The sequence below is a fragment of the Camellia sinensis genome, chromosome 3 (assembly GCF_055761805.1).
Source record: "Camellia sinensis isolate YWXY chromosome 3, ASM5576180v1, whole genome shotgun sequence".
Lineage (NCBI taxonomy): Eukaryota > Viridiplantae > Streptophyta > Magnoliopsida > Ericales > Theaceae > Camellia > Camellia sinensis.
This window is the reverse complement of record NC_138963.1, coordinates 84,900,316-84,965,088: the sequence shown is the minus strand read 5'-3', so window position 1 is coordinate 84,965,088 and position 64,773 is coordinate 84,900,316. Positions and strand designations below refer to the sequence as shown.

The following is a 64,773-nucleotide window of genomic DNA, read 5'->3' as shown; positions in this document are numbered from 1 at the left end:
AAATCAATTCTTTTATGAGATCCAATTCTACAAGTAGCCTAGAAAGAACAAAAAACAAAGATAAGGCTATCATTGACGAATCTAGTGTACAAGAATCTCGTGTACAAGGAAATTCAGATGAAGAGATAATAGGATACAAAACAATAAGTATCCCTATTACCAATTTATCTTCATCAAAAATATCGATCGAAGGCCACAAAAACCTAAAAATGGTTACTCTTGATAATCTCTCCATGACTTTAAATACAAAATTAATGGAACGAGAATTATCCAGAGAGGAACTCCAAAAAGGAGTAAAAGAAATAATACAAAAAATAAATGAAGATATGAGTAAAAAATCTCATGAAATTTTTGAAAAAACTATTGAAGTTAGCCTTACAAATTCATATGTTGAATTATTGTTTAACTTTTCAGGCTATCATTCTTACACTATTGAATTATTGTTTAACTTTTCAGGCTATCATTCTTACACTATTGATGTATTTGTTAACACTGATACTTCATATAGTTTGGCAAAACCTGGAGTATTACCTCCAGACAAATAGGTATTAACTGAAAATCAATTGTATTAAAATTGGCAAACAGTCAATCGATAATTATGGAATATGAAAGTTATCATATTCCTGTTATTCTTAATAAAAAAAGAAAAAGAATTTATAATGAATAATTTAATTTCCATTTTTAGATGGAGATTTTTTAGTTAAACAAAAAGAAAATAGACATTTTCTTCGAGATCAATCATAAATTGCTCTTAAAATGCATGAAATCCCATTTCTAAATACGTATCTAAAAAATGTAAATTTGGTTTTAACCCTATTAAAATTACAGAACCAAATTTATTAATACAAATTGAACCTCTCTACACAGCCTAGCTTGGTGGGTTTAAAACAATTGACGACAATCAAGAAAAAAAAAAACTTAGCAACAATTATTTGAAAAAGAAATTAGCAGTGAAAATAACATTATAACTGATAGTGGATATGAAAGTGATAGTGAAGAAGAAGATGAACAATGAATCACTGATACCACAAATCACTGCCAAGGCAAATAAGAAAAACAAGAAAAAGATATTTCGAGTTTAGATAATATTAAGAAAATGTTAGAAAATAATTTTAGTGACAACCCATTAAAATTATGGGAAAAAGACAAACCTTGGACAAAAATAGTACTTGAGGATCCAAACTACATAGTCAATGTAAAACCCATTAGACATAGTCTTGAAATGATTAAGGAATTTGAAAAATAAAATTCCTGACTTATTAAAATAAAGGTTATACGACCAAGTAAAAGTTCTCATTTTAGTCTTGCATTTATGGTAATGAATCATGCAGAAAAATTAAGAAGAAAAACTCGGATGATAATAGATTATAAAGTTTTAAACAAAAAGACCATAAAAAATGGTTACAAATTGCTTAACAAAAACATTTTAATCAACAAAATTCAATTAGCCAATTTCTTTTCTAAATTTGATTTAAAAAGTGGTTATTGGAAAATTCGAATGGAAGAAAATTCTATTCGTCTAACTGCATTTTATGCTCTGCAAGGACATCCTAAGTGGTTGATTTTTACCATTCGGCTTAAAACAAGCTCCACCTTCATTCCAAAGAAGAATGGATAATATTTTTCGAAAATACGGAGAACATTGTATGGTATATGTAGATGATATTTTAGTTTTCTCTAAAACTAAAGAGGAACATCGAAATTATCTCAAAATGATAGCTCAAGAATTCATAGATCATGGATTAGTGCTATCTGAAAAGAAAAAGAAAAAAATGAATGGGAAAAGAATTCCATAAAACTTTTGGGATTAGTAATTGATGACAACAAAGTTGTGCTTCAAAATCATATCTTTGAAAAAGTTACAGAGTTTCCTGAAGAGATAGGACATGTTAAACAACTTCAACGATTTTTGGGAATAATTAACTATGCCAGAAAGTTTATTCCAAATTTATTTGAATTAGTATATCCATTAAGCAAAAACCTGATAAAAGGAAATTGGAGTTTGAATCAAGAAAAAACTCAAAACATATCTAATATAAAGAAGATAGTAAAAAATCTTCCTAAGTTAAGTCTACCTAATCAAGGAGATAAATTAATTTTAGAAGCAGATGCCTTTGAGAATAATTGGGGAGTAGTATTAAAGCAAAACCTCCTAATAAATCTAAAGAACAGATATGTGGGTATTGGAGTGGTAGTTTCAAAGATACTGAAATAAGATACCACATAAATGAAAAAGAATTTCTTATAAAAAATGGTATAAAATCTTTTTATATTTTCTAGTTTCTGAACATTTCATTATCTGAACAGATAATAAGTGTTTTAAACCATTTTTGAAAAAAGATTTAAGAAATGTAAGTCAAAGCAGACTACGCAAATGGCAGCAATGGTTTCATTATTTTAGTTTAGATGTTGAATATATTTTTTTTGAGAAAAATTCCATTGCAAATTCTCTAACCAGGGAATTAAGTTTTGTGAGTTTTATGGTGCAGGAAATCACAACTTCAGCTGACAAAGGAAAAATACCCATGGTATTTTGCTGGAACTGTAACAAATCAGGCTATAAAGCTGAAAACTATTAGTGAAAGGATTCAAAAAATGCTTTAGCTAACAAAGTGCGTATGGTTGAAATTGCAACAGCAAGGAGGATATCTGAATTTTAAACCAAAAAATTCAAAGAGATTTTTATGAGGAGAATTATCGAAGGAGCGAAAGGGTATGGTAACCTCCAAACTCACCGAACTCAAAAACATAAATATAGCAGAACTCTTTGCTATAATTGAAAAACTATTTTATAATCCTGAACTAGCACCAAAAAGTAACAAACCTTATAGAGATTTTTGGTTTACTCTGCGCAACAATAAATGAAAAGATGTGCGTAAAATTATCAGTGCTCTCAATGATTATGTTGGGTTTCTGGAAAAGAAACTTAACATCATCTGCAATGATGAAAAAATGATAGAAGAAAGAAAAAAAATTATGTTTTAAAAGAAATAGAAATGTTTTTTTTCCCCCAAAAGAGGTGACTGAAAAAATTAAATAAATTACCAAAAAACAAGATGAACACGAAGAAATACCTATTAATTCTTACACTAGGATTATGGTTAGCCAAGTCTTAAGTTAGTTGCGGATAAAATTAATATGCACTGGATTGAACTTGGAATTTTTGATTTTGTGAAAACTAATAGAGAAGATTTTCAGCTCTTAAATGAATTTCCAGCAATAGTTAAATATGTTATTGTAATTATGGGAGCAAGCCCCATGCTTATCATGACACAAATTGTGTCCACTTTGACTAAAAGAACTAAAACTCAATTTTATCAACCATATTAGATCTGGTATTTGTAACTAGTAACCTGTTAAAATCCTTTCTACCATGGTAAAAGCAAAAGATCATGGAAGAGATATGATCCTACCATCGACAAAATTGATAAGGTCATGTTTTTCCATAATACATTGGAAACTTTTCTCCAACATTTAGAACCAGTAATCTTTTGTGATGGGAAGAGAGTTGTGGTAGTAAGAATTGAAAAAGCTTTCATTGAACCATCTAAGCTAAAAGAAGACAAGGCAAATGAAATACTCAAGACGCTTCAAGAAGAGATAATTGAAGCATCAGGCATCTCTACAGTTATTTGGGAACTTTACAAAATCAAGAGGAAAGCCCAATGCACTATGAATCAATGCAAGACATGGATCTTTGCATTTATGAAAAATAGGCAGAAGTTCACATGACAAATCAAGCCAAAAAAGATAAGAATCGTTCAGACAAGTCACATAGAAGACAAAGTCAAGCAAGGCTCACATGACAGAAGAAGCCAAGACAAAAGAAGCCAAACAGAAAACTCACATGACAGACACATCCAAGTATATCACATGGTGAATGAAGACGAAGGAGTCACATGCTGAATAAAACCAAAATGATGGAGATACCACTACTAAGTTGTTAGTTTCAATAAATCAAAATGTAAAAGATTTTTGTCTTGTAACAAGAACCTTATCTTTTAATTTTGTGTATTTCAATTCCGAAGTTGAAGTCCACTCTTTGCCTATAAAAGGTGTGGCTGCGTCTTGTAAAAGTAAAGTAAAAAAACAGAGTCTTATAACTGAGTAAGAGTGTTCTCTATATCTTTCTTGTAATCTCTGTAGTTTTTCAAATATTCAATAAAAGTTTCCATTTCCATATTCACTTTCTCTACTGTTTTTAAATTTTCTAGAGGTTTGAGAGATACAAGCAAAAGTAATATTCACCGAGAGTGAGAAATTTTGTTTTCTACTCATTGAATGGCTTGAAAAGTATTCGTAACAAACGAAGTAAGGTGGACATGGAAAAACAAAATCTTAAGGTAATCTTTTAAATAATAAATATTTAATTTCTTCACAAATATTATCTTTGTAATTGTGTAAAAAAAAAATCCCAAATCATATGTAAAAAATATTATTTTATTCCACGTTATCGCCACATCATTGTGCCTAGTCATTAGTGTACAATTAGAAATGATTAGATTGGTGGTCTGTAGCATCATCCTAAAAATACGTAACATACATTAAAAAACACAAAAACAAAAACATAAGAGTTCTTTAATTACGCACCCTCCTAACCATAAAATTTCGTTAACTTCTATGTAGTAGAACTAGGGTGTTCACGGTCGATTCGGCTTAGGTTTACCCTTGGCTCGTCAACTGAACTGATCTCTTCGGGTTAGACAATCAATCAACCATTGTCAATCCAACCATTGTTCGAAATTGACCGAATAAAATAACTCGATTTAGTGGTCGGTTCGGTAGATTTCAAAGATCAGACATTGAAGGAAAAAATTAGAAAATAGAAATTAGAAGTTCAAAATTACAAACTCATACTCATATATATTGTCACGATCCAAACCCGCCCCTATGGGTTTAGTACCGTAACCGGCCAGTAATCCGAGATTACCGAAGGCTTGCTTAACAGTAATACAGTAATACAGAGTACAGGGGCTGGCGGAAGCCAAATCAGTAATTAAACGACGTCTAATGAGTTGTGACAGTCTGTATGCAAAAAGACTTTTCATTCATATGCACATTCATAACAGAACAGTCTATACATACATGTACAATCATCCAAGACAGGGACCTAATCCCTATCATTACAGTGCAGTACCAGTCTATACAGTATTACAAAATCGGTATAGAGACAGATGGGGGAAAATTAAAACACCCCCAAAGCCGTAGCTTGACAGGCTCGGAACCTCACAGTGAGGCACAGTGGTTGGCTTTGACAAAAGGGAGTCTAACTCACGCTCCTAGCTCCATTCTGGTACCTGAACACCTACATATATATATATATATATAAACAATGAGCTAAAGCCCAGTGAATAACATAATGCGTAAAGAGGTTAAGAATGAATGTCCTTTCAGTATTGAAAACAGTCAATTGATTTAGTGTATCAGTCATTCAGTCATAACAGTCATATGTGGTACATCCATTAGCAGAACAGTACAGTAAACAGTAGGTCTTGAAAGACCAAACAGTCAATGATGGCCATCATAACAGTAAACAGAAGTTCCAAAATAGGAACTGACAGAGATCTCTGTAACAGTAGCAGTAACAGTAACAGTAGTTGCTAAGGATGCCACAATACAGTTCAGAATAGAGGACAAACATTCATTCAGTTAACAGTAAACAGTTCAGAAAACAGTTCAGTTGATCATTCAGAAAATATTCATTTTCGAACATATCTTTACAACATTGTTACTCACAGAGTTCTGGGCTATAAGCAGCTAGAGCGCGTCTCCGAAAGCCAACCCTAAACAGTGACAGAATGAACACACACTAAGTTACACAGTTGGGAAACAATAACTTAATCCCTAACTCGACTCGGTGTGGTCCTACATCAATATCCTCATTAAGATGCCTTAAACTAGGCCTAAGAATGCCTCGGATGAAATGAGGATGCAAAGATGCCATTTAAAAACATTTTTAGAAAACAGAGGTCTCGCTCGAGCGTGGGTTTACCCGCTCGAGCATACAGGCAAACAAAATACTCCGCTCGAGCGCGAGTTACCCCGCTCGAGCGAACTGTAAAACATGCCAAAAGTACTGGATGTGTGAAAATCACGCTCGATTGGGCGCTCGATACCTGTTCAAGTGTGTGACACAAGTTCTAGCTCGAGCATCCAATACCCCGCTCGAGCGGACTGTAAAACAATGTAAAGTGCTGGATGCACGAATTTCACGCTCGAGTGCCAGTCACTCCGCTTGAGCGTGAGTCCAAAATCTAGAATTTCTAAATTTGAACCTCAAGCTCAGAAACAAGTTTCAATGTACCAAATTCGATCCTTTTGGGCTAATTTTCTGGAAAACACTTCAAAACTCGTAATATAACATGTTTCAAAGATCAAATTGAGAAATCAAAGCCCAAAGGTAGTTCAATTAAATCCAATTTCAAACCAATTTTCATGAACATAACTCAAACATGACATGCATGAGTTTAAACCAATTCAAAGCCTCACTTACTTGCTCAAATGAGCCTCAACTTCCAAAAACAAGATGAAAACATGGACTATAACAATAATAGGAACATGCATGTACCAAATTCCATGTAATCAACCTCAAAATGCAACAATGTAGACATGCATGCATGATATATGCTACAATTCAACATTATGAACCAACTCTTAGCTAGAATCTCTAATTTCTCGTGGATCATGCAAGACAACACACAAATACATCAAAGAGAGGTTGAATTCTCTACCTTAGGTCTCCAATTCCAAGCCTAGAAGCTCAATTTTACAAATCTTCTACCAATTCTCCAAGTCTCTAAGCCAATTTGAGATGAAAACAAGCTCTCTCCTATGTCTCTCTCTCTAGTCGGCTATGATCACAAGAATGGGCTAAAGAAATGTTGTGTTTGCATGTAATGAGGCTCAACATGCATTGCCTAAATGGTCCACTAACATGGCAATATGGTAAATAAGGCAACTTGTGTAATTTAACTTATTTTAATCTAATTTAATCATACCAAATCCAAATTCAAGTAATCATACCATAAAATCCTATAAATTCTAATCATCACATAACACTAATCCATTTCTGGTTCGGCCGCCGATAAGGCCTTCAATTTACAGTTTAAACATAAAACGTGAACAGATAGTTTAACAGTCGAACAGATAGAAATGCACTTAAACAGATACAGACAATCAATCAGTTCAGGATTTCAGTCAATTCAGTCAATTATCATAATCAGTCTTAGTTTAACAGTAATCAGTGGTTTATCAGTAAACAGCAGTGAGGGTTGTCACATATATATATATATATATATACACACACTTATAATTGTTACATATCACATTAAAATTAAAAAAATGGGGGAAAACAAATCACATTCAAAAAAAATCTTAAAGATCACATTCAAATCTTACAAATGATATTTAACAACGCCATCAATCATCACAGTCACAACCATCACCAATATTCCATCGCTCATTGCAGTTACAACCATTGTTCATTATCGCCACCATCGTTGTTAAATGGTTCTTATCTGCCACCGTCACTATTATGAGAATAGAGAGAGAGAGAGAGAATGAATATGAGTGAATACAAGACTCCTTTATATATGAGAAGGAGAAGCTAATATGGTAATGTGCAATATGGTAATAACACAATATGGTAAGAAACTAATATGGTATTGCACAATATAGTAATAACACAATATGGTAATAACATAATATGGTAACATAGATATATACAACTAACACCGCCTCCTCAAGCTCAATGTGGTAATGTAGATATCAACTTGAGCTTGGAAAGTAAGTCAAAAAAGCATCCTGGAGGATGAGCCTTGGTGAAGATGTTGGCTGTCTGATCAGTAGAGGTAACAAAGATAAGACGAACAGTGCCACTAGTAAAATGTTGTTGTATGAAATGACAATCAATCTTAATATGCTTGGTGCAATCATGAAATACATTATTATGTACAATCTGAATAGCACTCTGATTGTTACAATAGAGGTTAGTGGCAGTAGGATGAGAAACTCTCATATCAGAAAGAAGCCAACAAAGCCACACAAGCTCTTGAGTAGTGTCAGCAAGAGCACGATACTCAACCTTAGTACTAGAATGAGCAATAAAAGTTTGCTTCTTGCTAAGCCAGGCAATGAAAGACATATAGCTGTAGAGAAGAGTGTGCTGAGTAGTGAAGACCATAAAACATAGTGCCTTTGAGGTAGCGTAAAATATGAACTAGAGCATCATAGTGTGGAGAGCGAGGAGTAGCCATGAACTGATTGACAATGTGAATAGCATAGGCAATATATGGACAAGTAACTGTGAGATAGACAAGACTGTCAACTAGCTAATGATATAAAGTAGCATCAGATAATAGGTGACCATCAAGAGGCGTGAGATGAGACAAAAACTCAACTGGGGTAGGTGCAGTCTTGCACTTAGTAAGACCAATACGAGCTAAGAGGTCAGATGTATACTTGGCCTGGATGAGAAAGTAACTAGAAGGATCTTGAGAAATTTCCAAGCTGAGGAAGTAGTTAAGTAGACCCAAATCTTTCTTCTCAAACTGGCGACTAAGGAACTGTTTGAGACTAGAGATACCCACTGTGTCATCCCCAATGATGATCATATCATCCACATAGAGAAGAAGAAGAAGAAGAATACCACGCTCTATCTTGCATATAAATAGAATAGAATCATAGGCACTGGAGGAGAATCTAAAGTCACGAATGGTAAAACTGAACTTGGCAAACCAAGCACGAAGAGCTTGTTTCAAACCATACAAAGCACGATGCAGTTTGCAAACTTTGGTGGACGGAACTGAGGAACCAGGAGGAGGTTGCATATAAACTTCCTTAGTGAGATCACCATTGAGAAAAGCGTTCTTGGCATCCATCTGACAAAGACTCCAATGGCGAGCAACAGCAATGGCAATGAGGCTGCGAACTGAAGTAAGACAAGCAACGAGGGTAAATGTTTCCTCATAATCAATCTCATATTCTTGAGTAAACCCTCGGGCAACAAGTCCAGCTTTGTAACGCTCAATGGAACCATCAGAATGAGTTTTGATCTTGTAAATCCATTTGCAACTAACAGCACTCTTTCCAGGTTGAAGGTTAACTGCTTCCCATGTATGAGTTTTATCAAAAGCTTGCAGTTCATCAGTCATAGCTTGTTGCCAAAGAGGGTTAGGGCAAGCTTATTGATAGGAAGTAGGTTTATGAGAAAAAAAAGTGGTAGAACCAATAATGAAATCACAAACAAGTACAGAAGGTTGTATTACCCGAGTAGAATGACGAAGAGGTACCTCTGGTATAGAAGATGATGTAGTAGAATGAAAGGATGCAGGAGGCTCACTGTGAAAGGGAATGAAAACAGGACTAAGAGATGGAGCAGGAGCATGAGCAGGCTCAGGATCAGAGAGTGGAGCAGTAAGACCAGGAGTCAAAGCAGAATCCTCAAGATGGGCCGGAGTCATCATGTCAGAAGTAGGGTTTGTATCAAGCTCATAAAACAGAAGAGAAGGATATGTAAAGAATGGTGTAGTAAGAGAAGTGGACAAATGAAACTTAGATAGATAAGAGAACGTCTTGTGTTCCCAAAATACCACATGGCAAGAGACACGAAGACGACTAGAAAGTGGATCCTATCAACGATAACCTTTATGTTCAATCCCATACCCCAAGAAACAACACAAATGGGCGCGAGGTTCTAATTTGGTATGCTCATGAGGTTGAAATGCTCATGAGATTGAAGAAGAACAAAACAAGCATATCAAAACACACGAAGACCAATATAGGCAGGAGGTGTGCCATATAGATGCTCATATTGGGTTTGATTGTTGATGGTAAGGGAAGGGACACAGTTGATAGTATAGACGGCTGTGAGAGCAACTTCCCCTCAAAAAATGTTCAGGACAAGATAAAGATATTAAAAGAGCACGAACAATGTCTAAGATATGGCAATGTTTACGCTCAGTGCGACCATTTTGTTGGAAGGTACCAGAACAAAAATAGTGAGAAAGTGTAACATTTTGACGAAGAAATCTCAAAAAATGAGTTTTTTTTTTTTTTTTTTTTTTTATATTCCTAGGCATTATTAGCATGAAAAATTTTGATGGTGGAAGAAAACTAAGTTTTGACCATTTGTGAAAAATCATAGTATAGTTGGTGTAACTCATAACAAGATTTCATAAGAAATAACCAAGTAAAACGAGTGAAATGATTGACAAATATAACAAAATATTTACATCCCCCTATAGTGGTATTAGGTGAAGGTCCCCAAACATCAGAATCTACGAGATCAAAAGGTGTATAAGACATAGCGGTACTAGTATGAAATGGTAAAGCATGTTGTTTGGCAAGTTAACAAGATAGACAGTCTACTTTATCATTTGGAATAGAACCTAATTGACCACTTGAAACTAGAGATCGTAAGCGACCAAAAGACACATGACCTAATTGAGAATGCCATAAAAAAAAAAAGAGAAAACTAGTAGTAGCAAAAGCAGCTGTCTGGATAGGAGAAGTACTGGATGATGGAATGCGTAGATGGATGTGCTCGTACAGACAACCATATCTACAACCTATTCCAAGAGTCTGTCCTATCTTCGGATCCTGTACAACACAACCAATTGGAGAAATAAAAATAGTGAGGCCAAGATCACATAGTTGACCAATAGAGATAAGATTAAGTGTAAGGTTAGGGATCAGATAAGTGTGAGGCAGAGAGATATTAGAAGTTGAGGTATGACTTATATGACTAACATGCATTTGAGAGCCATCAGCAGTGTGAATAACTAGTAAATTAGAAGAAGATGTAATGGAAGAAAAAAGTGTAGGGTTAGAAGTCATATGATTGCAACAAGCTAAAACAAAATACCAAGAAGAGGTACCTAGAATGACTGAGAGAGCACTAGGGGTGTACCAGAGGTAGAGATAGAGGTAGAAATAGAAATAACCTTTTTCACAATGGCTTCAATATCATGAAGAGTGTAGGTTGGTGAAAGTGCAGAAGAGCAACCTAGAGAATGCTAAGTATGTGGCTGGTAATGAGTAGCAGTTGAGGCAAAGTAAGCCGAAGAGTGATACTGACTATGAGTCATAGGTGGTTTAGAAGAACCACTGTGCTGAAAAGAGTTGTTTGAACGATCCATTGAGTGAGCAAAATATGACTCACAAAAAGGGTCCGATGCTATCGAAGTAGACCTAGGTAAAATTGAGTGCACCAGTGAATCTGGAATGTTGAAAACAGTCAGGAAACGGGCCAAAACAATCAAAATAGGGTCAAAAATAAATTTAAAAAAAATTCAAAATAAGAAATAGTACCAAACAGGGGATAGAGCACGATGCACGTTAGTAGAGGAGCGTGTGGCGCAAGATAATAGGTAGGAGGCGTGGCGCACTGGAGACCAGGGCTGACGTCAGTGATGAAGTCAGAAACACACAGCTTACGATAGCAAAGGAGGACGTGACGCAAGATAGCGCGAGGCAACTGAGGGCTTACGTCAGTCGCTAACGTAAACGGGAACAAAAGGCGCGTAGGGTATGTTTGGCAACGACACAATTTGTGGCCAAACTTTGGGCAGCGTGTGTGAGCTCCGATGAAGATGATTCTGGTGGCGTTGGGTTCGTCTTAAAGAGACAAAGAGTCTAGTATAGTCTAATCGTTGAAACAGAGAAGGACTAGATATGCAAAAACCAACGTGAGAATGAATCAGTCTACTTGAGAAACAAAAACAATGTGAAAAAGAAGAAGAAGAGGCTAGGAGGAAACCCTAAGCTCTGATACCATGTTATAAGAATACAGAGAGAGAGAGAGAGAGAGAGTAGAACTCTGTATATTTCAATGAATGAATATGAATATAGCACTCCTTTATATAGGAGAAGGAGAAGCTAATATGGTAATGAGCAATATAGTAATAACACAATATGGTAAGAAGCTAATATGATAATGCACAATATGATTATAACACAATATGGTAATCCACAATATGGTAATATAGATATATACAACTAACAATTACCATCATCGTCCAAAGTGTGGAGGGAAAATAAATACAGGTATATATGAGAGAGATAGAGAGAGATGAACTTGTCTCTCAAAGAAGAAAAGGAAAAAGAAGCAAAAAAAATAAATAAATAACAAAGAGATAAATTAGAGAGAGACAAAAGAGAGAGAAGGCTTTTGGACTTGATACTAGCGTTTACAATAGAGATTGATTTGAATGGTTATGAGAAAGTGGGAAAAGTTGAGCAGTGCAATAATGGGGCAGTGAAACAGTCTATCAAACTTTTGATAGATTTGTACTGTGAAAGATAAGACTACACGCATAATTCCAAGACAAATATAATAATGATATATAATTAATAATTGTTCGGTCGGGTCGAGTTGGCCGGTTGTATATTTCTCAGTTTTATTTCCAATTGTGAATTCGCCAAATTAATCAATATCAAACTGCAGTAGATTGTGATTTTGTTCGAAACCGTTTGAGGCATCCCAGGTCGGACGAGTTAAGCGGGTTCTGGGTGTATGTGAACCGGGGTCGGTTTTAGGCACAAGCTAGAGAAGTCGTCGCTTTGGACCCTGGAAAATTAACTGAAAAAAGGTCCCAAAATTTAATTGATTATTATATTAGCCTTAAAAAAAATCTCATTGGAATTTAAAGGTCTAAACAAAATTCAATTATCTATACTATTATATTAAGTGAGGCCCTTTATGATAAATTATTTAAAACAAATGAATAGTTATTTTTTATTAAAAGAAATGAAAAAACTTATTAATGTGATGAATTATTTAAAATTATCGAATGGTTATTTTCCAAATGTATGGATTATATGTAGAATACGATTGACTATACTGCTTGTAGTTACTATTTTGAAATTAAAGTTTATTATCTTACCTTTATTTAATTATGTCAAATGAAAGATTAAATAGATAGTAATTTTATCTATCGAAAATAATTTAGCTTATAAGTTGGTTTATGTGAACTAGATTAGTAATTTTATAGCTAAAAATGCCAAAAGAATGATGTTTAAGTGGTTTTTGTTGAAGGAAAAAAAAAGTGATTTTTGCTACAGTTTGTTTATTTTTTATTTGATACTTCAATTTAGATTATTTTAGTCATTTTTCTTAGTGTAAAAGTTTAATGTCACATCAAAATTATAATCATTTCATTTTCTTCTCTAAATGTTTCTCTCCAAAATTAACCATCAATTTTCTCTCCATCTATTTTCCTTATCATCTATTATTTTATAGAAAAACCAAACCCTCATACAACAAAGGAAATAACTGTAGACTTCTGAAGAAAAATGGATGCAGAGCATGTTAATGAAGAAATGAATGCAGAGCACAATTATGAAGAAGAAATGGATGCTGAGTATATTCATGAAGAAATGGATGTAGAGCATATTTATTTACTACCATTCCTTGATTATGAAGAAGAAATGACAGCATGGAAAGAAAAAAAAGATATATTACTTTATTTATATGCCTCCAACAGCATCATCATAGCTCAATATCTTGAAGAAAATGGTCAATTGATACGTAAAGGTTGAGTTCATGGACATATAGTGAGAGATCGTAAAAGGGAAGAAGGTCATGCTCAATTATGGAATGCCTACTTCTCAGAGAACCCCACTTATGAGGAAAATTTATTCCGCAAAAGATTTTGAATGCGTAGAAGTTTATATTTAGAGATTGTTGATGTCGTGAAAGCTCACGACGATTTCTTCGTGAAAAAGAAGGATGGCCTTGGTAGACTTGGATTGTCTACTTTGCAAAAAGTAACAAGTGCATTTCGAATGTCGGCATATGGAACAGCGGCTGATTCTACGGATGAATATATACGAATTAGTGAGTCTACTGCCATTCTATGTATTAAAAAGTTTTGTCGGGCAATTGTTGAGATATTTGGAAAAAGAAAATACCTTAGATCACCTAATTCCAATGACATTGCAAGTTTGTTGGGTACTTGATCATTTTGTTATAACATTTCTAATTTTTTCCTTTGAAAATACTCATGATCAATTGGGTTTGCAATGCATTTCAAGTCTATCTCCATGATTTCTTTCTCTTGATGTTCACGTTGAAGTTTTAATCTTTTACTTTCATTTTTAGCTTGTAACATCATGAGTTGGACACGCGCTGCAGAATGATTTTCCATTTTAGCAAATCGTCCTTCTCTTTGCTTTTGCCCTCTTTTCAAATTCACCATGATTTCTTGGTTTCCTTCAACAATGGATTCAAGGAGATGACTCTTATCAGCTATTTGCATCCTTCTCAACTTCTCTTTCTTCCTTCTTATAGGACGACCCGATGAATCGACATGATAGTTGACCTCTACTATAGTCTCTTTGTTTGCATCCAAATCAATGGTGATGGTGCTACTAGGGATGCAGATGCAGGGGATCCATTTTGAAATCCTTCAAAGTAATCATACCCTTGTTTGGGATTTTCTTTGGGAATATTGTCAAGCCATTTCTCAGCCCCCTTAAGAATGGACCATACACGATCATATTGGAATCTTTTCCACTCTTCAAGGTCTTGTGCAAATAGGATTTTTGCTTAATCCATCTGCAAAATGAGAATTAAAAAAATATTTATAGTAGTAACAACATTTTGTAAGATATGGATAGTATGAACATGCTCATATTTTGTAACAAATTAGGTTAGATAAAATTAACCTATACACATAATACATGACAAAATTGTGTAAGAAGTCTTACAAAATCTATCTCAGAAGCACCATTGGGATTAAGGTGTTCACAAAATCTATCTCAGAAGCACCATTGGGATTAAGGTGTTCAGCTGATCGAACACATCACCAGAACTTGTTAATGGCCTTCATTATTAAAGCCATACGACATTGGAGGGATTTTGTTGTTTGAGAGCCGGTGTTGTAGCTTGGCAAGAGCTCATGATACTTGGCACTAATACGCTCCCATAACTTCTCCTTTTTTTATTATTAGTACCCTTTATAGGATCTTGATAAATTTCAAGCCATGTATTACATAGATTTTTATCCTATTCCATTAAGAATGCTCGACCACGTTGACCTGGCTCTCCACCCAATTCCACACTTGAAGACATTTCTATAGAAAGTTTATATGGAAAGATAATTGTAGCTTTGATAGGAAAAGAATTGTGATTTTAGAAGAGAAAGATATTTGCATATATAGACTATTTCTTATGCCAATGACTTGAATTCAACATTTAAAATGGTGATATTTTTCATCTACCAGTTGGGAGGAGAAGTTAGGCCTTGTTTTTCATAACCTAAAAAAGTCAAAAAGTTAAAAAGTCACTATCCTATTCAAGTCACATCATCTTATTTAAGTCACATCACCTCTCTATTATATCACTTCAAACCGACAAAATGTGAAGTATAAATGGTAGTGATTAATTCGGATTGTACAGGAGCTAATAAATTTTACAACATTAATAGTATTTAATTTTTAATTTTTTGTTAAATATATTTGATATTAGACTCATTTTAAAGATATAATTTTAATATTTTTAATGATATCAAATTTATAAAATTTAGACGTACATATTAAAAGTTATTTGTATTTTATAACATATAACAAAAAATACAAAAAGATATAATTGGTATATAAATTTAAAAGCAAAAGGGCTTGAGGACAAAATTACTATTTAAAAAATATGAATAGTGTTACAGAGATCATCCTTCATTTTTCATACTCCCTTTATATTTGAAGGATGAAACATCCATCCTCCCAAATGGAGAAGGATATAAAGGATGGGTTGGAGCTAAGAATAGAGGAATGATGCTTCAAATTTGAAGATATAGACAGCGGTGTAAAAATGGCTCGAGGCCCATGGGTGGCCCGAGTCCCGCCAGAGGCTCGAGGTGGGCATGGCTCATTTCGACCCGGTTAGGCCCAAGCCTGAGCCCAACCCAGTACATTGGGCTTGGGCCTAGGCCATCCATTTGAAGCCCGGCTCGACCCAAAAAAAATTCGGGCCTTGTGGGCGGCCCAACCCGGCCTTTTCTTTGCCAATGGTCAAATTTCAAAAAAAAATAAAAATAAAATGCAACTTGCAACGGTTAAATAATTATAAATAAATAAAATATTGATCTAGCAAAAATAAAAAATAAAAAATAAAAAGAAAACAACACAACGATCATTTCCTTGCAATGAATGAATGAAAAAAAAAAGAAAAGAATATATATAAGTCTAGACCCATGCCCCTACCCTGTCCCCTTCATGCACCACATCACTCTCACTCACAATCAAGTTCAAGTTACTGTTGCAATGAATGAGGAAAAACAAAAAAAAAATATTGCAACTCAATTGCTACTATCTGTCCCTACCGCCTCCTACGGTCTACCCCTATGCTATGCTTGCATCACTCAACTCACTCATCACTTACGTTCATTGAATGAAAAAAAAAAAAAATATATATATATATATATATATATTGCACATGAGCACCTTTGCAAACTTAAAAATAAATAAATATCAAATGATCATATTACCTTTAATACAACGGTAATTTTTTATTTTTTATTTTTATAAATTTACTTCAATCTTTCAAACTACTATAACTATTCCTTCTTTTCCAAAATAAATCTCACAAATAATTCTCTCTTTGTCTTAAACTCTCTCAATCTCTCTTAAACTCTCAATCTCTCTTAACTGTCAATTAATTTTGAAGTGTCATCCCTAAGTGGCAATTGCAATTGTACAACAAGAAACTTTTATCAGAAGAAGCTAATTTATGTATCGCATTTGCCAGTCAGTAACATTAATTAGTTTAATTAAATTTATTAGCTACTCATTTTTTTCATTAATTATTTGTGAACATATATTAATTATTATTTTTTACTCATTTTATTTACACATTATTTAAATTAATTGTTAATTCTTATATATTGTTTTACTTACATTACTATGGATCCTAATATTTCTAATGTTTATGTCGATGTTGATACATATACTACACAACATGAATCTGTTGATTCTCCTTCGAATATCCCTCTTCCAACAGTTGGATCATCATCTAGGGGCATAACTAGTACTGTTTGAGAACATTTTGAAAAAATATCTATAAATAATCCTGATGGTACAATTACATTTAAAGCAAAATGTAAATATTGTGTACATTTACTTAGTGCTACATTTGCAGGGGGTACTAGTCATCTAAAAAAGTATGCTAACAAACATTTACAAAGTCAACAACCTGATATTAGAAGTCAAATGCAATAAGAGGCTTTATCAACTAGTAATTTACAAATATTTTCATATGATCCTATACGCGCACAAAATTCTATAGTTAATTATATTATTAAAAAAGAACAATATTTTACTACTAGTGAATGTCTCGATTTTACTGAAATGATTCAAAAAAGTTTTGCACCGCAATATTAAAGTTTTTCAAGAAATACTACTAGAAACATGATTTTAAGGAAATTTGAGGATGTTAAAAGTGAATTATTTGACATTTTTAAAAAATTGAATGGAAGAGTTTGTTTAACATATGATCTGTGGTCAAATAATGGTTTTGAATATCAATGTATCACTGCACATTTTATTGATAATGATTGGAAATTAAATAAAAGAATTATGTCATTTAAATTAGTTGAACTTCCGTACACTGGTCATTCGCTTGGTGTAAAAATAAAAAATGTATTATATGAGTGAACTTTACAAAATAAAATAGTTACGATTAATTTAGATAATGCAGCATATTATAATCAAACTGTAGTCCATTTAAAATCAACTTTATAATTACTTATTGATGGTGATTTATTTTATGTTCGTTGTTGTGCTGATATTTTTAACTTGATTGTTAAATGAGCTATGCATGTATACGAGATTTCTATACTTGTAATAAAAATACAGTTGTTATTATTATGTCTTCTGTTAATCGAATTTTGGAATATAGAAAAATTTACCAACGAGAAAATATGTCATTTAAAAAATTAATTTTAGATATAAATAGTAGGTGGAATTCAACGTATAATATGTTAAAAAAAACTTATAAACAAAGAAAAGTAATAAATTTATTTTTTGCAATAACATCAATAGGAGGAGTACTGACTCCCACAGAACTTAATTGGCGCCAAATAGTCTTGTATAAAGATTTTTCTAAAATTTTTTGATACTTTAACAAAATTATTTTCTTATATATGTATTCCTATTTCACCATTTGTTTTACATATGCTAGCAGAAATAATTAAAATTTTCGTAAAATATATGAGTAATGAATATTATGTAACCATTATTACTTCAATGAAAGCAAAATTTGATAAATATTTTGATCATTTGCCCCATCTTTTAGGTTTAGTCATAATAATTAGGTGTAAAGAAATTGGTTTACAAGAATTTTTAAAATGTATTTTCGTTGATCAAACACAGTTTGCCCCTATTATGCAAACATGCAACAAATTATTTGTATAAAGATTTTTTTAATTTTTTTTTGGAACTTAAACAAAATTATTTTCTTATAAATATATTCTCACTTCACCATTTGTTTTACATATGCTAACAAAAATAGTTAAAGTTTTCATAAAATATATGAGTAATGAATATTATGTAACCCTTATTACTTCAATGAAAGTAAAATTTGATAAATATTTTGATCATTTGCCTCATCTTTTAGGTTTAGCCATAATAATTGATCCTAGGTGTAAAGAAATTGGTTTACAAGAATTTTTAGAATGTATTTTCGTTGATCAAACATAGTTTGCCCCTATTATGCAATCATGCAAAAGATTATTTGAAGAATGCAGGACAACTGCATCTGTAAATACACCTACACACACTATACTAGCAGTTTTATCTCGAGGCGGGAAATTAAGTATTTTTTCAGCAATAAACAGTAGAAAAATATCTCAACATACAAGCGTAAGTAGTTTTGAACTACAATGTTATTTGGAAAGCCTGTTAGTGGATGATTCCGATAATTTTGACATTTTGGAATTGTGATAACCCTGTCCCGTGTTATGCTAATTAATCTTAATTATGATTGTGATTATTTGTTTAATATGATTTTGGGGGCCATTTATATGATTATATGTGGTTTTGGCTTTATATCTATTCACCGTAGGAAAATCTGTTCAACTTACTGTTGTAAACTGAAAATTAAAGGCCTTATTGGCCACAGAAATCGAAATTGACTACGTCATTGTGATTGGCGTAATTTTTAAAGCTTATGGTGAAATTTAATTGAAAATTGATTCGGAACGAAATAATTAGATTCAGAATGATTAAATTAAGCTCAATTACTTAGCCTAAATCAAATTTGATTAGGCCAACATGTATAAGTGGCCTATTTGTATTTATGAGGAATGTTTTGAGCTCATTTTCCTCTCCTTTGGCTAGGATCACTCTAGAGAGAGAGAGAGAGAGAGAGAGGGTCGGTTAGACAGAGAGAGTGAAGACAATTGAGACTTTGATCAAAAAACTTGGAAATCTTGAAGATTAACTCAAGAATTAACCATAATTTGGAAGATTTGAGCTTCTAGGTAAGTAATTAGTTATGAATTCATAAGTTTGAGGTTGTAATTTTGTGAATTCAAGTTAGATGGTAATCAAGAACATAATTTAAGTTAAAATTGATGAATTTGGAGCTTGTATGTACATGCATGTGCATAATTGCGTCGATTTTATACATTCAAACATGAATCATGTTGAACAAGAAGAATTGAGCACCAAATCTCACATGCATGCATAATTTTCGTGAGTTTCATGATTATAAATGTCATTTGTATCATTTGAAATAGAGATGAAGTCAAGAATTGACATGCATGCATGATAGATAAGGATATGGAATTTGTATGAAGATTGAGTACATGGGTTTTGAAAATTATGAAAAAGAATTCAAGATAAATTATGAGGTGGACCTTGATTTTGGTCAATTGGTTCCAAATTACCCATGTTCTTGTGCTATATGCTGTCCTTCCATGCTTTTGTATAAAAAACATGAGTTTTAAACCTTTAAACATCAAGTTTGAGCTTCAAGAATAGATTTGGAAATTTCAGAATTTGGCATGTTCGCTCGAGAGGGGAAAGCGCCGCTCAAGCGTGAAATGTTAGTTCCCAACACTTTTGCAGACATTAATGTCTGCTCGAGCGGAAATAGTCACGCTCGAGCTCCTAGCCACGTAATTTGATTTTCAACTTGAGCGTCTGAAGTCACGCTCAGGAGTAAATATGAGGTAATCAGTACTTTTGCAGACCAAGAGGGTCCGCTCGAGCGGCAGAAACCGCGCTCGAGAGGGGAGCCTTGTTTCAGAAATTTTGAAAAGTGGTTTCATGTTTCGTTTTCCATTCTTTTTCATTTCTAAGCACTCTTAGGCATACATTGAGCATTGTAAATGAATCAAGAAGATAAGAAAGAGGCCTAAGAGGAATGTATAAGTTAGGAACGAATTGAATAGCTTGTGACCCAATAATGTGTTATGTATTGTGTAGGGTCAAGCACAAGGGCGAATCCACTAGCAGAACACTGTGAGTAATATTTTAGTAAATATATTTTGAAATATGCTATTTGTCCAATTGCTTACTCCTATTCGAATTCCATAAGTCTGTTAATTTGAATTATGGACAAATATTCGTTATGCCGAATGATTGGGCCAAAGGCCGTCGAATATGAATGATTGGGTCAAAGACCGTCGGACATGAATGATTGGGCCAAAGGCCGTCAGATATGAATGATTAGGCCAAAGGCCGTCGGATATGAATGCTTGGGCCAAAGGCCGTCGGAAATGAACAGATTGGGCCCGAGGCCGTTTGATATGTCTGGATCTGTAGTCACTTGATACACTAAATAGAAACATAAATTGGGCCCAAGACCATCCGATGTATTTATTTCAAATTCCGTTCATGTATCTTCTTTATTTGATATTATTCACTGGGCTTTCGCTCACTCTTATTCATGTGTCTGTAGGTGAGCTAAGAGATGTCCAAACCCAGCCTCAGTGAAGTATGTGAGAGACAGTCAAAGTTTTGAGGAGTCAGTCCTTACGTCTCATGCACGAGACTTGTTTTCGCCCTTTTGTTCTTTTGTTATATTTTTGCTATGTTGGCGAAAACGTTGGATCACCTTTGTATATGAGTTTTGTTTGGCTGACTGCGTAATTGAAAGTTCCTGGATATAGATTAACTCTATGTGTATGTGTGAGTTATTATGAGATACTTTTGGAATGATATTGCTACACCATGTAAGCACAGCTTTATGGACAAAGTTTTAAATTTGCTTTCGTTTCGGCCCCTTAACTCTGTTGAAATATGTTTTATTTGGTTTGAGGCCGTAGGAAATCTCGTGATTACTGGCCGGTTATGTCATTAACCCATAGGGGCGGGTTCGGGTCATGACAGGAATGGTGTAAAAAAAATGAAGCTATGTGACTTGTGGTTTCACGGATGGCCCGTGATATACTAACCGTTCTTATTTCTACAGTTCCTTCGAAAACAACTTTTAGTGCAGGTGGACGGGTGTTGAGTGATTACTGCAGTAATCTTTCACTCCAAATGGTTGAGGCACTAATGATATCTAGAGATCATATTCATGCATTTATAAGAAGACAAAATTATAGTGAAAATGAGCGAATTCAAAATGATTTAGATGACATATCCTCGGACAATATGACTGAAATGTCTGCCTCTTCTAATAATTGATCAACAATTTGTTTTTTACTATTTTATTTATTTATTTTTTTTGTACTAGATTATTGAGATGGAGTATGCCAACTTAGTTGGGATGTACTTGACCTATAGTGATGCAATTGTTCTACCATCATCAATAATCTACACTTATTTTATTTAATAATATAATTTTTTGTAATATTTTATTTCATTTTGAAATAAAAATTATTCATTCAATAAATGTTATATAATTAATTTAATATTGTAATATTGAAAGTTTCATTTATATATATATATATATATATAATTATTCATTTCGAAAGAAAAAAATTAAATAATTGCATACTTTTTTAGTTATAAGTACATAAAAAAAAAAACTATAAGTTATACATAATGAAATTTAAATACCACTATAAAACATAATCAAACAAAACATCTCATTAATCTTAACTAAAATATTATAATATAATTTTTTTTTTATTTTTTATCCTTAATAAATAATCTACATAAATAATATATTTATCTTTCATTTTTTCAACAAAAAAAAGGCTCAACTAGACCCACCCGAGCCCAGGCCTAGGCCCACTAGCGTGACCCTATTATGAATAAGCCTGGCCTCCCACTTTTCAACTCGTAAACCGATCCGGTCCGACCTAGCTTTGGCGGGTCAGGCCATCATTACAGCGCTAGATGCAGAGCATGGGTGGAGATGCTCTACAATCCCACCTCTCTTGATTTATTTTTCGTTTTTTGTGTTTTTTCCCCCCACGTTGACTACGTTCTCACTTGCAAACTCCAGAATTTATATCAAACCAAACCATAAAAAAAAATAAACTCGTTTCCATCCAAGTTTGTAAATTGTAGTGTGTATGTACTAACTAACGGCCATAACTGAAGTTTTGTTTTAGCTTCCTATGTGTATAAATAGATGTGGTTCTTCCCATGGCCAAAGGGCCTAAAATCTCTCCTCTTAGCTTCTAAAGACAGGGACTCCATAGTTAAAATCCACGCTCTCATGGTCGTATCTGGGATCTTCAGCATTGGAACTTCCAATGGCCAACTATTAGCTTCGTATGCTAGAATTGGGGAGCTTGAATTGGCCCGTAAACTGTTCGATAAATTACCCCACAGACGTGTAGATGTTTGGAATGCTATGATCATCGCATATTCACGTAAAAATTTCCCAGTTGAAGTTGTGAATCTTTATCGCGAAATGAATTTGGAAGGAGTTAGACCCGATAGCTCTACTTTTACTCTGGCACTCAAGGCTTGTACCAGCTTGTTGGATTTGGAAATGGGTGGAGAAATTAGATGCCGAGCGGTTGAATGTGGATATGAATATGATATATTTGTTGGGTCTTCTCTTTTGAATTTGTATGCCAAGTGTGGGAAGATGGAAGAAGCAATGGGAGTCTTTGATAAGATGCCAAGAAGAGATCTTGTTTCTTGGACGACAATGATAACAGGTTTTGCTCAGATTGGTCATGCCAGTGAAGCAATTAATGTTTACCGGCTGATGCAAAGGGAAGGAATGGAAGGTGACTGGGTTGTAATGCTAGGATTGGTTCAGGCTTGTGCAAATCTCGGGGACTCAAAGATGGGTCTTTCTGTTCACGGGTATATGATTAGAAGAGATCTTCCTATGGATGTAGTTTTCCAAACCAGCCTAGTGGATGTGTATGCCAAGATTGGACGTTTGGACCTTGCTTCTCGTGTATTTGAGAAAATACGTTACAAAAATGTCATTCCTTGGAGTGCTTTGATTTCTGGATATGCTCAAAATGGTTTTGCTGGAAATGCACTTGAATTGTTCATAGAGATGCAGAGTTTTGGATTTAAACCAGATTTAGTATCACTCGTGAGTGCACTTCTAGCATGTTCTCAAGTTGGATTTTTGAAATTAGGGAGGTCAATACATGGATATATCGTGCGAAAGCTTGATTTTAACAAAGTTTCAGGCACTGCTGTGATTGACATGTATTCAAAATGTGGATCCCTTTCTTGCGCACGAGTCTTGTTTGATCAGATAAGTACTAGGGACTCAATTTCTTGGAATGCAATGATTGCTAGCTATGGAATCCATGGACATGGCAAGGAAGCCCTCTCACTCTTCCTCCAGATGACAAAGACAAACTTGAAACCAGACCATGCAACTTTTGCTTCTCTTCTTTCAGCCTTAAGTCATTCAGGTCTAGTAGAAGAAGGTCGATACTGGTTTGATCTCATGGTTAATGACTTTAAGATCCAACCAAGTGAGAAGCATTATGCTTGTATGGTCGATCTTTTGGCTCGAGCAGGACTGGTAGAAGAAGCTCATGATTTGATAGGTTCCATGACAAATGAACCAGGGATTGCTATTTGGGTTGCTCTCTTAGCAGGTTGCCAAATTCATCGGAAGCTGTTGATAGGTAAGATGGCCGCAAAGAAGGTTCTTGAGTTAAACCCGGATGACCCTGGAATTTATGCTCTGGTTTCGAACTTCTTTGCCACAACAAGGAACTGGGAAGAAGTAGCTGGGGTGAGGAAGGTCATGAAAGAAACAGGGATAAAGAAAGTACCTGGTTACAGTGTTGTGGAAGTGAGTGGGGAGCTCCATGCATTTGTTATGGAGGATAAGAGCCATCCACAATATGAACAAATTGTGAAAATTTTGGAGAAGCTAGAACAATATATGAGGGACATGGGTTATGACCCAATACTGACTTTGTGTTGCACGAGCTTGAAGAGGAAGTCAAAGTGAGGATGCTGTGTAATCACAATGAGAGACTTGCTTTTGGGCTCTAGAACATAGCACCAGGAACTAGTTTAGTGATCATGAAAGACCTTAAGAGTTTGTGGTGGTGCTGCCATGAAGCAACTAAGTTCACCTCAAAAATTGTGAAATGCGTATAGAGAGACGTTGTGTAGTATTTGAAGCAATTTCATCACTTCAAAGATGGAGTTTGCTCATCTGGTGACTATTGGTAACAAAGGCATGCAAAGGATAGTGTTCGCTTTGCTAGGTTTGCATCTCAACTCTCAAACCAAAGGTCTACCATGCAAAAAAACATTGTCACATGCGACAAGCTGATGGCTGAAAGATGGGGTGGATATTGCAACTTCAAAGGAATGTCTTGAAAAGCAGCATAACACCAAGAGAGAATGACTTATAATTTCCTAAGCCTATCTATTAGCATTGGCCCTTTTTCTTTCCATGTGGCCTAGACGCACAGGCTATGCTCTACAAGCAAGGGTTGAGGGACCCTAATACAATCACGTCAATTAAAGGAATGAGTCCAGCAAATGGAGAAGAATATACAACGATGCTCAAGTATGCTCTTTCAATGTGGATTAATTTGTCAATCTTCTCTCCTTTTACCTTTTACTTATGCACTTTACATGTGCATCCTTGAAAATATGAGATTCATGTCAAATAGTTCTTAGAAAACCAAATGGCTCATCCTTATAACAACAGTTGTTTGTTTATGAAGTCTTCGAGGAAGAATTTGTAAGTCTGGCCATAGGGGTTTGGGTTAGAAGTCTTCGAGGAAGAATTCCAAGCATGGATGTATTCTTGCATGAATCTAACTAATTAGATAGATGTTCCCCAGATCATGCTCTTAGTATTTTCTTGTTTTCACCCCAAGTTTCTAATATGCCTTCTGATGATATTTCCAGAATATGATGGATTTCATTCTGCTGTCATGATTGTCTTTAATGGGACCTTTTGCCTATATTGTATTATTTGATCTATGTACCAAAATTGATAACATTTGAGATTATGCAGGAATATACATAAAAGATGTGCTTTTGAGAAATGTGAGCTATTGTGTGTTTTTACTTGTGCTTGAAAGCAACATATATTGACACCATGAGGCAAATCGTAGGTATTTTTCAGTTACAATAAAGTATAGTGAGGATTTAACACACACACGCAAACCCTCCACAGTAAGATAGCACTTTTTTTCATGCAAGCAATTAGTAGCAGTGTTTGAATGAGGCTTGTATAACTTACTCGATATCTGACATCCAACTACGCATATAGATGATTGTCACTTGTTTCATGGAAGCTGATGATATCATTGTGATTGATCAATCACTTTCAAGTTTATCACAAATATACTCGTGACAAATCATGTTATCCATTATATATTGGAAATTGCTAAATTCACAACCTAAAATGGCTATTTCAGCAGTGCATATTATCTTTCATGGCCCCATCACATCATTATTTACTAATTCGAGGGGCATCTAACCAAGAAAAATAAAGCTAAAGAAACATATATAAGGAAAAAAAAAAAAAAAAACTTCGAATCTCATGAACTACCTCATATAATACATGTAAGATAGAAAAACCAAGACAACCTCAACTAATTTAAAAATATTGAAGATAAGTATTGAAAGTCATGTTCCAAAGAAAAAGAAAAAAAAAAAGGTAAGATTTTTTATTTTGAGTAAGTTCAAAATTTTCTACAATATTGGGCAATCCCTCCCCTCCCCAACTCAAATATCTTCCTCCAGTGACAAGGGCTGAACTGTGATGATTTAATTGCAATTATGGAGATGTTTGATCAATGTCACCCCCAACCCAAACTAATTCATTGGAACTTGACTTCTTGGAATTCTGCAAACATTTCTCCTGTATCCTAGAGCTTTGCTTTGAAGGTTTTGGTTGTCCTCTAAGAGTTGGTCATGTTCAAGAAGTAGATAAACAGATTGTTTCTGAAGGTGCAGCAACATGAGCTCCTGTAGAAAGAAATCTCTAATTTAAAGGAGAATTTGAACAAACTTAAGTTGGAGTTCGAAAAGAAGGCTAACCATGACAACCTCAACCAATTTAAGTAGGATTGAAAACCAAGATAAATATTGAAAGTCCTGTTTAAAAAAATACAATAAAATAAAATAATGAAAAGGTAAAATTTCTAAATTCAAGTAAGTTACAAATTTTCAGCAACATTGGGCAATCCCTCACCTCAACAACTCAAATATCTTCCTCCAGTGACAAGGGCTGAATCATGATGATTTCTTGGCAATTATGGAGATGTTTGACCAATGTCAACCCCAACAGAAACTAATTCATCAAAAGTTGAATTCTTCAAACTAATTCACCAAAACTTGACTTCATGGAATTCTGTAAACATTTCTTAAGTTTGATATCCTAAAACTTGGCTCTTAAGATTTTGGTTGTCCTCTATGAGTCAATCATATTCAAGAAGTAAATCAGCAGATTGTTTTCTGGAGTGCAGCAACATGAGCTTCCTCTGTTTCATCCCATCCCGTTTATCCTTATGGACGCCAACTTAAGTTTGTTCAAATTTTCTTTTAAATTAGAGATTTCTTTCTGCGGGAGCTTATTTTCTTGAGCTTTTTTTGTTGAGTCATCTTGAGAGCTTCAACAATAGTGCAGCCAGACGATACCACTTCTTATTTAATAAAGCCCTGTTGCACATTTTTAACATCTAGAGCATTGAATTATTATTATTATTATTTATTGTTTTGGGTGTGATAGGGTTGCAATCACTTTGTTTGGTTTCAAAAAATTAAGTTTTTGTTTTCTGTATTTTTTTATTTTTAGTTAAAAATTTTAATATTTTAATAAATATTTTTTTACTTTCTAAATGCACATAACTCAGATGCACCTAAAAAGTAAAATATTTGTGAATTTTTAAAAATTTTTTTATTAAATACAAAAAATACAAAATAATAATAATAATAATAATAATAATAATAATAATAATAATAATAATAATAATAATAATACAAAAATTTAGTACATTTGCGTATTCTTGCATATTTATTGAATTTAAAAAAAAAATCACAAATATTGTACTTTTTAGGTGCATCTAGAAAGTAAAAAGTTTACTTAAAATATTAATAAAATTCACTAAAAACAAAAAAATACGAAAAATAAAAAACTCAATTTTCAAAAAATCAATCAAAACCAAGCAAGGTGAATTGTGTTATGTGATTATCCAAGCAATGGATTTAGAATTTTCTAATCATCTTTAATGGAGTTCCTTTTGATGTGGTAGCACAAGTGGACTTCGGGGTTGAACTGTATAGATATTACTCTTCATCATAATGGTAATGTGGTCAACAATATTAGTACCAACTATAAGTTCAGTTTCCGGAAAAGATAGGAATGCAATAAGTTTTTATCGGTTTATTTTTGTTTTTAGAATTAAATGATTTTTATTACATAATAAACTGAAATATTTTAATTTCGCATTGAGTGAAAATTTTACTTTTGTATTTGTGGAGGGATTTTCAAAGAAGTACTAACGATGGTTTTGAACTAAGCCCTTTAAATAAATTACAAAACATTGTGTTATTCAGCTTTAGGTAAATTTGCAGTAACTGCATAGGCCAACATGATCACCTCTTTTTGGACATCAATATAGATTACCCTTTAATCATGGTCATCACTCTTTTTGGCCATGTTTATATTTTTATGTAATTTGGCCATGAAAGTTGATTTTAATTTAGACCCCTCTCTTATATAGGTTTTTATCATATATTTAATAGGTTGAGGCCTGTGCATGTGTTGGGTCCATTCACTAGTGTGAGTGTATTTTGATACATGATATTCTATTGGGTGGCAATGGCATTGTGTAAAAATGTTAGGAGTATGATGCAGTGGGCAGTTTTTGTGCTTTAATTTAGTTATTAATCATTTTGGAGACCCACTTGACAGCTTCAATGTTCACTTGTTTTCTTTTGAAATACTGGAATTTTGACTGCAGCAAGATATATATAAAAATAAATAAAAAAATAGGGTGCAATAGTTCTGCTCTTATACTTGTGTTAGATACAAGACAAGTTAATCTTTTTGGTATAAAAATGTTAGTAACCCCTTCCCCAATTTTCTTTTTGAATATTTAATAAAACCTTCTTCGAGTGAAAAGGATATTTGATTTGCCTTACTTCCAGAGAGATTGCTACAACTCATTTGCCAATAGAAAAGACTGCTCATTCCCATAAATTCCCCACTTCTATCCACCTTTCATCATGATTTTCTTTCAAAGAAAAATCACTTTGAACGTGCTCCTAGTTTCAATTATGAACATTATTTCTTCTTCTTCTTCTTCTTCTTTTTTTTTTTTTTGGTGGGCATTATGATAAATCAAGAACTAAGAAAATTAGGCAATTTGTTTAAAGCTTCATAGATACTTCTGAGTTTTGACCAGTGAGAAACTTTGCCGCCCACTATGTGACATGGGATTTTTTTTCCTTCTCTGTATTAGATTCTTCTTCTTTGATCAATTTGTTTCACTTTGTTTATGTGTTTCAGGTATTTATAGCAACAGCAATTGGTGGCTATTGGATGGTTCTCAAAGTCGTTTAGTTTGGCTAGTTTTTAGGAAACAATTTTGATTTGAAGTATTCCTCTATTTCCATGATCAGTTTAGGCTGTCAGACCTGTCCTTACAATTCTAGGTTCTACTTCTGCAACATTTGAAAAACAGTAAATGGTTGTTAGATGGTTGATTTTTAGTTTTATAGCTTCTTCCAAGAATAATGATGGTAGCCTCTTATCAATTATTTATTATTGGTTTTGTGTGCAGATATCAATTTATTGTGTCATGGATAAGCCTTATTTTCAGGTAGATTCTTGAAATTGTGAGTCCTTAACTAAGTTATTTATTTTTGTAATGTTGTATAACTATAATGAATGTGTGTATATAGAGATGATAGGTCTTCGACCTCCTAGTGGGTATCTATTCTTAGCACTAAAAGGAACAGGTTTTTATATAGATATTGATGTAATAGTTAGATTTGGCTTGGGTATATGCAATATGATGTCGGTTTGGGTTATGTTGTGGCTGCAATTTTTTGGATTGGTTTGAGCAAAGTGTTTGTTTTATTGTCAAATAATATGCAAGAGGGAAAGTACTAAAAGGATACTGGATAATATAGATTTAATTGGTAGTGTTATTGTTGGGAATTCACTGATAATAGATTTGTAACAACGATCTGGAGGGTAGCATGAATTATGCCTAGATAGTATGACTAACATAGATTGCTCCCCCCTTATTTATCTGCTTTTTTTTTTTTTCTTAAATAAATTTTGTGGAGTTTGTTCGGATGTGAAGTATATGTACTTTGGTCGGTTTAGCTTTCGTTTTGTCTTTCTTCTTTATTTCCTATGGGGTCAACCTCTAAATCTTGCAAGGGTAAGATACTCACATAAATCTGTTTTGTATTAATCACTTTTACATATAGACCAGTACACACAAGGATACCATAGCGTAGATCAAAATCGATTATCTGGGAACTAAAATGGGACCTAGGAGAATAAAAACTCAAAACTCAAATGCATGCTTACATCTTGTTTGGGGAGGTCCGTAGACATGGGTCATCCACTAGTATATACAAGTGTGTGTATGTGTGAGGGATGTGTATATATATTTCTCTTTAGTAATATAATTGACATGTGTACCAATATTTTTTTGCATATTTTTTCTTAGCAGAAGATAAGTTATATACATAATTCTTGCATATATCTAAATAAATCAACTCGTAAACAAGCATTTTTGTCACAAAATTGGTATATAGAGTTCACATGTCATTTTTTTGTACTGAGTTCATAACAGAAAGTTGAGATTGATACAAATCAGAGGATTATAGGGTAAAATGTAGCAAGTTCTAGTTGAGGGGTGAAGTACCAATCATCTATAATTGAGGGGGTAAAGTATTGTGCAATAATTTATTGTAAATCTGCACCATTTGTTTTTTAATTATTATTATTATATATTTTTTTTAGATTGTTTATTTTCTCTGCCTTTTATGTTTTAATGTATACTTGTTGGATAACATTTTTTTTCATGCTTTAATGGTTTGGTGTTGAATGCCATACTATGTATATAAAGTTTTCTTGGTAAATATAATTGTTTTTCTTAAATATATTATATATAGCGATAAATCCAAAATGGTACACTGGTATGTGCTGGTACTGATATGTACCATACCAATAGAAAAAATGATATGTTGGCCGGTATGGGATTAACAACTTTGCTCATAAGTTAAACAGTGAGATCGACCTCTTAAAATAGTAGGTGTTATTATTTTAATCAATAATAATAAAGTATTTTGTTAATGTAAGAGAGTGAACAAATTAAATTCAAAGAAGGTACACCTTATTACCAGCTCTCTAAATATATTTGTTTGTTTACATGTTTTTATTGCTTATTCTCTCCTTGGTTGGATTGTAGACATGGGAGCAACCAAACAGGTAGCTAGAGATCGGGCTGAATTTGTAGATTATCGTCGGATACCGGTTGGTAAGAATTTTGTAATAATGGGAAATGGAGCTCAAGAAGAAGACTTAGGAGTTGGTACCTTTCAGCTCAAGTTGCATACTGGGCGCAACTTGCTCTTTCATGATGTGTTTCATGCACCCACTATTTGATATAATCTGCTTTCAGTTTTAGCACTTTTGAAGTTAGGTTTTTCTTTCCATTTTGAGGATATTAGTTTTGTCAATTTATCTTGGTAGAACGTTTTATGGTCATGGTAGTTTGAGGGATGATTTCTTTATGTTAGATTTAGAATCAGAATTGAATAATAATTCCCTTATTTGTGTTGCATCTTCTTTTTCTTCTGATAATTATCTAATTCCATTAAATGACATGCAAGACTAGGCCATATAGGACAAGAAAGAATGGCTAGATTGGCTAGAGAAGAGCAACTGGGCTCTCTCGCCAAAGTTATCCTACCAATATATGAGTCTTGTTTAGCTAGAAAGGCATGTAGAAAGCCTTTTGGTAAGGCTTCTAGAGCTACTTATCCGTTAGAGTTAGTCCATTCCAACAATTGTGGACCAATGAATGTCAAGGCACGACATGACGCATCCTATTTTATAACATTTATAGATGATTTCTCGCGTTTTGGCTCAGTATTTCTATTAGCTTACCGCTCTGACCCATGACTAGCAATCCAAGTTAAGACACGACACAACCCAACCACACAAGCCAAAACAATTAACAACACATTCTTGTAAACAAAGATATTTTATGATATCCTTGAAAAAACCTTGCTTTTGTATATAAAATCCTCCAAAATATGTTCAAACTTGCACTGCCTACAATCAAAATACATTTTCGATTTTTTTCGCAAGGCTTAAAAGTTTTGTAAATATTTTTCGAAAACAAAAAGTATTACTCATAACACAAACATCCACATTCTCATGATTTGTTAGATTCATTTTTAAATTTTTTTTTTTATAGGTTGGATGAGCTACATATTGTAATCCCTCATTACAACTTAGATTAAATTTACAACATTCTCAGTTTGATAATGCCATCTAAGGCCACAACACAAGGAAAAATTCATTTTCCAAATTATTTGCCACATACCAACTGAAGAATCTCAACTGACACCCAACAACACCCATCACTCTTATAATGAGGCCACAACACATACACAACATTTTTATAATGACAATTAATAGAAATAACAACTGTGCTAATAATACAATAAAGCACAAAGAAAATTCACAATCTCTTAGCAGTCTCATCCCATCACAATCACCAATCACTAACTGGAGCAAAAGCGCCTAAGAAAACTAAGGCTCCAACATGTGATCCCAACACGGTTACTAGGGCTGAGCAAGGAATCCGTGAAATCCGTAATCCGATTCAATCTAGTCCAATCCAGTAGGTTTGGATTGGTTTTTTGAATTCGTGGTTTGGTTCCAGATTGAAAAATTAAAAATCCGTAGTTCACGGATTGGTTTCGAATTGAACCCCACGGTTTCGGATTGGAACCGATCCGGATCGTATACAAATAGTCTATATTTTTATTATACACCCTCTTCCATAGTATCTTCTCTTATTTCATATAAAACTTCAATCCAAACATAAACTCGCATAGTATCTTCTTTTATTACTTTTGTTTGCTAGTTTTTAGCGTTAATTTGTAATGGTCTAAATATTTATGGTGAAACTAGTTTTCTTATGATTGTTTAAATTCTAGAACAACATGTCGCTATTATGAAAAGACATGTTGCTATTATGAAACTAATATGGTGTTATATTTATATTTTTATGAAATTAAAGTGTTATATATATTTTTTTGTTATTTAATTATGTAAATCCGTGGTCCTAAGCCGATCCAATCCGTGTTTAAATGGATTGATTCGGATTGGTACCACGCTTTAAATGGATTAGATTGGTTCCAATTTTTTAGGAACCGTAGATAACGGATTAGTCCTGGTTTTACCCCAATCCGGTCCAATCAGGACCATGCTCACCCCTACCGGTTACCACAAGCTCACATTCGCAAACATGAGACTCAATGCTCACTAGTCCTCTAAGGCACTTACAACCTTACAACTCTCATACTCAATTCCAAGCTATCCCCAAGGTGACTATTTGTCAACCAAACTCCGATATCACTCAACAAAAACATCGCTCTATGAGTAAACCACACTCCACTACATAAGTTGACTAACTCTTTCAAATTAGCACAAGGCCCTTTCCTAAGAGAAGAACAAAGCCGTAAGGGTATGCCCAAAGCAGACAATATTGTGTTAGCATATTATATTAGCCGAAAGTGTTAGCATATTATATTAGCCGAAATTCAGTAGGGTCTGTAATCATTTTATGCCCTCAGGGATCATCTTGTAATTGTTTTCTTTGTAAACCCTAATCTTCATTTATAAATAAGGGGTGATCTTCTATCATACCCTAAGCTGGTTACCCATGCTTCATGGTATCAGAGCTACACCTCTAGGGTTAGGGTTCAAAACGTACCTATTTGGATCATCTGCTGGGTCGATCGTCAGTCACTGTTGTCACGCCGCTTCATCTTCATCAGCCGATTGGATCATCTGCTTCGTCTTCGTTCTTCTCCTCTGCTCGTCGATCTCCTCAGCTCCTCAGCTCGTCGTCGTCTTCTCCTCAGCTCGTCGATCTCCTCCAGACGTTCGTCACTCGTCTTCCTCGCCCTCATCGTCCTCAGCACTCGTCGTCCTCAACTTCGTCACTCGTCGGCACTCGTCGTCCTCACTGTGGTATGATCTCAGACCTAGTGTATATATAAATATATATATATATATATATATACTAATATATATATAAAACTAGCCTGATATATATATATATATATATAAATCCATGTAGATATCTTGATATATACATAAATAAAAATAAAAATAAAAAATGGTTTCTTAAATTTAGTTATATCTTTATAGTGGTCATTCTGCCTATTATATCACTACCACCTTCCAGGTTTGTGATTGCTACTAGTTTTGTTGCGGGTTCGGTAGTATCGTATCCATGACAGATTCCACCAGTGTGTCCCCTTCTTCTCAAACACCAAAGAGTGAAAGTCCCATTCTACCTACTACCATGACTGAGAACCACAACCCTAGTTTGAAAATCACCACCTCTCTATTTAATGGTCAAAACTACCTAGCATGGTCTCAAAGTTTGACTATGTTTTTGAAGAGCCGAGGGAAGATGGGATATGTTGATGGCAGGATACAGGCACCTAGTACCACTGACTCAGGTTATGACCAATGGGAGATTACCAACTCTTTAATTATGAGTTGGCTTATCCATTCGATGGTTCCAGAACTTGGTGAGGGCTACTTGTCTATGGAGACTGCCCAGGACGTTTGGGAGGCTGTGGCTGTTACCTATTCCCGCAAAGGGAATTTTTCACAGGCATTTGAGTTGCGGCGCTCTATTGAGAGCTCACTTCAGGAGGAGCAGACTGTTCTTCAATACTTCACTTTCCTCACCAACGGCTGGAAACGCCTTGACCACCTGGAAGACTATAAGCCCGTTTGCCCTACTGATTCTGTCGGGTACAAGAAGTTCATCTCACGGGAACGGGTCTTTAAATTTTTGGCCGGCCTAAATATGGAGTATGATCCAGTTAGGGGTCGAGTTCTGAGTATGGATATTCTTCCTTCACTTCAGGAGGCATTTTCTTATGTACAAAATGAGGAGAGTCGCCGGTCTGCTATGATGTCCCCTGTCTCTACTGACCGTTCCGCATTACTGTCTACTCCTCGAGATGGCCTCAGCCTGCCTCATCCGTCTGCTGCTAAGGAGTCTGTATTCTGTGATTATTGCAAGAAGCCGCGGCATACTCGTGAGACATGTTGGAAGCTTCATGGGACTCCATCCGGGGGTCACGGTGATCGGTCTGGTTCTCGAGGAGGTCGGTCAGGTCAATCTAGGGGCCGTAGTTCCTATTCCCGGGCTCATCAGTCTAGTGCCGTTGATACCCTTGATTCTAATTCTGCTTCTGTTACCCAAGCTTCTGATACTGAGCTGGAGGATGCTTTGCGCCAATTGTTGGACCGCCGATCTTCTACTGCTCTCAGTACCGCTTCCTCGTCCTTTGCCCGCTCAGGTAACTTAGCATCTTCTCCTTGTGCTTTCCTGTGTCAACCATCTTTGCCTTGGATTATTGATTCTGGTGCCTCAGATCATATGTCTGGCTCCTCTGATCTTTTCTCTGTCTATAAGCCCTCTTCAGGTCAGGACAAAGTTAGGATTGCCGATGGAACTGTTTCTTCCATTTCTGGAAAAGGTTTAGTCCAAGTCACTCCTACCATACATCTATCTTCTGTTCTCCATGTTCCCAAGTTTTCTGTTAATCTGTTATCCTTAAGTCGTCTTACCCAGGATTTGAATTGTCGTGTGACATTTTTTCCTGATCATTGTCTTTTTCAGGACCTTGTCACGGGGAGGACGATTGGCAGTGGTAGTGCAGAAAATGGTCTCTACTTCCTAGATCAACCGGACAAACTTGCTTATTCTACCACCACGTCTTCTACTACCCCCGCTGATGTATGGATGTGGCATCGGCGTCTTGGGCATCCCTCATTTCATTTACTTAAGCATTTATTTCCTTCTAATTTCGCAAATCATCATGTGTCTGACTTTCTTTGTGAATCTTGTCAACTTGGAAAACAACATAGAGCGTCTTTTGCTCCCAGTTTGAATAAAAGCTTAGTTCCTTTTTCATTAATACATTCTGATGTTTGGGGCCCCTCTCGTGTTCTGTCTGTGAAAGGTCATCGCTGGTTTGTTACATTTATTGATGATTTTTCTCGTGCTACTTGGGTGTATCTCATGAAAGAGAAGAGTGAGGTTTTCTCTGTGTTTCGCACTTTTCATAAGATGATTTGTACTCAGTTTAGGGCCACTATCAAAATATTTCGTTCTGATAATGGTGGGGAATACATAGATTCTGGGTTAGGACAATATTTCTCTACTCATGGCATTATCCATCAGACCTCTTGCACCAATACCCCTCAACAAAATGGGGTGGCCGAACGCAAGAATCGGCATCTTCTTGACATGGCTCGGTGCATGTGTTTTTTTATGAATGTGCCTCGACTCTATTGGGGCGATGCTGTTCTCACCGCTGCCCATCTTATTAATCGTCTCCCTACCCAGGTCTTGGACAAACAGGCTCCGCTTCACGTCCTCCTCGGTTCTCAATCCTTATTTTCTATTCCTCCCAAAATCTTTGGTTGTGTCTGTTTTGTCCATAATCACTCTCCCTCTCGTGGTAAGTTGGACCCTCGCTCTCTCAAGTGTGTTTTCCTTGGTTACTCTCCTACTCAAAAGGGGTATAAATGTTACCACCCTTCTTCTCGTAAGTGGTTTGTGTCCATGGATGTCACTTCTTTGAGTCCCAATCCTATTTCTTGTCCTCATCGGTGTCACCGTCCTCATTTCCGGGGGAGCCTTGGTGTGAAGTGAGTCCTGTGCCTCCTATGGTAGAACCAGTTGCTTTTGCACCACCCTCTCCTACTGTGCTTCCTATGGTAGAACCAGTTGCTCTTGCACCACCCTCTACTACTGTACTTCCTATGGTGGAACCAGTTGTTCTTGCACCCCCCTCTTTTACTGGAACTATAGAACCCACTGTCACCAAGAATAAGGACGGGAATGTTTATGTCCGGGACATAGACAGAAAACAAGTTTACTGGATACACAGGACCGTTTCTGCTACTCCACTGCCATCTCCTGCTTCTGATGAGAGTCTAGGTAACTTTGAATCTCGTGAGTCCATTGATCTTGATGTTCCTATTGCCAAGAGGAAGGGTGTGAGATCTTGTACTCAACATCCTATCTCACAGTTTGTATCATACTCTCATTTGTCATCCTCATATAGAGCGTTTGTGTCCAATATTTCCTCTGTTAGCATTCCTAACCATTTTCAGGATGCTCTTGCTACCTCTGAGTGGAAACTAGCCATGATTGAGGAAATGAAAGCACTTAGGAAGAATGGCACTTGGGAATTGACTGAGTTACCTACGGGCAAACGACCTGTGGGATGTAAATGGGTATATACTGTGAAACACAAAGCAGATGGATCTATTGAGCGTTACAAAGCAAGACTTGTGGCAAAAGGGTTTACTCAGACATATGGCATTGATTATCAGGAGACCTTCGCACCCGCGGCTAAAATGAATTCAGTCAGAGTACTTCTCTCTCTAGCAGCTAATCTAGATTGGCCGCTTTATCAGTTTGATGTCAAGAATGCTTTTCTCCATGGTGACCTCGAAGAAGAAGTATATATGGACATTCCTCCGGGTTTTGAGGATCATCAAACAGAAGGCAAAGTATGCAAACTTCGGAAGTCATTATATGGTCTTAAACAGTCTCCAAGGGCTTGGTTTGAGAGATTCACTCAGGCTATGTTTAAATATGGCTTCAAACAAAGTCAGGCAGATCACACATTGTTTGTGAAACATTCCTCACGCGGTAAGACTACAGCACTTATTGTTTATGTAGATGACATAGTTCTTACAGGCAATGATAGTGGGGAAATACCTCTATTGAAGAAATATTTAGCCAAAGAGTTTGAAATCAAAGACTTGGGAAGCTTGAAGTATTTTCTGGAAATTGAAGTTGCTCGCTCTAAGGATGGGATATTTATCTCATAGAGAAAATATGTGCTTGACCTGTTGAAGGAAACTGGGATGCTTGGCTGCAAGGCATGTGCCACTCCACTGGAACCAAATCAGAAATTGGGGGATGATGAAGGAGGAGAAGTTGTGGATAGGGGGAGCTATCAACGATTAGTGGGTAAGCTCATTTACCTATCTCACTCCCGTCCTGATATTGCTGTTGCTGTCAGTGTAGTTAGTCAGTTTATGCATGCTCCTCGTCAGATTCACTTTGAGGCTGTCATGAGAATCTTGAGGTATTTGAAGTCTGCTCCTGGTAAGGGTCTGTATTTTTCAAAGTATGATCATCTTCGTGTAGAAGCCTATACAGACGCTGACTGAGCTGGGTCAGTAACTGATAGGAGATCAACTTCAGGGTATTGCACATTTGTTGGCGGCAACCTAGTTACTTGGAGGAGTAAGAAACAGAATGTGGTTGCCAGGTCAAGTGCAGAAGCTGAGTTTAGAGCTATGGCACAAGGTGTGTGTGAACTTTTATGGATCAAATTATTGTTAAGTGATCTAGGTATTGATCAGACGGACTCCATGCGGTTATACTGTGATAATAAGGCAGCCATCAACATCGCTCACAATCCCGTTCAACATGACAGGACAAAACATGTTGAGATTGATCGCCACTTCATTAAAGAAAAACTCACTAGTGGTACCATTTGTACTCCTTTTGTCCAGTCTGGTGAACAACTTGCTGACATTCTCACCAAGGGAATTGGGAATAAACCATTTCATGACATATTAGGCAAGCTGGGCATGAGAGATATCTTCGCACCAACTTGAGGGGGAGTGTTAGCATATTATATTAGCCGAAAGTGTTAGCATATTATATTAGCCGAAAGTCAGTAGGGTCTGTAATCATTTTATGCCCTCAGGGATCATCTTGTAATTTTTTTCTTTGTAAACCCTAATCTTCATTTATAAATAAGGGGTGATCTTTTATCATACCCTAAGCTGGTTACCCAAGCTTCATATTGTTCTAATGGGGGGGCTGGCTACTTCATTTGACGTCATCTGTGGGAACTCCCTTCTTAGGAAGCCAATCAATTGGGGACCTATGTGGGAACCCAATGGTTGTCCATCCCATATAGACCCGTGAGGAAACCACACTCCGCTATATAAGTTGACTAACTTCTTCAAATTAGCACAAGGCCTTTTCCTAAGGGAAGAACAAATATGTAGGAGCCCAATTGGTGTTCTTCCCACATCGCTCCGTGAGTAAACAACACTCCACTGTCTATCCCACATAGACCCATGAGTAAACCACACTCCACTACATAAGTTGACTAACTCCTTCAAATTAGCACAAGGCCTTTTTCTAAGGGATGAACAAATATATGGAAGCCCAATGGGTGTCCATCCCACATCGCTTTAGGGAAGAACAAATATGTGGAAGCCCACTGGGTGTCCATCCCACATCACTCCGTGAGTAAACCACACTCCACTACAGTAGTTGACTAACTCTTTCAAATTAGTACAAGGCCTTTTCCTAAGAGAAGAACAAAACCGTGAAGGTATGTCCAAAGCGGACAATATTGTGCTAATGAGGGGTTGATTGCTTCATTTGGTGTCGTCTGTGGGAACTCCCTTCTCAGGAAACCAGTCAACCAGGGACCTATGTAGGAGCCCAATGGGTGTCCATCTCACATCGCTTCGTGAGTAAACCACACTCCACTACATAAGTTGACTAACTCCTTCAAATTAGCACAAAGCCTTTCCTAAGGGAAGAACAAAGCCGCGAGAGTACGCCCAAAGCGGAGAATATTGTGCTAATGGGGGGTTAGCTGCTTCAATACTCACTTTGAAAATTCAAGTTTATGAAGTTTTTAGGAAATCAAAGTTTTTTGAATTTTTAAAAAATTATTTTAGTTGAAAAATTAAAATGACATAGAAATGATGTATTTCTGAATTCTTCTATTAATCCTTAAATTTGCTACATTTCCATCAACATCATCACCATGATGTCCTTTAGGAGTGTAAATTTGTCCACACACTTGATGAGTGTATGAATATTACATTTGATGAATATTGGTTATTTTTGGTGGAAAAAGTGGGACCATCTCATTGATGAACCAATAGGAGAGTCTGTAATGCTCACATGAACAAATGTATACTTGGCCTTCAGGATGGTTGACACCTAATTACCCTTGCCACGCTCTCATGGTCATCCCACTTCTACTTAGTTTTTTGGTACATAGTTAGTCGTAATATGTGGAGGAGAAATATTGTTTGCAACAAAAACTAAACCTTAAATTGTATGTGGATTATAAATTTAAATAGAACTTTAAAAAAGAAAAAGGTGAGAGAAATGCTCCTCAGCTAGCTCTAGCCTATATTTATAACCACATATAAAAAGAACGAAAACATTTGACGAATCTAACGCATATAAATTCCAATATAACCTCGGGCTGCAGATAGAATAACATCTGAACTGAGGTATATCATTTGTAGCTATCGGCACTGCTTGAAGAACAGCTGAGAGGTATACGTGTGCTATGTTTGGGTGGGATAGTAAACAACAAGTAATTGGGAGAGAATTGTTCTCGATTTTATGTTTTTAGAATGATAAACAAGTACACTATTTATACAACGCACTAAATCAGGAACTAAATAATCATACAACTAGCTATCATAGAATTAATTCTCCTTATTTACAGAGTTGACATACAGCTAGGTAATTCCTAGAGATCAACAATAAATCTCAGCTGAATATTCTCCTTTCCAACACTCCTCCTCAAGCTGGTTTGAAGATATCTTCCACAGCCCACTTACTTGTCAATTTCTCAAATTGTTTTTTGGACAGTCCCTTTGTAAGAACATCTGCAATATGTTCTTCAATTGGTACATAGGTCATGCAAATCTGCCCATTCTCTATATTCTCCTTGATGAAGTTCTTGTCTACCATAACGTGCTTGGTTCTGTCACGAAGAACAGGGTTATGTGCTATTGAGATTGCTGCTTTGTTATCACAGTATGCCTTTATTAGAGAGGGACTTGAGACCTTAAGTTCATCTAAGACTCTCTTAGTTCATAACACCTCACAAATTTCGTGGGCAACTGATCTAAATTCGGCTGCAACATTGCTTCTTGCCACTACATTTTGCTTTTTACTACACCAAGTAACAAGGTTTTCTCCAACAAAAGTACAGTAGCCAGAGGTTGACCTTCTGTCGCCCAGCCCAGTTAGCATTTGTGTATACTTCAATTTGTAGGTGACCATGTTTTCCAAACAGCAGGCCCTTCCTTGGTGATCCCTTTAAGTACTTTAAGATTTTGTACACTGCCTTGAAGTGTGTTGGACCTGGTGAGTGCATAAATTGGCTTACCATGCTCACTGCAAAAGCTATATTTGGGCGAGTACGCAATAGATAAATCAGTCTACTAACTAGCCTCTAAAATTGTTCCCTGTTCTTTACATCTTCGGGTTTAGCAGATTAGAGCGTCAAATTAGGTTCAATTGGTGTCTCTGTTGCCTTACAACCGAGTAGACCTGTCTCTTCAAGAAGATCCAACACATATTTTTGTTGAGACATAATGATGCCCTTTTTAGACCTGGCAAACTTTATTCGAAGAAAATGTTTTAAGACTCCCAAGTCCTTGATCTCAAAGTCATCAGCAAGGACTATCTTAATACTTTTGAGCTCAACATGATCGTCACCCATTAATACTATATCATCAACATAAACAATTGAAATAGCTATCTTTCCTTATGTTAAGTGCTTATAGAACATAGTGTGATCTGCCTGACTTTGTGTATATCCCTAGGCCTTTACGGGTTTCCCAAATCGCTTAAACCATACTACAGGAGATTATTTGAGGCCATACAGGGATTTTCTTAGTCTACACACTTTCCCTTTACCAAGGTGTTCTTCAAATCCCGGTGGTAGGCTCATAAAGACTTCCTCTTCCAAATCCCCGTTTAAGAATTTGTTTTTTTACATATAGCTGGTGTAAGGGGCCAGTTAAGACTAACGACTAAGGATAGTAAAACACAAATTGAATTAATCTTTGTGACTGGAGCAAAAGTTTCTTGGTAATCAATTCCGTATGTTTGTGTAAAACCTTTTGCCACTAAACGCACCTTGTACCTTTCTATACTTCCATCAGCTTTACACTTAACCGTAAACACCCATTTGCATCCTACTATTTTCTTGTCCCTCGGCAAGTTAACAATTTCCCAAGTCTCATTCTTTTTCAAACCATTCATTTATTCCAAAATTGCTAATTTCCAATCCGGATTATCCAGGGCTTCCTGAATGGTTCTCGGGATAAATAGGTGGGAGATTTTTGAGGTAAAAGCTTTATGAGACTTAAAAAGCTAATGGTAAGACACACATTTAGCAATAAGATGTTCTATACAGGTTCGAACTCCCTTTATAAGTGCTATAGATACATCAAGATCGGAAGCAGTAAGAGTGGAATTTGACAAAGAAGGATTAGAGTTACCTTTGAGTAATAGATGGATCATCGCTTGGAGACAGTGATCTGTTTTGTGCTAGAGTTGTGGGCAAGTGTTTACTTGTTTGATGGGTACCCCTTCAAGTGTAAACACGAAGCTTTGAGGTAGGATTGATGAGATCCTGCCTTAGTATTTCTCTTCATGTTTGTTCGTCATCTAAGTTCGGCAATGGCAGGCTAGTATTTCCCTTGTTTTCATTATTGTGACTACCAATTCCCTGACTACTAGATGTGGAAGGATCAAGAATAGGAACTGGAAAGCTTGAGCTTGTTTATTACGGAGGAAGTTGTCATCAAAATAATAGAGACCGTCCATCATTCTAGCACTGCTAATCATCATCCCCGTGCTCAGATGCTAAAAATCACAGTGGGAATCACAAAAGATAACGCGACAATTAGAATCTTTAGAGAGTTGACTCATAGATAAGAGATTACAAGCAAGATTAGGGACATGAGGGACAAATTTTAGGGTGATTTTGTTAGAAAGTTTGATAGAACCTTTCCCTGCAATTGATGAAAGATTTCCATCTACAATTCTAACTTTTTTATGACTAGAACAAGGGGAATAAGAATGAAATACATGAGAGAGATTTGCCATATGATCAGATGCACCTGAATCAATGATCCAAGGTGTAAGACTAGAATGACAAGAGAAAGCACTAGAGTTGCTACCTATTTGAGCTAGAGAAACACTAGGAATACTAGAGTCTGGATTGGATTTCAACAGCTTCAGAAGATAAACCATCTACTCTTTACTGAAGGCACCAACATAAGCCTCATTTGCACTAGCAGGTCAGTCTCCAGGCTTGTTGCTTTACCAATTGGAAGGTTTGCCTTAAATCTTCTAGCATGTCTCTCATGTATGGTGGGGTTTGTTGCAGACATCACACCAAATTCGAGGCTTGTCCTCGGCTCTACGCTGGCTATTAGAAGTTCAGCTCACATTTGCATCAACAGCAACTAGGGTAGAATTTTTAATTGGTACCCAGCCTCCCTTAGTCCTAGCATAACACTTTGACGACTCTCCTTCCTCCAAACTTCAGCAAATACCTTTCCAAGTGAAAGAAGAGGACTGCAACCAATGACCCATTCCCTTACTTAATCAAATTCTAAGTTCAAGCCAATGAGAAATTTGTAGATACGATCGTTTTCCACTGTCTTCTTGTAGTCATTGCAATCAGCTGGAGATTTCCATTCATAATCATTGAAAATATCCAAATCTTGCCATAGCCCAGTCAAAGTATTAAAGTATTTGATGACATTGTCTCTTCTTTGTTGAATTTCTCCAAGTTGTAATTGCAGTTTGTACATTCGGGATTGATTGCCAAGGTCAGAATACATCTCGTGAATACTAGGCCCGAGTTTGTTGGCAGTTGTATAGCACATATAGTTAGAGACAATGTCTTCATCCATGGAATTAACAAGCCAGGCCATAACCATAGAGTTTTCTACATCCCAAGTGGCATAAGTCGTATCCTTCAAATTAGGCGCTTTTGTATCACCAGTCAGGTACCCAATCTTTCCTCGCCCTCGAATATACATACGCACTAATTGAGACTAGCGCAAAAAATTGTCATTAAGGCGTATAATGGTTATATGAACAGAGTGCGAGTCAGAATTAAGACCAAGATTTTCAGTAGACTTGGATCCAGACATCATGAGTGGCGAAGGTTTCAATTACAAGGAATAAATCACAATAATTATTTGTTTGTGAATACAGAAAAGAGTCGGAAATAAAGTTCTTGCTCTAATACCAAGTAAACAACAAGGAATTGGGAGAGAATTGTTCTCAATTTTATATTTTTAGAATGATAAACAAGTACACTATTTATACAAGGCACTAAATCAGGAACTAAATAATCATACAGCTATCACATAGCTAGCTGTCATATAACTAATTTTTCTTATTTATAGAGTTGACATGCAACTAGGCAATCCCTAGAGATCAGCAATAAATCTCAGCTGAATATTCTCCTTTCCAACATTTTTTCATGTGCCAGGTGCAGCAAACTCGAGATTACACCTGTGCTTCAGGTGTCATTCTCCATTTGCACCATTTGGTGGACTGGCATTCGCATTATCTTCTTCTCTACCCTACCGTATTCTCTCTCTAGCCATTTACTACCATTTGAGGCTTCATAACCAACTTTCCAGCCGATAGGAAGTCACCATTTGTTATGTTCCTAATCTCCTTGATCGATGCTCATACGAAATTACAACTGGAGTCTTCTTCTTCACAATTGTTAATATTGTAAACTGGAACAGTGAACAAAGACTTGCAGTAAAAGACTTGCTCTCATTTTTATTTTTTTTTATCTTTATTGTTCTGTCTAATTTTATATTTTTTGGTTAGTACAATTTTTGTTTATTCCTGAAACTGATGTACAGCTGTGATGCTAAATTGACAAAGTGATTGTTCATCTGTGCATCAAAGCCCTATACTCTATTGTTCAATCACAATTTGTTGATCTCCCTATTCCTCAATTCATGGTTTAGGTGGCATGCATGTATATGTGTGTATGCATGCATATATACATTACACAAGTCACTATATATTTGTGTGTATATGGTTGAGGGAGATAGTTATACCTTGTAGTTTCCAATTTTTTGGCTTTGCCGATGTTGATGTCATGGTGTTTGTTAGTATAGAAAAACTTCGTACACCATGTGTTTGATGAAATGCCCATAAGAGACAACTTATTATGGTCAAGTGTTGTTGTCTTTTTATCTTTTTCCTCTTGACCTCATATTCTGTTTGTTGGTTTAATTTAACCGGGTTGGATGGATTTTTTAGTAGCTGAGGCCAAAAGGTATGTAATCAAACTTGTAATGAGTTTAGCGAGTAACTATGACAACTTTGGAGCAAAGAAACAATATGTGAACTGAGCTAAAAATCAAGGGCTATACTTGTCATCTCATGATGATTTCTTTAGAAAACCTATTATTGAAGGATATTAAAAGAACCATGTTAAGGTAAGTAATAAAGACACATCCTCTGTTTTTATTTATTTTTTTTGTTTGATCTTTTCAAACTCAAGTTGTGTTTTACTCTATCCATTTTCCTTTTATGAGAAATGAGCTTTACTGAATATACTTTTATTTATGTATAAATTTGCATATCATTCTTAATAGATGTAACACCATGACTGAAGTTCTTTACGTGAATGATCCAACAATCTTGGCTTGGGAGCTTATGAATGAGCACAGAGGCACATCAGATCCATAAGGGAGGACCATTAAGGTTTGCATGACCTTTCAGCACTGGTTTTAATTTTTTCTTACTACTTCAGATCTAATTTCTAATTATCCTAAAATAAATGAAAAAAATTAATGAAAGAAGAAAAGTCTTTCCATATTAAAGGTCATTTAATTCAATAGCTATTTGCTAATAAATCTTAAAAGGCTCCAAATCAATTGATATTTTGCAGTCTTTAAATAGAAATTATAATTTGAAAATATTCAAAACATTAAGAAAAGTAATAACAATTACCCATAAAAAAAAAAATCATACATAAAATGTTATATATGTAAGAACATTTCCAATCATCATGGCATGCTAAAACTTAGCATGAGATAAACATACTGATAAAATGAATTAAAAAATAATAATCATAATGAAAAAAAAATAAGGGAAATAACAATTAGAAAGAAAATTGTCTTTCATACTTTCAACTCCTGTTTTATTTTGTTTTGTTTTTTTGTGTTTTTTTTCATTGCTTGGTTTGCATGGTGAGCATACAATTATGTTTTGTTGTCTATATTTTGTACCCCCAAACAATCTGCATTAGATTGTCTTCATTTATATATAAACTTTACAAGATGTTGGATCTTTTTAAATCGTTAACAAAACATTAGGAACTTTTAGCAAGTTCTATCAAGAATGAGATGACAGGAGGTTTTAATTGTCTTCAACAATCCTTGTCTTAAAGCTGCTCACAAACAGTTTTGGTTATCTTAAAGTTTCTCAAAGCAAGAAAGCATGCACACAACTTAATACTATTCCAAAGGAAAAACTGTCGGAGTGTTTAACTAGGTTTTGATTGGATCCAATCCGGAACCAACCAATGCTCCTGCAAATCCCACACCGCCATGTTATACTCCAATCAAGTTCTCCCCCTTCAATGCAAGTTGGCTGAGAAGAATAATTGGGATATACTGTTATAGGAATCATAACACTAAGCTCCCTTAATTTCCAGAAATCTACTTGTCACCACGCTTGTTTGTTGTCAACAACCAATGACCCTACCATATCCAACTGGAAAAGAGAAGTAATCATGGGTTCAACGACAACGCCTACTACGTTTGGGACATAGGTTAGTAGCATTTTGATCCTGTGTGTGTTGTGCTCTTTACATAGGTAAGAATAATATTATTTAAATATTGTCTATTATTATGTGTGGGGTTAGAACGACTCCTGATTTTGCGTTGACCAAGTGGAAGACCAACCATTGCAAATTTACAATGATAAGGACTCTGTTTCGACTACTAATTGTTTGATATTATGCCTAAGATATGTTAAGACAATGATGGTAACATAGGCCATTGTATCAACTTTTTCTAGTGCTAATTGTGTATGCCTTATATATGTTCTTGTTGCATGAGGGGCCTCATTTCTCAATCCTTGATACAATGCATACCCAACCCTATAATACAAAATGTTTTCTTATATATATCTGCTTCTTTGTGTATTTCAGTGACAATGTTTTTGATATCCATCTCTAAATATAAAGACAACGAAACTAAGATTAAGTAGATATAAAGTCAATATGAAATTGGCTCAATTTATTACTCTAAACTTCATATGACTAGTTGAAATGTAAGATGACAAGTTTGGGAATGTGTATTTATTTTGAGATAGTCAGTGGTTGAGATTAAAATTGTTGGATAAGCAAGGGGAACTTGTATTACAATATTTGTAGAAGTGTTAGGTTTTTGTAATTGGAAATCTTGGACAAAACTCTATTCAGTTGTTTTTTTATTCACTTTATTGTATCTATGAGGTATGAGAGTGTAAATGCAAATCCAACTCGAGTTGTGCCTGAGTAGGGGAGTTTATGCTAACATTCTATATCTAGTTTTGAGCTCTCTTTATTTGCCACTTCGCTGACTAAGTAAGCCAAGTCAAAGTTGTTTGACCGATTGAGCAGTCTTTTGTGCGCTCGAGTGGTGAAATGGTTCATCCAATATCTATGCCTATGTTCTAAACTATTGGAATGCAAATTTTACCGCTCGAGCAGTAGATGTTGCACTCAAACACTTGGCCTATATGTGAGCATCATCATTAGTCACACCGCTCAAGTGGTAAAGTGAGCGCTCGAATGGGTCTGTTTAGTATAAAGTGCGTTGTTTGTTATTTTTAAGGTTTAACCCACCCAAATTCTTAGAGAGGAAGAGAAAACAAAGTGTTTTATATTGGAGAGTGTTTATATATGAGTTTCCTTGATGTATAGAGAGTGATCAATTGATAACGAGCTTCATATTAACTATCATCAAAGGTTGTTTTGTTCTTTTATTAACAAAAAGATGGAGGTGTTCATTGGTGGATTCCGGAGAACTTGAGCATAAAGCTTTGATGGATTCTGGAGTGGTTCATTGTCATGGATTTGACATCGACGTTGATTCGACATCGGCATTGTGGAGTCAACGTTGGGCAAAAGAATTCCGATGTGAAGATTGTGGTGGAAGAGACACATCGGGTTTGGGTCAATTCGGGCATGAATTTGCTCAGTAATTGAGAGTTCTCGTGTGTAATTCTCTTTTTATCTTCTTAGTGGATTGTCTTGTGACTTTGACCCATAGTTTTTTTTATCACAATTAGAGGAGTCCAATTGTGATTTTTTTTTTTTTTTTAACGTTAAATCGTTGTGTCAATTTGTTATTAATTGTTTGATTGTAACTTCAATTCATTGTTTTAAATTGAATCATAATCACAAATCACTATCTTAAGGGTTTTTAATTTTTTTCAGGAAGCAAATTGATTTTAAATTGTGAGAATGAACTATTGATTGTTTTTGAAGACCAACACCCTTATAAGCTATTAATCTGCCAATTTTAATCATCTCATCTACTTAGGGATGTAAGAAAAGCTGAAAAAACCGGCAAAACCGATTGAACCGGACCAAACCGGCTATATTTGGTTTATTTTTTAACAAGAATCGGTCTGTGCGGTTTTTAAATTTGAATTTTTTCGGCTTTCGATTCGGTATCGGTTTAAGCACTTTGTGTACCAATCTAAACCGAAACCGACCGTTTCAACATATAATCTAATAATATAACAATATTAATAAGTATAATAAATTATTAACCTTAATTAATTAATCTTATCATCTTTATAACCTAAATTTGTAAACTCTTATCATATATAATCGTAACTCACACTCATTATTCTTGAAACTTTAGTATTTTTGAAATTTTTTTTGTTTTTATTTTTGTTAATTTAGGAATTGAAAAGTATGTATTAAATAGATGGATTAGATATATTTGAAATGGTAGACAAATAACTAATTTAATATTTTTATATAGATTAATGATTATATTTAAAAGTGATTCAAGTTTAAAAAATCCTAAACTGATTAAACCGTACCAAATCGAACCGTTTCAATTGGTTTGGTTCGGTATGGTTTGATGGGAGAAGCGGTTTGTATCGATATTCAAAATAATAAAATCGACATTATCAATTCGGTGTAATTTTTTACCTAAATACCGACCGTACCGAACCGATTACATCCCTACATCTGCTATTTAGTCATTAGACAAACACTTACATTCACAAAATCCATTTCAGGAGAGAGTCTATTCTCCATTATGTGTCTTCTCCACTTGCGATAATTTACAAAAAAGAAAAAAAGAAAAAAAAAGAGCTTGTTGATATGGATTTTTTCATCCCGTCTATTTTGGGAGAAAATGGTTATAAAGAGAAACAACATAAATAAGTACATACTAAACTAAGGTCTGGTTTGGCAACTCAAAAAAAAGTTAAAAAGTTATCAAAAAAGTTAAAAAGTTATTACTATTTATCAAAAAAATATATATATAAAAAAATTAATAAACATAATACTAAATACCAATCAACTTCACGGCAGCCTATGTACAGACCTGAAAGCATGGGAGTGAAAGGAAAAAATAAAAAATATTACATGCGTATATCCATTAAATTGGATGATAAAATTGGGCCCGTGGGGGCCACCACGGGTCCCTTTTTTTTAATCAGAACCGTCAATGTGTAGAACTCGTCGAGTACTATTTGTTTACAGAAAATCATGTCTATCAGATATCACTAACTATACGATCAAATCGGTTTTGTATAAAAAATAGATGGTGTTATAGTTGACACGTGACAACAAAAACTAACAAGATCAGATAGCTATCGATATCCAATGAACGTAATTTTTTGTATAAGATATAGTACTCGACGAGTTCTACACATTGAACGGTTCCGATTAGAAAAACGGGGACTTGTGGTGGCCCCTGCGGGCCGAACAACACCGTCCAATCACCTAACATAAAAGTAGGCAATCTTTTCCCATATCCTTTTCAGCCGACGCACTGCCCAATTGTACGGATTAATTAATTATCTTCTCCTACACACTTATTTATATAATATTTTAATACACATTTTTTCATAAAAAGTCAAAAAATTAACCCAAACATTCATATTTTCTTCCTCAACTTTTTAGTTTAAAAAGACAAAAAGTACACTTATTTAAGGGTTGTTTGGGATGATCTAAATAAGTGTACTTTTTGACTTTTTATGAAATATGGGTTGAGTTTGGGTTAGGTTTGAAGTGATGTGTTAGAGAGGTGATGTGACTTAAATAAGATGATATGACTTAAATAGGATAGTGACTTTTTGACTTTTTATCTTTTTTTAAACATGTCAAACTTGACCTAAATATTTTCATAATGCACTTCTGTATTACTCCCGGCCAACAAAAGCAAAGTTCGATTCAAAAGGTCATGGTTTTTGTGCTCTGCCTTTGCCCACTATTTATTTATTTATTTTGAAGAAAAAATTGAGTTTGTTTTTATTTTTATTTTTAAGAATAATGTACTATATATCGTGTTATTGTTAAATTTGATATGATAGATACATAAATAATATTTCAGTAATGTATTATTTATCATATCAAATTTAACATGATAGTACCATGGTACTAAATTTACATGATGAATACATATTTTTTTGAATGAAACATGATGAATATATATTATCATTGATTTTTAAAAAAAAATCTGTATTACCCACCAAAAAATATCATGCCATGTATTTTTACTTTGGGCAAATTACATATACCCCCCTCGAGGTTTGACTAAATTACAGATACCCCCTGAGGTTTCGGAAATTACATCTCGCCCCCTGAGGTTTGTATTTTCATAACAATTTGCCCCCTGAGGTTTATATTTCATAACAAATTACCCCCTAATTTCTTATGCAAATATAGCATTCAGGGGGGAATTCGTAATTTCTCAAACCTCAGGGGGGTATCTGTAATTTAGCCAAACCTCGAGGGGGCATATGTAATTTGCCCTTTTACTTTTATATAAATTTAATAAAATTAATAAAATTAATAAATTAATATGAAATTTTTTAAAAATAATTAATCATATTATTAAAAAAAAATTAATTCAAAATACAACAAGTTGAAAACTTTCTAAATATATGATACACAATTGTTTAATAATTTTACTTTTCTCAATACATACATGCTCAACAAGATCATTATAAAATGCATGATGAACTTTCGAAATTTCAATCATATGATGATGTGTAATAAACTTAGTCAATTGGGGTGTCGACTCTCGTGATAAACTAAATATAAAGTATTCGAGTACTTTTTAATTAAAAATTTTAATTTAAAAACGTTGCAAATATATATAATTAAATACACACAACCATATTGTATAGTAAAAATTAAATTGTATAGTGATCGTGTTAAAAATAAAAGGGTTTTTTTTAGGGTTCCTGGTATTAAGACTTTATAGTATAAAGGATATCTAATATTTTCATAATGTCTAAGGTCCCTCAATCTGATTCAGAGAAATTCTGTCCAGAGAAATTTCAACCCAGAGAAATTTCCATGTTTTGTTCAATTCTGTCCCTCAATTTAAAAATGTTTTGTTCAATTTTTTTGATTTTCTATGTTTTGAAATTTCTCTAGGGTTGAATTTTCTCTAATTTTCTCACAAATAACTCTGTGATTTGCGGCTTTGCTTGCCTTCACTCTTGGTGTCAAGCAAATTATGGGAATTTCTCTGGCCTTTTCCAGAGAAATTCTCTCCAGAGAAATTCTCGAATTTCTCTAGATGAGAATTTCTCTGGAGAGAATGAGAGATGAAATCGAACAACATCAATATTGCTCTCCTTCTCAACAAGATGGTTTCAAAATTTGATTTCACAAACATTGGGTTTTATACAAATTAAGCATTCCAGGTTCCAGTTCGAAACCAAAGAATTTCTCTGGACCAACCCAGAGAAAATTCAGTTAAAAAACCAGAGAATTTCTCTGGTTTCAACCCAGAGAAAATTCAGTTCAGGTGATCGTGATTTACCATTTCTTTCTGATAATGGATCATCTGAATCAGCTTTGCGGTAGGAAATTATAAGATCCTGATCACTTGTGATATATATGTTGTTTGTGTTGCAATCAGGATGCCACAAGAGGTGATCATCAAATAAAGTTACGAGCTCCTCACGGAAGTTCCAAACAGCCACCATCCTGTTTCTGAATGTCAAGAACAACTGGTTCTCATATAGAAATATAAATGCAGATGAAGTCATAAATTCAGTTCTGCTAACTTTTGTTAGTTCATAATTGCAAACCTGCAAATAACAAATATCAGATATTAAACGTAGATTAAAACAAATTATTTCAAAACCACAAGAAAGATCCTTACATCAAGAATCTGAAGATTCTCACTTTCTTGCTTGACGAGAAGCTTCTCGTTGAACTGTTCAATGAAATCCACCTTCTTATTCTGATGAAAGAGATGTTTGAAAGTTTTGAGAATTGTCACGACCCAAACCCGGTACCCAAAGGCTCGGTGTCGTAACAAGATAAAAATAAAATAATTCAAGTAATTTTATAGTCGTAGCGTAAGCAGAAAAATTAAATAAATTAAAATAATTGGGTACCGACTGTTTATTTAAAAGGAAACAAAACATAGTCATTTGAACTTCATTGTATTACAAGAGTCTGATAATAAAAGATAGAAATCTTAAAAAAAACAAAACAACACAGCGATTCATTTTCCATCTTGATCCCGCTAAACCTCGTCACTTGAAAGGGGTAACAGCTATAAGCACATAGCAGAGTGAGAAATATTATACTGTGAGTGTAGGGGCACAAAATAGCCATGGATATTTATTTAAGCTAAAACATTAACAATGAGAGGGTAATTTGTAAGCAAATTGGGCCGAGCTAGGAAAGTCTTCTTTGGAAGTTGGGCCGCGCAATGGGCTGAGATAAGGGTTGGTGTTGCTCGGTTTTAGGCCAAGAAGACATCTCATATTACAGATTTGGGCCAAACTATGGGCCGAGGTGTTTGGGCTTCGCAAGTTGGACCTCGTCCTTGTTAGTTCGGTCGGAGACTGCTGCAGTTAGCTCGATCTAAACAGACAAAACCGAGGTATCAATGGGGGGAGAACCGAGCTAAAGGATAGCTCTGTAGGGTGTCATCTCAGAGTCAAGACTGATAGTGGTGCTTAAAGTATCACCGAGCCGAAATAAACTGGTTGATCGCAATATCAGCCGAGGTAAAGATGTCAGTCGAGGGAAATGAGGTAACATCAATGGCGAGGGCCGAGCTGTGTATAGCTCGGCAGGGTGGCATTCGATAGATTAGCTTCGATCACACGGTCCGAATGGCAGGGGACCGAGATAAGGCAGTTCGGTCAGACATGTATAACTGAGGTAAAGGGTTCAGCCATCTCACTTGGCTTGCAGTGATGAGACTCCTAGTATGACTCTGCTAAGGAGAGTTAGAGTCCTACTGGGATTGTGTAAACCATCTCACTTGGTTGGTAGTGAGTAGAAGTATGACTCCTAGGAGGACTCTACTAAGGAGAGTTAGAGTCCTACTGGGATTGTGCAAAACCATCTCACTAGGTTGGTAGTGAGTAGGATGTGTGATTCCTAAAAGGACTCTCATAGGGAGAATTGGAATCCTACTAAGAATGTGCCAAGCAAAGTCTATAAAAGCTCATGACCAGACCTATGGACAGGTATCCCAATTCTTACTCTAGAATACACAGAGCTAATTGTCTATTGTCTAGTTGCTGACTTAGGCATCGGAGGGGTTTCCAGCACACGCCCGCCGGTTAGCTCACGTTTGTGTTTTCAGGTGGCAAAGCAACATTGTTTGGAGGAGTACAAACTTGATCAACAGGATCATACGAGAAGGTTTATTTCTTTCCCGTACAAACATAATTTGAATTGAATACACAAATTAATGAAGTACCAGAAACTAAAATAATTAACTATAACCACAGTACATAACAAAACAGAACAGGAGTCACTAAGTGACAATCACTACAGGGGTCAATGGATCCATGACAAACAAGGGACCACAAAGTGGTCAAACAAGGGCCAATGGTTATTTAAGTCCCCCAAGGCGTGGGACTCTCGTGGTGGTACTTACAAAACATAATTGTTTATAAGGTTATAGTCAAATATTCTTTAAAATATACACAAACTATCCATAAGTTTCATTTTTACAAATAGGGTTCAGAAAATAATCCACGTAATTGAAACCTTTATAAAACATAACTTTTATTAATAAAACATAACTTTTATAAAATATATCACGGTGAGTCAAAATATACGTAAACTATATTATGGTAACTCAAGACATATTTAAAACGTATTATACTAGCTCAAGGTATAATATAGCTCACCTCTAGTACAAATTAATCCCTATTTTCCTCGCACTTCAGAGCCTCACTTGCTACGTTACGCTTCCTATGCTCACCTTGTTTCTGTGCTTCACCAACGAACTTCCCTTCCCTATTTATACCTAAACAAGGTGTGAGGCCCAAGCAATAATCGCATACGTGGCAGCATTTCTCAGTCCCTCTCTGATTTACCACTTTTACTTTGACCCTTATACTTTGACCCTTATCCTTATTCAAGAGTCTTATCCCTTTTTTTTTTTTTTTAACCCTTATCCTGTACTAACCAAGGTCTTGAGAATTGAATTATAAGTTTAAAGGGTTACTATCCTCTTTAGTAATCCACAATGATTCCTAAAAATTACGTATAATGATAAGTTAGGTTCACGTCTAAAAATCTCACTACTCAACTATAAATCACCACTTACCACTTACTAAAATATTTAATGTGTAGTGTTTCACAACGTATTTCTTTAATAATAAAATTCCCAATTTATTATGCATTTGTTTATTATTATTTATTTAGTTATTATTATTGTCATTACATGTATATATATATATATATATATTTGTTTATTATTATTTATATATATTTTTATTTTTATTTTTATTTTTGAGTTCTATTTATTGTAATATTAAATTTAAAACATTCGGGTGTCACATTTCTCCTCTCTTTAAAAGAAGTTTGTCCCCAAACTTAACGTACCTTGGTTTTCAAAGAGTTGTGGGTATTTGGCTTGCATTTGGCTTTCAGTTGGTTCATCCCTCGATCACATCACGTTATCCCCCAAGTTCACTGATCAAGTGCCGATAGACTTCGCAGGACCTGGTGCGGGGATGACCCCGTTGTCGATCAGATCTTGTATTTCGTGGCGGAGACGAAAGCACATGTCAGTGTCATGGCCAGCTCGCTGATGGAAGGCACAGTAGTCGGCTGGGTTGTGCGTGAGAGGGAGGTTCTTTGGTAATGGCTGCGGCTCCAGGGGCTTCAGATGCCCTTTCTTGATCAAAGCCCCTAGAGCCTTTGACAAAGGCGTATAAAGTGGGGTGAAAACTTTCTCGGCTTGGGGTCGATATTTGGCTGCTTGCGAGCTACTCCCGAATGCACCGATGAAAGGGGTAGCCTTTTTTGATGTGGTGGTGGTGACCGTGCCCACTTCAAAAGATCTTGCAGCTGCATCACCACTGGTGGGCGCATTCGAACTGCGGGTAAACGCCCTCCTGGGCTGCTCCTTCTCCTGGTCAATGAGGCCCTGCTTCATAGCATCCTCGATCTGTACTCCCATCTCATGTAAGTCTAAAAAGGTGGGGAAGGGGAGAACGATCATTTTCTGCATGAGCTTGGGCTGGAGATTGCACACAATCATCCGAATTTGATCTTTGTCAGTGGGCCTAAGGGTCATCATTGAAGCCTTGGCCCTCCAGCGGGCTACGAATTCTGAGAAGCTCACCTTCGGCTCCTGCCTCATTGTCTCAAGATCACGGGTCGTAATCTCGATTTGGGTATTGTATGAATATTGCGCAACGAAGGCCTCGGCCATCTCTTCCCAGCTTCGTTTCACTGAATCCTCTAATTTGGCATACCAGGTGACCCCGACAGGGTCCTGCCAAAAAGGGAGAGCTTCTATAATCTTGTCAAGCCCATCGGGCGCAAAACATCTGAAAACAAGCTCAGGTGGACCATGGGATCTCCTGACCCATCAAAACGGTCGATGTGAGGCATCTTGAACCTGTCCGGCAGAATTACAGCTGCGTCAGTGTACCCGTCCTCAATGCCCGGGATGGACTTTACCCCCTGGGATTTCTTAAACAGCTTTTCAAGCTTGCTCAACTTCAACGCTGTGGGGTCGACCTATAACTCGGAGGGAGAGTCCGGTAGATTGGTAGGTGTTTTGGATAGCTGGGGTAAAATTGGGGGCGGAGCCGGCCCTATCGGAATGTCCGTACCTTCCTGGACATTTGGCGTTTCCCCAGGTGCTGGAGCTCCTGCTGGGGGAGGAACTTGTTGTGAAGCGGACGCGCCGCTTTGCTGTTACAGCTTGGTGATGAGCTCGGCCTGCTGAGCCATGATCGCAGCCTGCTGTTTGGCAAATTCCTCCTGACGAGCAGCATCCTGCTGCATGAGTTTCATACTTTCTTGCATCTGGCGCATCATTGCCTCCATCCCTGACGTGTTCTACTGATCTATCTGACTGGTTGGTATCTATCCCTGCAGTAGAAACTGAGACCTCAGCCTGACTGTTCACTGGTGGGGTGGATAAGGGCCGCTGACCTGGTAACTGCTGAACCGGTGATTTGTGCCCGACTAGCCCTTTTTACCCTGTCTCTGGTGGAGGAACAGTGATTTGCCTTTGAACTGAATCTCTGACTTGACAAAGTCTATCAGCACAAGTCCGATGAACCTCGGGGGATATCGGAGCCTTCTAAAGCTATGGTTCCCAGACTACCTAGCAAAAGAGAAAACAGACAGCATCTCAGCCTGATTCCATCTGAACAGATACGAGCATAGTTGAATGAGTGTGCCCTCTACTGAATTCTGTCCCAAAATTCTGCCCCAAATCTGAGTCTGATACCCACAGGTAAAGCTGACTCCCAAATACTGATAGTAATGCCCGCAGGCCTGATGCCCAAATTCGCAAACTGGTGCCCGCAGGCCTGATGCCCAAACTCATATACTGATACATGCATTCCTGTAGAGACGCACTCTAAAGCACATAACAGATAAGTGAGAGCCAAAACACCCCTATGTTGGGGTAGGGTTTCCCTGTCCTATTTTGTCAGGAGCTAGGGTTTCACTACGCACGCAGCGGTTTCAAACAACCTATAAACGGGTAAGCAACCTGTCCTAGTTTGGAATGGTCACTATGGATCCGAATATGCACTAGGTCGAATGGTCAAAAAGGGTGCCCCGGTAAAATCGGGGTTTGTGTTCCCATACTGGCAGAGCCCACAACCGGTCAGCCTTATGGTCATGCCTTGACAAGACAAGCCTCCGGCAAACCGTTCAGGAATAGCAGATGGCAAACACGGTGTCCTAGGCGCACCAATGCAAATGCAATGCAAAGAAACACACAAGTGTAGTCAAAAACAGATATCAAGAGTTCGAGTCAAGTTCTCTAAATCCCCAGCAGAGTCGCCAGAAACTGTAGACGTCCCCGAACGCCCCGGGAGGAACGAGCTCCCGTTCCGTTCATTTTGGGGTCACTACGGCTCAGGACTCTCAAATTTGTCACGGTTCTAAGTCTGAACCAAAGAGTCCAAATCCGGCAAATCGTTTTGAGAAAACAGATTTTGAAAGAAGTGCCAAACATGGACTGCTTTGCCAGATACAGAGTCGTCACCTAAATGTTTTTTAATGGGAAATTTAGGAAACCCTGACTCGGTGCCAAAGGCCACGTGTCCGTCATCACCAAAGTTGCCTCGGCTCGGGAACTTGGGTATGATTGGGGAAGGTCACTTCGTGATCACCCCCGCTCGCCCGATCAAAGATCGGCCTCTACTAACCGTGATATCTATTTTTGAAAACTTTGTGTGTTCTTAATCCGGTTATTAGCCTAGGTTACTATGTGATGCGCACAGCATACAAGTATAGACTGAGTTGCCTGAATTGGAACAAAACATTTCATGTTTGTTGTTTGAAAATGGTTTGATGGTGCTACCCGCAGGTAGGCTTAAAATGTAGATTTTGCCACCCGCGGGTGGGCTTAGAAAAGATGGTTTTGCCACTATCTAGTGGGCTTAAAACAAACAGTTGATGATTTATTCCAATCCAAGTAACCCAACCTTCACCCACAGGCATTCAGGCAGTTATATCATATTGGCAATTAGCCTCATGGTAAGCATGCTATTATGGCAGTCACTCACACGCATGCAAGGATGCTAAAGCATAAAACTTACCGAGTACTCCAAGCCAAAATGGAAATCACATTAGAAATCATGCATGGCCCTAAGTATACAGAAATGCCTAATGCAACACATGCAAGAATGCAAACTATAGCAGGCTCGGCTATTCTAAACATGGCATATGGAATGCTACAACTAACATGTATTCAATTTGAAATTGAAATACAATGCAGTTAGTATGATGCGCCGAGCCCGGTGTATGCAAAACAGATGAATGATGCAAACATGCTGTCATACTGTATGCTAATTGAAATATGCCCTAATCTAACCATCATAAGCAGGTAAATAAAAGGGAGAAAGACGTGGGGTTGGAAGACATGCAACACACACACGCACACGCACACTTATTATAATTATGCCCTCGCACAGAGGGTCCGAATAAATAATACAGTCCCAAATAAAAGAATATTACAGTCCAAATAATACAGTCCAAATAATATACAAATTCCTAATTAATTAATCAAATTAACTAAGAAAGCTGTAAAACTGGCGTGCAAGCCAAGGACTGCCTTGCTTCTGATGAATGATGCATGTCTGGGCTGCCTTGCGCGGAAATCCACTGGGATGCCCCGATTAGCCTCTGTTTTGTGATTTTTCTTGGAAAGCGCGCCAAACTCCGGAAGTTTGCTGATTCTTCATTTGCTGCAACAGAGAGCAGGAAAGGGGCATAGCAATGTATTTTCACAGATATATGCATGCCTCGATCCTCGTGCCACCAATCACGCATATCGATGCATGATGGCCGATGGGTCAAAATGTGCAACTCAATATAGAATGAATGCACGTGTAAACACAACAAGAACCTAACTCCATCATGGGTAATCCGGAGTGTCGGTGACTGGGGATGGAGACACGTTCCATCACTCGGAGTACGAAACGCATCTCGTTTCCCGTGTCCGGGCTAACTCCTATCCCGAACACGATGCAATATGCATGATATGCATGAATGCAACTAAGATACAGCCTAGCATGCACAATGCTATGAAAATGAGATGTCTCAAAATACGTGCACATGGGCACGCAAACCGAAGAAATACATAAATGCGATCTAAGATACAACCTAGTATGCACAATGCTATGAAAATGAGATGCCTCGAAATGCGTGCACACGGGCACGCAAATCGAGAAAATGACATACGCAATGCAAATGACATGGAAATATGATATGGGCTTACACTAACATGAGAGAGCCTCAGCCACACTCACATAAGAGGCCGATAGATGAAAATGAAGTGCCTCGAAATGCGTGCACACGGGCATGCAAACCGAGGCAATGGCATACGCAATGCAATGGCATAGAAATGACATATAGAATGCAACATGGACTTATACTAACATGAGAGAGCCTCAGCCACACTCACATAAGAGGCCGATGGATGAAAATGAAGTGCCTCGAAATGCGTGCACGCGGGCATGCAAACCGAGGCAATGGCATACGCAATGCAATGGCATGGAAATGACATATAGAATGCAACATGGACTTATACTAACATGAGAGAGCCTCAGCCACACTCACATAAGAGGCCGATGGATGAAAATGAAGTGCCTCGAAATGCGTGCACGCGGGCATGCAAACCGAGGCAATGGCATACGTAATGCAATGGCATGGGAATGACATATAGAATGCAACATGGACTTATACTATCATGAGAGAGCCTCAGCCACACTCACATAAGAGGCCGATGGATGAAAATGAAGTGCCTCGAAATGCGTGCACGCGAGCACGCAAACCGAGGCAATGGCATACGCAATGCAATGGCATGGAAAATGATATGAAAGCATGCTAATGGATTTTCAGCAATGAAATGTGGGGGAAAACAGCCCCGAAATGAGGCGAAAACACACCCAATGCATGGAATCTCTCCCAAAATGCAAATTAGGCGCATAGAATGAACTACAGCTATACAAAGCATGCATAATTGGTACACGAGATGAAAAGACAGAAGCAAGGCAGCCTCAAAATAAGCATTTTTAAAGTACAAATCATGGCCAAACAGCAAGCAAAGATAGGGCAACAATGGCATGCAAAAATGGCCCTAAACATGAGATTATGAAGCAACTCACAGCTGCTAACTCAAAATAGGTTAGGGCCCTTCAACAACATTGAAGAGGGGCCAAAAATAAGCCACTTTACAGAATTGTAAAAACCTCAAAAACAAACATAGATATGGCTAAGCTCTTATGCAAGAAAATGGGCCAAAAGGTGGCCAAAGAAGCAAGTGGTATATGCAAAGCCCAAACTGAAAAATTCCCTTCTACAACATTGAAGAGGGACAAAAAATATGCATATTTACAGAACTGTAAAAACCCCAAAAACAAATATAGATATGGCTAAGCTCTTATGCAAGAAATGGGCCAAAAGATGGCCAAAGCACAAAGTATACTAAATATCCATCAAAAAGCCAAAGGCCCTTAATGAAACATGAAGAATGGGCTAAAATAAGACTATTTATAGCTCTGTAAAATGACCAAAAATGGAAGCATAATGGGCTTCCAAAGCATGCAAGAAAACAGCATTCAAGGAAGATATTGAAGCAAGTGCAAGATGGAGGGCTCAAACAGGGTTGAGCCCTTAATGAAACATGGAATATAGCTCAAAAAAATGGCATTTTATGTTTTGGTCGGAGCTCAAAACAGCAAGAAAAGAGGCTAAAAAAATGAGGCAAAAATGAGCTAGAAAGAGGGAGAAGAGTGCTCACCCTTGAAGACCCAACCTTTGCTGCCTCTAGGACTGAAAAATGTTGCCTCTTAGCTGCTGGAAAGCCACTCCTATCTGCTGGAATGGAGTAGTGGTGGTGGTGCTTGGTGGTGGTGAAGAAATGAGTGTAGGAACTTAAGGATTTTGAAGCTTAGAATTATAGAGAGATAGAGATACAATATAGGAGCTCCAAATAGTTTTTTTTCTAACCCTTAATACAGACCTGGGGTGTTGTATATATAGGCAAAAGGGGTGGAAAAAAGGGGGGAAAAAATGGAGGGAAAAAAAATGGAGGGAAAACAATCCAAGTTTCCCTCCAAAAAAGCCAAAAAGTGGGATATAAAGGCAAGTGGTAGCTTCTAGACCCAAATGACTGAGAGCCCTTCAACAAAGTTGAAGAGGGGCTCAAAACAAGAAACTTTTTAGTTTACGACTAAGTCCAAAACAGCTCACAAGTAAGCCTAAAATACGGCGCAAAAATAGGCCTAAAAGAGCGTTAAAGAAGCAAGTGATAGGAAGAGATCTCAAACAACAAAAGGTCCTTAATCAAACATGAAAAGGACCTCAAAATATGACTATCTCAAGTTCGGGTCGGAGCCCAAAAATGCAAAATGAAGGTTCGGGAGCCAAAACACGCAGTTCGGGGCCCCGAAAGTGGGCTGTTAGGCACCGGAAGTGGTGTCCGACCACGAAGTTGGTCTCTCGGACCACAGTGTCCCTCAAAAGGGAGCAAATAATACGCATGCCAAAAACCGGAGCAAATGGAAGTGGTTAGGCGGTCCCGAACCGAGGCACACGGCCTGACGGCTCCGAAAACCGGGAACCGGGCTCCGAAACGGGCAAAATGGCCTACGACCACGAAATGTAGCCCACGGCCACTGAGAGATGGTCTACGGGACCTCTCCCTCCCCTCAGGAAAAGAAACAGAGAAAACCGAGTCTGGTTCGCGAACCGAGGCAAGGTACAAAAGAATCCGGAAGTCCGGAGGCAAGGCTCGCAGCCGAGACTCTAAAACTTCTGAACGAGCACAATATGCAACATCACCTAGCGCTTAATCGGTGACGTCTGAGTCTTAAGGTCGGTCAAAAATGGGGTGTCTACAGTCTTGTTTCGAAGGATATGCTCACGACGATCGAGAATCTGTACAGGTTGCTCTTCGTAAGAGAGGTCTTCTTGAACTTCTAGGTTCTAATGATTGACAACATGTACTGGATCTCGAAGCTATCGACGAAGCATCGAAACGTGAAACACATTATGGACATTGGACAGTTCGGGTGGAAGCGCAAGACGATATGCTACAGGACCAATCCTTTCGAGTATCTCGAATGGGCCGATGTATCGTGGTCTTAACTTTCCTCGCATTCCAAATCAGATAACCCCTCTTGTCGGTGAGATCTTAAGGAACACATGATCTCCTATTTGAAATTCTAAGTCTCATCTCCGTGTATCTGCATAGCTTTTCTGGCGGCTCTGGGCAGTGCGAATTCGTTGTTGGATGAGTTGAATTTTATCGCTCGTTATTTGCACGATCTCGGGGCTTAATAATTTTCTGTCTCCGACTTCTGTCCAACATAGAGGTGATCAACATCTCCTTCCATACAGTGCCTCGTACGGTGCCATTCCAATACTTGCACGGTAGCTATTATTATATACGAACTCCACTCAAGATAGATGATCATCCCAGTTACCTTTGAGGTCTAGCACACACAAACGTAACATATCTTCCAATGTCTGGATCGTCCCTTCAGATTGCCCATCAGTTTACAGATGGTAAGCCGTGCTAAACCTTAGAGTGGTTCCCAAAGCTTCTTGTAATTTGTTCCAGAAGTGAGATATGAAGCTGTAATAACCCTCACCACTACCTACCGATAAACCCTGTTTACCGTTAAACTGAATTGATTATGACTGATAATTGAACGGATTAAAGTACCGAACTGACTGACTGAAAACTGGAACAGAATTGACTGAGTATGTGTGTTAATTTGTATTCTATTTGTTTGATTGTTTATTTGATCTGTTCACGTTTTATGTTTAAACTGCTAATTGAAGGCCTTATCGGCGGCCGAACCGGGAATTGATTTATGTTTTATGATCCTTATAATTAATGTGATTTTATGGTATGTTTATCTGAAAACTGAGTAGGTATGATTAAATTAGATTAAATATTGATCAGTTGCATAGTTTGATTTATTTACCATTTTGCCACATGAGTGGCCCATTACCTAGTTATACTTGAGCCTCATTATACACCTAGATCAAACATTTGCTCAGCCATTTCCCTTATTCTTGCCGACCAAGAGAGGAGATAGGAGAGAATTGAGCTCATTTTGTTGAATTGGGCATTGTTTAATTACTGTATTGGCTTCCGCCAGGCCCTGTACTCTGTTTTACTGTAGTACTGTTAAGCAGGCCTTCGGTAATCTCGGATTACTGGCCGGTTACGGTGCTAAACCCATAGGGCCGGGTTTAGGTCATGACAGAGTGGTATCAGAGCGATACTTAACCACGAGTCATACCGCACACACGTGTCCAAATGAGCTATAGGGTGTCCTAGAAAAGTGATTAGGGCATTTCATGAACTTGAAAAGTGTGTGGTTATGTTATAACTGAATATCTGCTAATGTGTTAAACTGTGAAACAAATGACTGCTTATGTTTAAAACTGTTATAACTGCTTATAGTGAAATGGACAATGCAAATGAACCTGAATCCTCATCTACCGAGGCAAGAATGGAAAGAATGGAAAGAATGATGGAACTGATAACTGCTAGGCTTGAACAACAACAGAACCAACAACCCCCACCTCCTCATCCGGTGCAGCCGGAACCTAATGTGAATGTGAATGATGGGGATATTATTGCTCTGACCCAGAAGTTCAGCAAAATGAAACCGTCATCCTTTCAGGGAGGCCTTGAACCGTTAAAAGCTGAAGCTTGGGTTCTGGAAACAGAAAAACTATTTGAAGTTTTCCTGTGCTCTAAAGCACACAAGGTACTGTTAGCCACCTTTACATTGCAAGAAGAAGCTAGAAAGTGGTGGATGCTCATCCATGATGAAAATACCGTTCTGACTTGGGCTCAATTCAAAGGAGCCTTCTTTGAAAAGTACTTCCCTCAGTGTGTTAGGGACAGAAAAGTAACTGAGTTTGAACAGCTGAGACAAGGAGCAATGTCTGTGGCTGAATATGAGACGAAATTCACCGAGCTTGCTAGATATGCACAGCATATGGTGGATACTGAATATAAGAAGGCCAGAAAATTTGAAGGCGGCCTTAATGTTGCAATTCTTGACCGAATAAATGTTCTGAAACTACCGAATTATGTAAATGTTCTTGACAGAGCCTTGATGGCTGAATCCAACATTGAAGCACTGAAAACTGAAACGCCATTGCCAGAATGGCGGGGAAAAAGGCAGAATTTTAAGTTTAAGAAAGGCAAGCATAGTCCCTTGAACAAGAAACAGAATACGGGGTCAACGACTACGTCTAGTCAAGGAAACCGTACAATACCGCCCTGTTCTGAGTATGGTAAAAATCACAAGGGAGTCTGTTACAAGATATCAGGAGCCTGCTATAGGTGTGGCAAAGTGGGCCACATGGTTAAAGACTGTCCCTCTGCTCCACAAACTAGTAGTAAAGCTACACCAAGTGTAGCGGCATCAACTGTTACACCAAAACCGAACCCCAAAGCTACCGGGAAAGAGCCTATGAGGCAGGGCCGAGTGTTCGCCCTAGTACCGGGAGACGTTCAGAATACCGAGACCGTTGTGTCAGGTATTCTCTCTATTTGTACTCAGAATACTTATGTACTGATTGATTCGGGGTCTACGCATTCCTATGTGTCGCATGCTTTTTCGCGTAAATTGAATAGACCACTAGAACCTATGAATTATCTGTTAGCTGTATCATCGCCCATTGGGGGATCTATGACCTGTGCATACATGTACCCTGCTTGTGAAATTATTGTTGGAGATGCACATCTGTTTATCGATTTACTGCCATTGAACATTGATCATTTTGATGTAATATTGGGGACGGACTGGTTAACGAAATATCATGCCACCATAGACTGTGTAACGAAACAAATAGTTTTCCATCCACCGGGTCTACCTGAATTTGTGTTTAATGGGGTTGGAGTAGTACCTCCCCCGTATTTGATTTCATCTGTGAAAGCTGTAAAATTGATTAGAAAGGGCTGTAAGGGATATCTGTGTTCTGTATTGACTGTGTCTACTGATGATAATGCTAATGTGAACTGTATTCCTATAGTCAGAGAATTCCCAGATGTTTTTCCGGATAATCTTCCAGGAGATTTGACTGACA

General features: G+C 36.6%; 2 protein-coding genes across 2 annotated transcripts; one reads left to right on the top strand and one right to left on the bottom strand.

The window, feature by feature from the left end:
- The first annotated feature begins 22,251 nt into the window (after positions 1-22,251).
- On the top strand, positions 22,252-31,163 carry LOC114299652 (Tetratricopeptide repeat (TPR)-like superfamily protein). The gene is made up of 4 exons (XM_028244442.2): positions 22,252-24,907; positions 28,868-29,013; positions 29,142-29,180; positions 30,789-31,163. Exon 1 carries the CDS (start codon positions 22,526-22,528, stop codon positions 24,335-24,337), a length of 1,812 nt encoding a protein of 603 aa, XP_028100243.2. The 5' UTR covers positions 22,252-22,525; the 3' UTR covers positions 24,338-24,907; positions 28,868-29,013; positions 29,142-29,180; positions 30,789-31,163.
- An 11,900-nt stretch (positions 31,164-43,063) lies between these two features.
- Positions 43,064-43,507, bottom strand: LOC145821653 (uncharacterized). The gene has a single exon (XM_082918195.1). It carries the CDS (start codon positions 43,505-43,507, stop codon positions 43,064-43,066), a length of 444 nt encoding a protein of 147 aa, XP_082774321.1.
- Between the last annotated feature and the right edge of the window lie 21,266 nt (positions 43,508-64,773).

Bases quoted from the DNA above. Each gene is read 5' to 3' on its own strand.
- LOC114299652 (XM_028244442.2), top strand. From the start codon at position 22,526: ATGTGGTTCTTCCCATGGCCAAAGGGCCTAAAATCTCTCCTCTTAGCT.
- LOC145821653 (XM_082918195.1), bottom strand. From the start codon at position 43,507: ATGTATATTCGAGGGCGAGGAAAGATTGGGTACCTGACTGGTGATACA.